The following is a 72,089-nucleotide window of genomic DNA, read 5'->3' as shown; positions in this document are numbered from 1 at the left end:
CATCTCATATGTTTGTCATTTGGTCTCTGATATTCATGGGGATCTGGGAGGGTATGCAGGAGGCCGAAAATGGCTGAAAAATTTGGTAAGGCTGGGCAGGTGGGTTTAGCAGGACCTTGTTATCATTGTTCCCTTTCTTGACCAGTGGCTGGCTGCCAAGAGGGAAAGCCAGTGGCAGGGGGGTTGTGGGGGGTGTTGGTCCTGAGAAATTGGGGGTTGTGGGATGTTGGGGAGAAGGTTGGAAAATGCAACAGGGGAAGAGAGAGGCCATTGGGACTGATGAGGTTGGTAAACATGAGAGAGAAGGAAGAGAAAGGACACGAGCATAAAGGGCGAGGTCAGTGGATTTTTTGCTGCTCCTAGTCTGCAAGGAGTGCTGTAAAAAGTATTAAACTTGTGGAGCTGGTAGATCCCACTTCCCTTTCACTGCCAGGTTTCCTGAACCTAAAGAAACTACAGTAGCAGTGAATTTTAAATTGGGCTCCCAATTTCACTGTAGGAGCTTGATTTAAATATATTATTGAATAGAGACCTTGATTTCCACCTTCTGGATGCTTTAAGTCTTAAACTCCATTCCTCCCCCAGACCCTCTCTCTCTCTCTCTTTCCAGTCATAGGGCTATGTGGGGAGATTAATATCAAGATCATGGGCCTGAATTTTTCCCTCATTGGGCTCGCATGGCCGGCGGGCCCGCGAGTGGTCGGGAATCAAGGCCCAGACCGCGATTGGGCTCCGACTGCAATTTCATGCTGGCTGGCCAATCAATGGGCAGCCAGCAGGTAACTCACACTGAAAAGCTCAACGCTGCTGGGGTGGTGCGGGAGCGATTTCACTGTGGGCGCTTGTAAGCACTTTGAGAGAGCTCCTTGAAGGCAGACAGCTGCCTCAGGGCGTTACAGACCTGCAAATAATGAAAGAAAGCACAAAAAAAGCTGCAAAAAATGTCCATGCAGCACAATCAAGCATCTGAAAGCGTACCTCATAAAAATGCTGTCCCCAGATATTTCTTTTTATTTTATTTCCTAATGGAGATTTCATCCCACCCTTGGATGAAGTTTCATCGGAAATGTAAATGCCGCCTGGCCCATTTGCCTGTCCGCCAACCATAAGATTGGTCTGGCTGCGAAAAACCCCAGACAATTGCGGCATTAATGGGGTTAATTGCCCGCTTAAATGTTGGCAGGCGCACTTCCGCATGTGTCCACCGGGCAAAATACCAGGCAAGAGTGTGATGATGTCAGGATGCTCATCTGACATCATCTTGCACGATTTTAAACCCATTCGGGTCAGGCACACCTGTGGAATGTAAAATTCTGCCCCTTGGTGTTTTTTCTGACATAAGGAATGCACAGGAAAGTAAATAGTTTACAGGTCAAATTGCAGTATGACTTTGAGCCATGGACCTTGCTGACAATGTAAACTTACTTGTGCACAGACCAGGGCTCACTGCAAATCAGTGGATTGGTGAAATATGCAAAGATGTACAAGAAGTGAACATCTGTGATTCCAGTGAGCAACCCTCTGCTAGGTCAGGCGTTGACTCCCCTTGGGACAGTTAAAATGGGCAATTTGGCAGTAATCCAGCTGCACATTTGATTCAGGTACCAACACTGTTTATCCAGACATACTTGTGCCTACTTCAAGCAGACAAATGTAAATTAGGAAAATCTGAGACGTAATGAACAAGCCAGTGTGGTTGACAAGGGAAGCCTACAACAGTTTGCATCTTTCGTTTGCTGTTCAGTTGAGATTCTGAAAGTTGGAAGGTTTTACTTTTTACTATTAAGGGCTTTCACACGAGGAATCATAACGCATGAAATCATCGGAGATCTGATTAGCTATGGTACAATGTGTTGACACAAGCAGATCGCTTCAGCTGAAGTGAAGTTCTTGAGCAGAGACTGAGACTTCAGCACCAGACATTTAAATCTTTGATTAAATTTGTGATAGACAGTTGGCAACTCCAAATAGGAAACATACTGAATACACAATGAAATACTGCAGCAACTTTGTGAATGAATGTGGTTCAGGAACTATGTCAATTATTTTGAAGAAGACTATAGCTGCTCTCATGAAGTTGTAATGCAGCACAGCCACCAATGGTGATTAAAAATCGGGAATGCTCAAAAGGTCAGAATTAGAGCAGTTTACATATCTTGGAAAGTTACGGGGATGGAAGAGATTACAGACATAGGGAGGAGTGAGGCCATGGAAGGATTTGACCATATAGTTTCTGTTGCTTAAATTATACAGCACACCTGCGTTACACTTCCTTTTGAATTTTGCATGTTAAATAAGTGATTCATTGAATATTTCATGAATGGAACATTTTTTCAATTATAGGAATATTATTGTAGGTGAGTCGTTCATTTCAGCAATGAATGGAACATTGTTTTAAATTGTACAAATATAAATATACTCTTCGGGTTCCTTATGCGCTCATCAAGTGATGCATTCTTTAGGAAAACCAACTGTCAATCAGTTTTTTAAGTGTTAAGAAATCCTTCAAATGACATTACATAATGGTGGTGAAAGCACCAAATGATTGAGAATCAGTGCAGCCTAATGCAGTCAAACTGTCACTACTTTTACTTTAAAAAAGACATTGAAAAACTTGAGGCAGTACTATGTACGCTGAAGCATGTAAATAAGCAGCTGAGCATTACTTGAGAGGACTAATACATTAGCATGCTCTTTTGAATTTGTTTAAGTGCTTATAAAGAATACATACTGAGGCAAGGGCAAATGCAATTTTGCATACATGTATTCATAGGACTTTGAGGAAAATGCAGAATTATTAAATAAGGGAAGAAAGCCATTTGGCTTAATTTCTCCTTGCTGGCTTTTTGAAGAAGCTGCAGCTCCCAGATTTTTCTCCACTGCCATGAAAAGTTTTCCTTTTCAAATGTATATCTAATTCTCTTTTCAAAATGACCCATCACTCATTCAGGCAGTAGATTCCAGATCTTAACTTGTTGCATTAAAAAAAATTCTTATAGTGATACAAAGAACAAAGAGTGGACGGTATATAGAGAAAACCTGAGAAGCATGGTTGCCATTTATCATGTGTATTAGTTTAGGTTAAAGACATAGGGCGGAATTTTACAGTCCTGGTGTGGCGGGGGCGGGGCTGTAAAATGCAACAAGCCATTTCAAAAGTCCATTGACTTCAGTGGGACCGTAAAATCTCGCCAACATAAAATTCCACCGATAGATAATTAGCAATAATGTAGCCTAACTTCCAATCCAATATCAGAAATTTGGTAAAAGAAGTATCTTTCGTAATTTGTAGGTGTGCGTTGATGCTTTTTTGCAGGACTTATGCACACATAAATATGCTATTGTTCTGTCACAATGTAATTATCTTAAATATACATTGGGCCCCTCTGCTGGCTATCTGCCACACAACACGAGGGATCATGGCAAGCAGATATGCGGTGAGCTGTAATAATTGATTTTGGTTGAAGATAAATTCATGGTTACACCATGTAACATTTTGGTTTGAAAAGAGCAGTTGTTACCTTAAAAGAATTCCTTGGAAGAACTGATAGGTCTCAATGTTTTGGGCAGTGCATTCTGCCCACGTCGCCTGGATGATGGATAATTACCTGAAGGGAAAAGATTTGCAAGGCTACAGGTTAAAAGCAGGGAGGGTGGGGCTAGCTGAGTTGCTCTCACAGAGGATCAGCATGGGCATGATGGGTCAAATGGACTCCTTCTGCACTGTAACCATGCTAAGATTTTCTGAAACAAAAACAGAAAACGCTGGATAAACTCAGCAGGCCTAACTGCATCTGTGGAGAGAAAGACAGAGTTAACATTTCAAGTCCGTATGATTCTTCTTCTGAGTCAGAAGGCTGTGGGTTCAGGTCTCTCTTTAGAATTTGAAAAAAAATCATCTCAGCTGGCTTTCAGTGTAATATTGAGGATCCAATGTCCTTTGCATAAGTTAAACAGTGATCTTATCTTCCTGTTCCGATTCAGGAGGATGTTAAAGATCCCATGGCACTATTCAAGGAAAAGAAGGCAGCTTTCCTGGTGGCCTGACTTACATTTTGTTCGCAGCCAATATCACCAAAAATAGATCAGTAATTTCATTGTTTTTAGTGAGTCCATTGCTGCATGTAAAATAACTTCTGTGTTTACTTATGTAATAGCTAGTCCACTTCAAAGTATTTCAGTGCATGTCAAGTGTTTTTAAATGTTTAGAGAGGCATGGTAGAGCAGTATATAAATGTAAGTCTTTTTTCCAGTTTAAAAGGCCGACATATAAAATGTCAAGAATACTTAAACATCTGGTTTTGTATTTTTCTTGCTTCAAAACACTTGTTATTTGATTTCTCCCCTTCTCCAGAAAAAATAAGCTTTAAAGACCCTTAGCCATTCAAAATAGCCAAAGGTTCCTTCAGCAGTGAAGCTATAAACAGCTACATGACCATAACCAGATATTCCTGACTTAGAAATATTTCACCATTCCGTCACTGTTGCTTGGTCAGAATCCTGGAATACTCTATCTAACAACACTGTGGATGCATCTTCACTGCAGCAGTTCAAGAAGGTGGCTCACTGTGACCTTTTCAAGGGATAGGCAGTAAATGTTGGCCTTGCCAGTGATGCCCACATCCCATGAATGAATAAAGAAATAATACAGCACCTGTGGAAAGATCAGTGGGTCTGCTGTATCAGGCAACACAACAGTGGAGAGCAAAATTCTGGTACCTGTGAGAAAGTAGAGAGTAGCGAGCAAAGAGTGAAAAAGAATAATTACTCCAAGGAGCTACTTTTTTCCTGAATCACTGCACTATAAAAAAACTCTCTTAAATATTACCTCATCTTACCACAGCATGTGAAAGGTGAGAGTTAACTCTGTTTGTTTGTTTGTTGAACTCTCCCTTTCAATTCTTCAATTTCTCTAGGGATTAAAGTGTTTGCTCCTAATATGATTTATCCAGGCTTTTTATCCAAGATTTAGTTGTAAACTAATTATTCACCCTAATGATTTAGTTGTAAATTAATTATTTATCCCAACCAATTATTGTTTATAAAAAATCCTGCTTCAACATTTTTAACTATTGAATATTTATCTTAAACATTGACATTTTAATGAAAATACATTCATGTGACAGCAACATTTTTTACCACTTTTATTAATGAATTACAGCAAAAGGCTGCAACTTTGTATACAATGTCTAAAATAGATGACAATAATGGAAAAAAGCAGGACTGATAAAGATGAGTAAAATTTCTTATTGTTATAAAATTAAAACAAAGACCTCAAATTTTGAAAAATCGGATTAAAGTTTTGTTCGGTAATCCAATGAACTGGTGAATTTATCTTGTGAAATCCTTAGGTACAGGCCATCCGTGATTTAATTAAATGGTAGAAGCCAAAGAGGTGAATCGCCTACTTCTGTCCTTGTGTTTCCATGCACATACCTAGGATGATTTGGGTTTGATCCCTCATGTTTGATATTTTTGACAACCTAAAGAAAGGCTATATCAGTGAGCCCTATAATTGCTGCAGCATCCCTGGTTGAAAGTCAGCAAATTAGCCACAGCTTCTTTTCCTGATGGATATTCAGTGGACCCTGCTGGAAATAATAGCCTAATTCCACCTTTGTGATCCTGCCTTCATCAACAGGTTGCTAGGAAACCGTATTTTCTGGCAGCCAGGGACTTATTTGGCCTGGTGACTGGCCTGCTGCCAGAGAGGACAGATGTGAAATGCGAACGGAAGTGGAATGAGTCCGGAGTGGGTAGGTTCACAAAAAATATCAGCCCAATTCTTCCAATGGAATCAGCAGCAAAGGTTGAGCTGTATCAGGAAGGCGTCACAATCTGTAGAAACTTAAATCTTCTGATCAATTTAAGCACTCTCCACACCCTCATCTCTTCACCTTCTCCCAACCCCTCATTCCTTATCCACTTTATGAACAGAACTCAGAAGCCCTATTATAACAGTTGAAAGCTATTGAATAACTCATAAAGCTCCTCAAGTAAACAAGCAGACCTCAGAACTGCTATCTCAGCAGTTAAAAGTAATGGGAAAAGGTTAAACATTTAGACATGATTATTATACTAGGCTTCCCTTTCAATGGTGAGAAATGTACTCTACCTTTTTATCTACTGAGTTAACTTTTTTAACTCTGAAGATTTTTCCACATTTACTATGTTGATTTTTTTTGACAGCTTACCAGTTGGTAGAAGTAACAATCTGGCGAATACATTGGCCCGAATCTTCCAATCTGTGGCGTGGCGAACGACTCAACTGAAGTCGCTGATGCATCTTGGGACCCTGAGGAAGTCCGGACATGTACAAATACGCAATACTTACACGGCAAGTTTATACTTCCAATTGTCAGTTTAGTTCTGCCTGGATTGCTGTACGATTCTTTACGACAGTGGGATCAGATGGCTAGAACCATGGAGATATGGGTTGTTTGTCCTATACTTATGCTGGTTTTAACCTAGATTTGCTTAGAATTTTTTCTTGGCTGGTGTTAAGCCTGCTCAGGGAGCGCAGCTCAAAATAAATGAACAGGAGTGTCAAAGCACTCCAGCACCACAGCAATCCCAAAGCGGCTCACCGGCCCTCCCCACACCCCCGACAAAGTTTACCCTCCTGACAATGTTCACCCCTCCCAACAGTGTTCACTGCCTGCCAGCGTCCTCCTCCTCTTTCCCCCTGGCTCCGGCTCTGGACAATGCTCACCCCTCTCCCAAATCCCTTCTTAAAGCTCATCTCTGCAATCCCTGGGTCAGGCCTGGCCACTGTCGGAAGATTCAGCATTGCTGGAGGGTGCATGGGGAGGGGAGTGAGCATTATTCGAGTTGAGGAAGGGATGGTGAACTAGGAAGGGTTGAGTATTGATGGGGAGTGAATAAGGGGTGAACATTGTTGGTGAGTGAGGTGGGGTTGGTGAACATTGTCAGGGGTAAGCTTGTGCGGTTTCGGCGTTTGACAGGTCTATTTAAATGCAGTGTAAATCCACTCAACTGCCTTTATTTGCCACCCTTTGGACCTATTTCAGGACGGCAAAATCCAACCCTAAGCCTCACAGATGAACATGGCCATTTGATTGAGGTGCTGAAAAAATGCTTGCTTCTCTATGACATTATCTCGTTGAGGAGTTCACTTCTATGAGAGATAAAGGAAACAAAGTAAGGTAAACTGGTGTGAAAAAATGTCAATTATAATAACCAAGAATAAGCTTAAAATGCCTTGGAACTTTTAACTAATATGAAAGATATATTTTTCCACTTGCAACCTAGAACTGACCCCAATCAGGAGATACATTCTCTCACCTCCCACCTCGTCCCCCAACGCATCCACCCCATTTCTTTACATTGGAACAAAGAAAAAGCAAAAGCATTCAAGACCATAGCACCAAAGTTTATTTTTCAAGTCTCATAGAGCCATTTGCTCTTATTGTATTGAGTTACAATCTATCAAACCATCTCTCATTGCAAGAAACAATAAATGCAAAGTCAAGATCCAAGTGTAAAGTTTTATCCAATAGCATGATTTCTATATTCAGTCTGCAGCATGTTATTTGTCCACTGCCAAAAATCCCATTGAGACTGGCATGTTTTGAACTGTTTTCTGTTTTGTTTTAAATTCCTGAATGAACAATTAGCTGGGCACTCCCAAGTGCTTAGTGATTACATATTTTTTTATCTGTTTTCTTGCAGAAGTCAGGATCCAAGTATAACATTTCTTGGGAAAGTGTAGTGTGATATTTGTGAAGAATTAATGATCACAGTTGGCAACTAAGCTGAAATGCTATTTTCTCAGTTCAGTCAGTGAACTGACACTTTATTTATACAAAGTTCAGGACATCATGCAGCCATATTGTGAGCTCAACACCTTGAATTGAGAACCAAACAATTCTCCCACTAATCACATTTTCTGTCTCAGAGAGAAATATTGGAAAAACAGGGTGATCCCTGCATTTCCAGTAACAATGTTGAGATTCCAAGGAGAGGGCATTTACTTTTATATGAACATTATTTCACCTGTGAAATAACCAACGTGAGATGAATAGATAAATCACCAATTTCTCGCATAATTATAAAGGGAACAGCAATGATTGTGAGTGCATGTGACTGATACAAGAGGCAGAAAAGAGAGAGAGAGAAAGGAGAGGAATGATACATTTTTCACTATTTACTCACCATTACTATGATCTCTGAATATACTAGCCTGGTTAACATTTATACTTTAGCTGCGGATGTAACTGTATATCTCAATTTTTTTGTCTTTAAATGCACCTTTGGCTAATCACTCCTTCCTGTTAGTTGTACTATGGCCAAACAAGCTGTAACCACTAACAAAGCTAATTTATTACCTCTATAATTTTGAACAATGTCTTAGTGTTTTATGTTTGTTTCAGACCCTCTGCTGAAGAAATTTCATTTGTAGCTGCATATTTTTATGACAAGACATGAATCAAAAAGCTACAGCCTCATAATTGGAATTATAGAGTCATGAGAAATAAACAGACCCGAACAAAGCCATTAGTTGCCCCAGGTCTTTGTTAGGGCCAACTCTTCAACTGTGACCATCTCTCTGATACTGTTTCCTTGCCATAAATTATTTATCCAACTTGGGCTCAGAATTTCAAAATGAATTTGGTGTTTCTGGGCATTCATTCAACATTCTTGCATTTTGTGCATTACATTCTGGGGTAGGAGTCATTCATTTCAGGTTTCAGTTCCCTTAACGCCAGCAATCTAATTTGTGTTTTCCTCTTTGACCTCCATGGGATCCACCTGCCAATTCTCTACTAAGGTCTGTTAAATGATGGCTTATGACACTGAAGAGCCAAAATTCCAGGAGTTACACTTGATATGCATCAGGAATAATGTAGGATGATTTTAGGGGAGGAAAACTTGTTGCTATAACAGCAAAGATCGGTGGACATGGTTTACCTCGAAGACTGAAGATATTTCAACACTGAGTTGGAAAAGAGCTTTATTCAGTGTCTTGCATTTTTTAAAAGAGTTTTACACAGTGTTATATTCACTGGATGGTTTAAGGGCTTGTGAGACAATGAAGATATTTTTGCTCTCATTCACACCACAAGATCCTAAGGACATTCATCCTTAAACCATGTTCCTGAATATTTGTAACAAGCTTTGGTGAGGCATCGTATTGAATGAGTTCTGAAAATCCGAAGATATCAGCTGATAGAATTTTCCTTGGAGATTCTTCAATCTGGAACTTTGAGCCAATAATTAACTTAGCTTTCAGGACCACAGAAGTGTTTGTTATTCCAGATCTCTTTCTAATAGAGTTTGTTAAGATGAAGGAAACCCAACCAGTTATATACAGGAAAGCTGCAGACACCAGCATGCTTGTAGTGACTGTAGTCATTGACTTTTATTCAAAATATAAGGTGCCTGGAGGAAAAAACAATTGGAATAACTTTTTCCTTTCATTGAAGTACTCATTTGAAACTGGAGGTAAGGCCATATTACCATTAATACAAAAACCTTTTTGTAGTGCAGTCACCAGAATCTCCATCTTCTCACATAATGGTGAACCACATGTGGAAAACAGAAACACCTCACAAAATTATAACAAAGCAGACTTTTTCTTTTTTAGCTGGAGTGAAAGCAGAAAATGTTGGAAATACTCAGCAGTAGCCAGCATCTATGATTTTGACAAAAGATTAGCAACCTGAAACATTAACTCTGTGTTCCTTTCTCCACAGATGCTGTATGACCTGGTGAGTATTTCCAGCGTTTTCTGTTTTTATTTCAAATTTCCAACATACACAGTATTTTGCTTTTGCATTAGTGTTTTAGCAGAAATAACACTACTTCTGGTTAGTTTTTCTTTTCGTGGGGAGAAAGGAGTGATATACTTTTAAAAATTTATTCACAGGATGTGGGCTTCGCTGGCTGGGCCAGCATTTATTACCCATCCCTAATTGCCCTTGAGAAGGTGGTGGTGAGCTGCCTTCTTGAACCACTGCAGTCCATGTGGTGTGGGTACACCCACAGTGCTGTTAGGAAGGGAGTTCCAGGATTTTGACCCAGCGACAGTGAAGGAACAGTGATATATTTTCAAATCAGGATGTTGAGTGACTTGGAGGGGAACTTCCAGGTGAATAGTTCCCATCTACCTGCTGCCCTTGTCCTTCTAGATGGTAGAGGTCATGGGTTTGGAAGGTGTTGTTGAAGGAGCTTAACCTAACCCTTTTAGCAACGCTTCCTTGGGTCCAATCTATTCATTCAGTATTAAGAAAGTGGAGATCCAAAGTTAGATTTTGTGTGTGCAAAACGCACAGCGTGCAGGAGATGTGCTGTGTAGGCTGTAGGTTCACAGCTTCCAAATTTCCTGACCCAGACCAGACGTGGCTCCAGCACCTGGCAAAGCCTTGCATTGGGAGCTGGGAACAGAAACAACTGTGCTTCTGGTCAATGTCATCAAAGCCCCTTGGCTCTTTAGCAGAATCCAGAAGGCTCCAAGGCCCATGGATCACGGGAGAAAAATCCTCCTTCCTTGTAGCTCTTTGGATCTTTGAGGTGCTCCTAGGCCCTCAGATCTGTGGAATGTTCTGATGTAAGACTCATTCCCAACGTTTTGAAGCAGCTTATTTAATTCTTATGTACAGCCTTCATTACGCTGATTTAGAAAATTACCATAATTCCTGGAGAAAAAACTAACATGCCATTTCCTCTCCACTGTGCCTCGGAAGTGAACATTCTCCATTAATAATTCAAAAGCCCTTAAAATGAATTATGTTCATTTTTCCATAATGATTTTGATCATAATGACTATTAAAAGGATAATGTAGCTATGTTCTGATATAATTTGAATAAATATAAAAATCCTGAAAGAATACATTTACATTTCAAAGTACAGTGGGTTGAGGAATATAACTTTAACTCAGCCTATTCATTCAGTTAGGATATGTCAGGGACATTAGCAGCAGTTATTCAAATACAGTGTCATTTTTACAATATCTACAGTTTGACCTAAATATACTTTGTGATTCGTTACAAACTGCTCTTTTTAAAAAAAAAATTATTTGTAGATAAATACCTGCTATTCTTCTGGTTTACACAGGCCTTGTGCCAACTGGGGTTGAGAGCATAGGCAGGCAGTCCAGTGCAAGGCTTCTATCTCAGTCACTCCTCGCTTCCAGGTAGGGGCTACTCAATAACGGCTGTTGTTCTGATTTTCTTAAATAAAAAAACAACAGACTATTCTTGCACAAAAACAAAACTACCTGGAAAAACTCAGCAGGTCTGACACAGCATCTGTGGAGAGGGACACAGTTGACGTTTCGAGTCTGGATGACCTTGCAGCTGAGATTAGGAACTCAGCGGTTTGGGGAGATTGAGCACTAAAGTATGACCCCTACAGGTCACTGGGATTCAGCCTGTAAAATAAATCACAAGTGTGTTTTTTTATGTTTGATATCAACCAACCAGTCATCTCCGCATCAATGGGGTAACTCCAAAAAGGTAAAAATGATCCTGGTAATTAACTTCAAATCCTATAATTTTCCTAACTGAAAGTATCAGGGTGAAATCATTGAAAAACTTGGCTTCAATTTAGTGACATCTTATGCTGAACGTCTCAAGTTTCCAGGTGTTCCTGGTGCAATAGCTTAAAAGTGTTCTAACAAATAAATCATCAACGCAAACCTGTTCAAGATGATTTGGCATCTTCAATAGAAGTCTGCAAAATGATCTAGAGAAGGTGATACTGCAACTTTTAAAGACTCGGGTTTCTGACCACTGAGTTCACTGTGAATTTAAAACCAAGTATTTAAATGTATTCAACTTAGAACATGTCACTCAAGCCATTTAATTTATTTCCTGCACACAACATGTGGTTTTTAAGGTGTAAAGGTACAGAAACTCTCAATTATAGGTGATGATTAATGATCCCAAATAATGATTAACTCTGTACAGTTGGAATTCCACATTGCAAAGGTATTCAGCTGGGCAAATCTGCTTTAAGATGGGCATATTTCTGAACAACTTTGTGTGCACTGCAGTTAACCTCACACATTGAGACTAAGGGTTTTAGCCTTTGTATCTGAATGTAAGGAATTTATTACATTTGTAATTGCTGCTTCAACAGAAACAGAAGGGCACAAATGATTGTGGATGGGGCCCACTGTTAGCTTTAATTCATTAATGATTCATTCATCCTGCACCAGTGTTCCATTTCTTCTTTATTCCAACCAGGCCATTAGGTCACAGGCAGGTTATAGAGTGACGAGGGCTATCCTTTTTCAGTTATGGTTCATGACCAGGCATAGTTGCAGAGCTGGCCTACAATAAGAGTCATTCCAGCACCTGACACTTCATCAAGCTGACAGTTGGCGTGCTCATGCTACTCTTCTGTTGCCTTCTGAATGGTTTGGGATGAACCCAGCCCTGGCTATTTATCCAGGTTTGTAGTCTTTTGTTGCATGTTGGATAACTTTGCCATAATGACGGATCAGTCACTTTTACCACATGGGCAGCAAGAAATGCAGGAGGAGGAATTAAGAGCAGCAAGAAGAGAACATAGTGTAGGTGCAAGTGCAGTGGTGAACTGCAGCCTGATGAATGGGACAAAGGTCACCAGTGGCTTCCTGGAAAGATCCAGAGACGTACTAAATTCAAACCTGCAGTCACTTCCACTGCTACAAAAAAGTGCTGTGCTTCTCATTTTAGTTGGCTGCAGGTCTCTAGCTAGCAGTTAGCATAATTCCTCAATAGCCACCAGTGGGAATTTTCTGAGACATTGAGAGCAGAGAAATTGGAATAAGGCCTTTCAAGCCTGCATGGGGAATGATCTGCTGGAACCAACCATTTTCTGTGCAGCCTCAATCATAATGCAGGAGGGAGAGGGATTGCCACTAAAATTCCAGTTCCCCACTTTAAATGGCAACGGAACTGTTTAATGAAGCTAAGAACCAAAGTATTGTCCTGAGAAAGTTCTGAAAAAAGCTGCAGTAATTTCAACAAAGATGAATCCACTTCTTACTGTTATGCTTTTCCCATCAATACTAATAGGGTAGTTGTTTTCCATGGTTGTATTCAGAGCACTAACTGGGGGAAATTGTCAGGCTAGTTTGGGAATGATCATCTAGCCTTATTTAATTGTGTAAAAATGGGCACAAGAGGAGCCACAATTAGCACTTACAATTTCCAAAGAGTTACATTTTGGTGACAAATTTTTGAGGCAGGATTGTAATGGTAAGCATTTCAGCCTGCCTCAAAACCAACTGAAAACTATTGATTTTCTAAGGGAAAACAGAGCCTCCATATGTTTCCTTTCTTTGAACCATTCTCACTGCCAGAATTACTATCTCATTTCTCAAACTATTTCTCAAACTGTCCTAGTCTTCTGAAAACCATGCGCAATGTATCCAAGTTTTCTGATGATATAAAGCGAGCTAGGAAAATAAGGTGCGAGGAGGATGTGGTGAGGCTGCAGATATATATATATATATATATATATATATACACACACATATATATTGATATTATATGACACAGAGAGATAAAGTGGCTGGAAGTTTCCAGACCCTCACGCAAGATTTCAATGGCTCACCGGCCCCGCCCTGGGGGTGAGGGCTGGAAGATTCTAGTCAGTGAGTGGGATGGAAGCTGGCAGATGGAGTGTAATGTGGGAAAATGTGAAATTATCCACTTGGGGAGGAAAAATAGGAAAGCAGAATATTTTTTAACAGGCGAGAGACTATTAAAGGTTGGTATGCAAAGGAATTTGGATGTCCTCATACACAAATCAAAAAAAGTTAACAAGTAAGCACAGCAAACAATTAGGAAGGCAAACGGCATGTTAGCCTTTATTGCAAGAGTATTGGAGGAAAAGAGCAGTAAAGTCATGCCTCAGTTATATGGGGCTTTGGTGAGACTATAGCCCAGGTTTGCACCCCTGAGATGGGTGCACAGAGTTAGGTCATTTCCCAGCTCACCGCACTGGCCTCGGGGGAGAAGTACCCTGATTAACAGGATTTTCATTCCGGTGGAGTGGGTGCACACTGTAGTTGGGTCTGCCAACCCCAGAAACAGAGTTGCCACTGGGGCTGCTGAGTGCTGAGGTAGGCCAGTTAAAAGGCCTGCCTCGGTGCTCTGGGACTTTGTCTCATTGTGTGTTGAAAATTAGGCCCTCTAAACCTCACACCCCTCATTCCCCTCCCATTCCCTATGCCCCATCCTTGCCAATGCTTACCAACCAAGATCCTCACCCACTCCATGCCTACCATGCCTCTCTACAGACGCCCACATTATGTGACTTATAATATTTTAAGAGTAGACATGAATATTTGCTCCTATAGCCTCTATGCTAATTTAGTGCCAACTCATGCCAATAAATGAGTCCTCAATCATTTCCCATGGCTCTTTATAGCCTCTATGCCAACTTAGTTCCAACTCATGCCAACCCACGTCCCAGCACCCTTTGGCCTTATACCCACCAGGCCAACTCACCCAGCATCAACCATGGGCAGACCTCAGGAGCCATGCTGAGATAAAAGCGCATTGAATACATTTAAATCCCCTCAAGTATGTAATCCCTTATCAAACAAACATTTGTATTCATAGCCACACATCAAAAACAGCTGATCCTTTAATAACCTCTTGGATCTGTCAATCAAACTGTGAATTTATAGGTTATCATTGTTATAAGGATAGGTTGTGGAAGCAGTCAAGCAGCAACAATATTATAATGATAACCCTCAGGCTTATGTCAACAAACAGATATTGAAACTGAAAGCACTGATTTGTTTTCAACTCAGAGATGCAGCAGGCTGTTTTTACTCCAGAACTCAAGAGCAAGGGATGTAAATGACTTGACAGCTTGATAGTTCCACAGACCTTATTTGCCTTTTACAAACATTCATGTCTACTCTTAAAAAATCATAAGTCACATAGTGCGGGAAATGAACATTGCTTCAGTGAAAATAGGGTCTGTTTGAGCTCAGCAATGCATTCAAATGGCCCTGCTAGGTTTGAGTTTCCCCTGTGTGTGAATCAAATTTCAACCCCTCAAAAGAGAATGCGGTGACTGTCACAGTAAGAGGAGGGGTGCAGATATTGGATATGATGAAAAGAGATTAAAGACTGAGTACCTAAAAGATTGACAGTAGAAGCAGAAGATAAAGTAGGGGAAAAAGTATGTAACATTTATAACCATTTATTCCTCTGGCATCGATGTTTTTGGGCACTAGGGGAATCAAGGGGTATGGGGATTAGGGAAGAAAGTGGAGTTGAGGCAGAAGATCCAACATGATTTTATTGAATGGAAGAGCAGCTTGAGGGGCATATGACCTACTGCTCCTCCTATTTCTTTGTTCTTAAAACAGCAGCTAATGCTGGACACATTTTTAAGGGTTCCAGTTGCTCTCTGGAAACACAGTCAAATTATATGAGTTCACAGAAAGGATCAGTCGGCTATTAACTTGAGCAAAGCTGGCATCACAAATTAGCTCTTTCCCAACCTTCACACAAACGTATTTTCAGTAGGTGCTATGGATAGTAATCAGAAGACAAAGTCCCGTTGTTTCACAAGCAGCTTCTCGAGTCTGTCTGTCTAACTGAAGCTCCTCATTCCTGGTATGATTCTGGTCCATTTTTGCGGCACCCCCTCCCAAGGCCTTGACATCCTTCCTAAAATGTGGTGCTAAGGACTGGACATAATGGTCTAGAGGAGCTCTAACTACTGACCTAGAAATGTTAGCATAATACCTTGCTTTTGTACTTTATGGCCAGAATTTTTCCCTCATTGGGTGGGCTCGGTGGGAGTGGGTGGGGGTGGTCGGGAAGCTGACCGCCGCCTGCGATAGGCTCTGCTCCGCGATTTCATGTGGGCAGGTCAATTAAGGCCCACCCTGCGTGGAACGTGAGCGGCAGCGCTGAGCGCTACCTCTGTGGGCGAGGGGAGAAGGGGGAGCGGGCCTGGCACACAGTTCATGCATTCGCGTCAAAGAGTGCTTCAATCTCCCTGTGGAACGGAGTTGACTCAGGGGGATTGAAGCCCTTTTTAAAAAAATTAATGAAGACAGTAAAAATTTAAAAAAAAACATGTTCCCTCATGTGACTTTGTCACTTGAGCTGGGAAATGTTTTTAGTTCATGAATAAAGTTTTCAGTTAATGTTTATTTGCTTTAGTAAAGGTTTACTAAAAAATGTAAAGGCCGCTTGGCCTTTTCGCCTGTCCGCCAACCGTGAGGTTGGACGGGCAGTGTAAGTTTGATTTTAATGAGCTTGTTAATGGCCTCAATAGACCTTTCAATTATCGACGGGCAAGCACCAATGAAATATCGCGCAAGTGCACAATGACATCGGGATGCATGCCCAACATCATCGCGCGTCGTATTACACTCGGGCATGTCGGGAGTGCTCCCACACGCCGGATGTAAAATTCTGGCCTTTGTCTCTGTTTATAAAGTCAAGGGTTTCATATGGGCCTGAATTTTACACTCCTCCACCAGTCTGTGGGTGGAGAGTGTGTGTGAAATAGCATGGACAGGCATCCCGCTGGGTTCCCACCCACCCTAGCCTCTCTGCAATATTACGCTGGGGTGGGCAAGGCCTCGGATGGGCCGCCCACCCTTGCCCCAATTGAAGCCCTTAAGTGGCTGCTCATTAACCACTTAAGTGCTGTTTCCCACCCAGCTTCAATTTTTAGGCAGGTGGGAGGGATTCCTGGGTATGGGAGAAACCCAAAAATAATTGGGTTTGGACCTCGGTCGGGAAGTGGGGGGCCTCCTTCAGAAGCCCCCTTTTAGCTTTGGCCACCTCCCCCCTCCCCCACACTTAAGATCCGGTAACCCCTGGACCTCCTTCCCCCACCGGCCTCTCCCCCGACATCCCAATCCCCCAATGCCCACACTACCCCCAGGTCTCCCCTACTTTCCCTGCCCTGAGACCCCCAAAACCTATCTTTTCCTGGAATCCTGGGACTTATGATCCAGGAACTGCTTGCAGTCCCAGTGCTGTCCACTGCAGTTTCTGGTGCTGCAGGGATTAGTGAGCTGCTAGCCAAGTTAATTGGCCACTCTAAGGCGGGAATTCCCCCTGAGTGAGGGGTGGAAGTCTTGCCTGCAGCTCATTAACACTGGAGCATGAAATGGCTGCAAGGCTGGCAATGTTGACGGGGATGTGTTCCCTGCCAACTCTTCGGATGGTGGGACAGGAAACACCACTATCCTAAAAATCCTGGCCATGCTTTTGTTGACAGTTTCATCAAATTGTCCTGCACCTTCAAAAGATGTGAGATTGTGAACTCTCAGGTCTCTTTGTTCCTACACCCTATGTAAAATTGTAATATTCAGTTTATATTTTCTCTCCTTATTTTTCCTCCCATCCTAGATTGCCGAGGGAGGTAGGGATGGAAATAGCAGATGGTTTGGTCACAATTCTTCAGTACTCCTCAGATATGGAAGTGGTGCCAGAGGACTGAAGGGTTATACATGTTACACACCTGATTTTCTTTCACTTTGAGCACTGTCAAGCTTTCAAGTGCCTACTTTTTAATTTCTTTTCATCATGTCCAAATTTTATACCCTTCTTCTTACCTCCCTCCACACTTTACTGAGACATTAGCAGCATTTTCTTTTCTGAAGGTATATACAAAGAACTCATTCAATTCCTCAGCAATGCCTTCTGCTTCCCTAAGATTTCCATTTAGGCTTTTAGTCAGCCCCAATATTCCTTTGAATATGTTTTTACTCTTAACATGTTCCTCAAAGACATTAGTGTTCCCTTTTATGCTACTGGCTATCTTTTCTTCTACACTTATTGCCCCTCATTTCCTTTTTGAATTTTCCTTTCTCTACATTTTCTGTACTCCGCTTGTTCTCTACTGCATTATTAACCTGACAATTATCATTATCTTCCTTTTACACTTTAATTTTAATCTCAATCTTTTACAATTCAAAGAGCTCTTGCTTTTAATTGTTTTCCTTTCCCCCTCATGGGGAATTTATTCCAGACCAACATAACCTCCTCCTTGAAGGCCTTCCCTTGCTCATTTACTGTTTTACCTGTCAATCTTTGTTTTCAATCCATCTCAGCCAACTCCCTGTTCAACTCATTGAAATCACCCCTTTTTGACTTGAGCCTTTGATCCTTTTGTTCTTTTCTATAACTAACCTGAGCCAGTTACATTGTGATCAATGTTTCCCAGGTGCTCTCCCACTGAAATTTTCTGTATTCCAAGCTGTGCTTTCTAAAAAAAATGAGGCAGTTTAAAAATTAAGTGGAAATTACAAATAGCATTTACTGTTGAAGCACGAGCCAATGTTGTCAATGGAAGAATATTATAATGCAGACAGCATGCATGCTGTGTAGGCTGTGGGTGATACTCAACATTTTCCCAATGGTTTGGCAATGGGTTTTGTTGGCGGAAATGTGGCTGTAATATATTGTTGATTTTATTGTGTAACTGCCAAGTTTGTTTTTCCCCACAGATTTTTTTTTAAGAGCAAAGTTTACTATTTTTCAGAAATTTATAGCTCACCTAAGCACGTCTGCATCCGGTCAGTATGACTTCTATTACCATGATTGAATATATTCTGTCAGCTGCTGATATGACTAGATGACTTTAAGTATATTTACAATACTGAGGCAGATGTTAAAAAGAAACAGATGTTTTGTCACCCACTATAAATATGGGTTATATCTCACTCTATACCTTCAAAATATTAAACCCAGTTAATTTCTGCACTTTAAAATTTAACCACAAGCTATTTCCTTAAATATTATAGGGTAGAATTTCTGCTTGGTTGCACTGGTAATTCACCTGAAACTGGCCAAGGCAGCGCTGAAGTTCAAGGAATTTCAAGCACAAATTATATCCAGCACAAATCGAATTTCCACGATCATTTGCACAGGTTTAAGTAACATTGTGCTGGAAGCCAGCCAAGCCCATGAAACTGATCGTGCTCTAATCAAATTAATGAACAGGGCAAGCTTCCACCAATTGTACCCATTTGGAGCCATTCGAGGAGGTTCATAAAATTAAACTTTTTTTAGGTGCAAGAGCAAAAGCAGGCACCTTTTAAAAATTTTGAAATACTAACGTATATTCAATTTACTAAGAAATTGATTAATATGACATAGAGTGTATGTAAATTAAACTTGGAAATGGTTTTTGAAGGGATTTTCAGTTATTTCAGTTCAGGATAGTCACAAGGAGACACTAAATAGTCTTATTGAAAATGCTTGCTTTCTGATAAACTTATTTTCAGGTCTATTGTAAGTAATAAGGCTTAAGTTATCAAATTGTACTGCACATAAGTTTAATGATGAAAAAACATTAATTAGCATGTATTATTGAAATGTTGTTAAGGAATCTTTAAGTTGGCTTCTTTGAAGTAAAATACTGTAATTCAGCTTTAAGAAGGAAATAAATCACTGAAATTAATTGAGGCTGTAGTTGGGACACATTGCATTTGGGCTCCAGTGAGCCTAGCATTAACAGTGAACAGAAGCCAAAACTGGAAAACAGAATGGCTAAAAGGATGGCCTGAGGGCTAGAATTGTAAGAAAAAGGTACAAGTTAAGGTTAGTTTGTTGTAGGGAAGCCATGAACTCACTCCCCATTGCTCAGGAGTTGCAAATATTTGGGAAATGTTATTAGTTGTATTTACAGAGGTGCTCAGGCTTGGGATAAATGTTGAAAAGCTGCTTGAAAAAAAGGTATAAAAATAGGGAAGCAGCACTAGGCTCTTTGCATTTGACAGGGGATAGCATTAATCTCAGGAGACTTGCTAAAAGGATTCTCTTGCCAGGAAAGAGTTAGGAGTTAGTAGCTGTGCCAGTCAACAGGTGAGGTCTGGGTTTTGCTGCAAGAAACCCAGAGATAAATATAGGTTTAAGGTTTGCTGGAAGAAACCCAGAGAGAACTATAGGCTTGGGACTGCCTTAAGAATCCAAAATTATAGGTTGGGGATTGCCTTACAAATCCAGAAGGTTAGGGATTTGCCTTGAGAAGTCCGAGGTATCAGTGTTAGATCCGTATAAGAATTCAGTATTAGGACTAGAGATAGTTGCTTTAAGAGGAAAGTGGAAGTGAAAACTGCCTTCAGTGCTCAGCAGAAATTGTAGACTGGGAGAGGGAGAAAAAGAGAGAGAGAAAGCATTAGGCAAGTGGCTGTGATATAAACAAACTTGGAAATTAGAAGTCTTAAAGCTGCAAAGGGGTTTTGTACGTATATTGGAACGAAGTTGGGTAAGGTAGAATCTTCAAAACTTTGAGAGTCAAGAGACTAGGTCCAAGGGAGCAAGAAGAGAAGACCCCAGAAGTCTGAGGAACAAAGGAGAGAAGACCTCAGAAGTCATAGGATCCACAGGAAATATAGTGATTCGTGCTATGCCTCGACGAGTGGAAAGTTAAGTGTTAATCTTTGTCGTCCGATAAACCTTGTTAGTATGCATTCTAAATTAATGATTGTCTTTTTACCAATAAGGTTATTCCCCGACAAGAATTTCCTTGCTCTGGGGTTTGGATAGAGTTCAAATCCCAACACTAGTAAATCCAATATTGATAGTTAGCAACCCAAATGGAGCTTTTGTGTTTCAATTTGAATCTTAATTAACCTTTACTTTCAGCCTTTCCTTGGAGGCGATTTTCTTTAATTTCTGAAGAAGAAATGGTTTAGTGGTTAGGAACTGTACAATGCATAAATGATTCCTGGTAGGATTGCTGACATCTACGAAATGTTAGAACGTTAGGAAATTTTCACCTATTTCTCAAAAGGACTGATCAAAATCTAAGCTGAGAGAAAGGTCAAATGACTATGTGTGGGACAAAGACCAAAATAATGCTCGAAAGCAGATATTTTTGCATGCTTTTGATTGACCTTGACTAAAGACACACTTTTAAGACAAGATTAAATTTCTCTTTTATCAAATCCTGGAAGCGTTCCTGTTTTACCCCATGCTTGATGATTCAGAAATGTTATTACAGTGGTCTATGGTTATGATGGTGAAAGCAGTAACATTGAGTAAGACCATTTTATAGCTACAGCATGGGCAGAACTCTACGTCCCGCAGGTGGGCGGCACCCAACCCGCTCAGATGTGAAATCGCCGAGATGACATCGGGCAAGTGTCCTGACATCATCCTGCACTCGCATGATATTTTGCTTGGCGGCCACGCGTGGGTGTCGGAGCTGCACCCGCCATCAATTAAAAGGCCAGTTAAGGCCCTTAAAAGGGCAATTGACCAAGATTTCATGTTGCCCCTGCGATTTCATGCTCATCGTACAGGCAAAACAGACAGGCGGGCAGCCGACATTTTGCAAAACCTCATCCAAAGGTGGGACAAAATGGGTCTGCAGCATAGCCATTGTGAGTAGTGAAGGGCTTTTGTTATGTTCTGCTATGGGGTCACTTTGCTCGTGAACCAGTTGCATGTTTATCTGTCAGCGGGTAAGCCGATTACAATTATGCTGCAGATGCATAGACCAATATGAAATTAAGCACATACTATTTATTTACACAGACAAGAGAGCACGAACATGATGTGTGCTTCTCCAACCAGACCCTATTCTGGACTAATATTAATATGGTAGCCCGTGCTACACAGCTAATGGGTCTTACAGTCACGTGGTCAGTCTCTTAAAGGTGTATTACATCTCAGTTTACCACATCCCTCCCCCTTGACTTGAAAGTACATTTTACAATATATTAGCTATTTACAGAAATAAAATATTTACAAATCCTCTCAGGAGGCTTTTTCAAACATGTCGACTGTCGTAGCTCTACAACTTCAGATGGTTTATCTCAGGCCTCCCTCTCAGGAGTTATCTGTCCACTAGGCTCCCCAGTAGGAAGCTGTAAGTTTGCCTCCTCGACTCTCAGGCTCAACAGGTCCTACAGGTACTTCCAAGGCAAGAGGAATTCCTTCTACCTGTGGTGTAGACTCCAACAGGAATGTTTGGCACACCTTTTCTTGTGGTTATGTTTCCCTTTTCCTGAAGTGATCTATATGTCTCCTGATTATCCGACCTCCAACTGATATATGGTAGGACAGGGATCCTGTCACTGCACTGACTTCACCTGATAGCCATTTGGGCCCATTTTCAAAGTTCTTTGCAAAGACTGCATCTCCTACAGTGAAGTTTCTTTCATGACTGTGGTAATCGTGTTCATTTTTCTGGGCCTCCTGACTTCTCACTACCCTCCCCCCTAAACTTGGCCATATGAGGCTTAACTGTGCCCTGGGACATCTCTTACTTCTGTGGGGGCAATGCCGGTGGTCTTTTGTGGGATAATCCTATAGCTGAGCAGGAAACATGATAACTTCATTGCTATAGAGTCCCCATCTAGATTTTTCATTCCAGCCTTGAAGGTCTGGACTGCCCTCTCAACCAACCCATTGGATGCAGGGTGGTATGGTGAGGTCTTGACATGTGTTATGCCACTGAGACTTGTAAATCTTTGGAATACCCCGCTAGTGAATGTCGGTCCATTATCAGACACTATTATCTCTAGTGAACCATGTATTGCAAAACTCTGACGCAATCTGTCTATGGTAGCGACAGATGTAGGTGATCTCACCTCATATACATCCATCCATTTGGAAGAGCGTTGATAAGTAAGAGGAACACTGTGCCCAAAAAAGACCCCACATAGTCAACGTGGAGTCCATGGCCTGCCTGGCCATTCCCAAGGATGCAGTGGAGGAGAAGGAAGCACCTGTTGGCACTGCATGCAGCTCTTGGCCATGTTTTTGATTTCAGTATCCATCCCTGGCCACCATAAGTAGTTGCGCACCAACATTTTCATTCTAGAAATGCCGGGGTGAGTGCTATGCAGTTCTATCAATAATGGTTGTCTTTCTCTGGGAGGTACAATGACTCTCGCTCCCCACAGTAAAATGTCATCTTGGCAGGTGAGCTCATATCTCCTGTTAAAATAGGGCTTCATTTCGTCTGACTTTGGCTTGTTAGACCATCCCTACAAGACTTGTTCCCTGATGTGAGACAAAACTGAATTGTGGTCTGTCCATTCTCTGATCTGTTTGGCATTCACTGGTGTTGAATCCAGAAGGTCTAATAAGACAAATTCTTGAGGGATGGGGTTACAGTGCTGTCTTTTAGAGGTAATCAGCTCAGCACATTGGCATTGGCAATCTGGCTTCCCGGCTGGTGGATTAAAGTATATTCATAAGCAGCTAGAATCAGTGCCCACCTTTGGATGTGTGCTGAGGCGATTGGGGGTATTGCCTTATCTTCCCCAATCAAGCCTAGTAGTGGCTTGTGATCGGATACGATGGTGAAGTGACGACCATGGATGTACTGGTGGAAATTTCTTAATGCTAAATACAATGGACAAGCCTTCTTTCTCTATTTGTGAGTATATTCATTCTGCCACACTGAGTGTTCTTGAAACATAGTCAATGGGCCGTTCAGAACCATCTCCCATCTGGTGGGAGAGAACATATTTCCGATACATAGATGATATGTTCATAATCTTTGAATCTACAGCCACATGTAAGGATTTCTTTACATGACTTAATACGCACCAGTATTAAGTCTATACTTCATGTCAATGGATTCCCTTCACACAAGATTAAGAGAGGAAAATAATAATATGGGAAATGAGGGTCGGAGAATGGCAGGAAGGGACAGAGAGAAAGAAACCTAAGAGTGCACAAAAATTCAAGACTAGATGTCACAAAGATAACAAAAAGACTAAACTAAAGGCTTTGTATCTGAATGCACATAGCATTCTTAAACAAATTGATAGCGCACAGTGAAGTATATGATCTGATAGCCATTATGGAGGCCTAGCTGCAAGATGACAAGGATTGGGTCCTGGATATTGAGGGGTATATGATGTTCAAGAAGAATAGAAAGCCAGGCAAAGGTAGAAGGGTAGCACTGTTAATCAAGGATGGTATTTGTGCAATAATTAGAGATGACCTTGGTTTAGGAGATAAGGATGTAGAATCAGTTTGGGTGGAGATGAGGAATAGAATAATTTGACAAGGAAATATTCAATGAATGGCATGACACTAGGAAGTTCTGAGGAACAAAGGGACCTTGGCATGTGTGTCCATAGATCTCTGAAGGCAGAGGGGTTAGTGGGGTAGTGAAAAAGGGACACTTGCCTTTATCAATCGAGGCATAGATTACAAAAGTAGGGAGATCATGTTGAAGTTGTATAGAACCTTGTTGAGCTGGAGTACTGTGTGCAGTTTTGGTCACCACATTATAGAAAGGATGTGATTGCACTGGAGGGGGAGGGGGAAGGGGTGAGGGAAGCAGCTAAGCACTTGGAAAAGCTTGTCAAACGTGAGCATTTTTCTGCAGCTGAGACCTTTTAAAAGCAGCTCCATTGACATGATTAGGAGTCGAGCCTCTGAAGCTTTTCTCCCCACTCAAGAAACACAAAAGCATGTAAGTGCCACCAAATGCTCCAGAATTTTTCAGCCCTTGGGCACAAACCGCAATTAATGTTAATGTGTGTTTTAGGGGGCATAAGAACAATTGGCCGACTGGGCAAGTAGTAGTACAATACCCCTGCTAAAGGTGGCCATGACATAGTCACAGTTGGAGGCACTCACAGCCCTTTGTAATGTCTTTATTAAGGCATGGACCAATATCCAGTATGGTTCAAGCTAACAGTGCAGCCTTTTGGTGCAGGTTAGGAGAATGCCTGCGCCTAAGCTGAGAGCATAGCATGCAATCCATTGGCCAAATCTGCCGCCAGTCAGACAAGTGGAGTGAGGTTTTGGAAAGCCAATGAGCGCACTACACACTGGCCATCCAACTGATGGCCGGCACTTTCCTGCATATGTGAAGGAGCCATCAGACTTAAACAAGAGAGGCTCTTAGTACACCAGTGCTAACCCACGTGTCTCTCTCTTTGATCCTCCAGGAGAATATCAGGATCATGGAGCCTGGTGATTTAACGGTATGCCTCATGGCTTACAGAGACCAGAAAAGAAGTGGGCGGTGGAAGCGCATGGCTCCGCAACACGAGGAGCATCTCCCTCAAGATGAAAGGGTGGCAGGGCCTGCTGCACAAGCAGCTGAAGGTCTACAGAAAGCCATCACTCATAGGCGCCTCTTAGATCCATGGTCCATAGACAGCGCCTATCATTCCTGTAGATTACTGAGAACCAGTGTTGCCAAAGGTTGGGCATGTCTAGGGAACTGGTCGGTCACATATGCCAGATGCTTCAGGATTTGGTGCCATGGAGACATGGAGGGCATCCACTGCCAGTGGCCATGAAAGTGATCATGGCACTCAATTTTTATGCCAGTTGCACATTCCAGCGCTCCACTCCTGACCTGTGTGGGGTCTCGCAAACCTCCATAAGACACAGGAGCAGAAGTAGGCCATTCGGCCCATCAAGTCTGCTCCACCATTCAATGAGATCATCGTTGATCTGATAATCCTCAACTCCAGTTTCCTGCCTTTTTCCCATAACCCTTGATTCCCTCACTGAGTAAAAATCTGTCTGTCTCAGCCTTGAATATGCTTAATGACCCAGCTTCTATAGCCCACTGCAGTAAAGAATTCCACAGATTCACTACCCTCTGAGAGAAGAAATTCCTCCTCATCTCTGTTTTAAGTGGGGACCTCCTTACTCTGAGATTATGCCCGCTGGTCCTAGATTCTCCCACAAGGGGAAACAATCTCTCAGCATCTGCCCTGTCAAGCCCCCTAAGAATCTTATGTTTCAATAAGGTCGCCTCTCATTCTTCTAAACTCCAATGAGTACAGGCCCAACTACTCAACCTCTCCTCATAAGGAAATCCCTCCATCCCTGGGATCAACCTAGTGAACCTTCTCTGGACTGCCTCCAATGCCAGTATTTCTTTCCTTAGATAAGGGGACCAAAATTGTTCACAGTATTCTAGGTGTGGTCTAACTAGTGCCTTGTATAGTTTTAGCAAGACTATTTTTATATTCCATTCCCTTTGATATAAAGGCAAACATTCCATTTGCCTTACCTATTACCTGCTCAACTTGTATGTTAGCTTTTTGGGATTAATGAACGAGGGGCCCCAAATCCCTCTGTGCTGTAGCTTTCTTCAGTCTTTCTCCATTTAAATAATATTCAGCTCCTCTATATTTCCTGTCAAAGTGCATAACCTCACGCTTTCCCACATTATATTCCATCTACCACATAGTTGCCCACACAATTAACCTGTCTGTATCCCTCTGTAGACTCTTTGTGTTATCCTCACCACTCTCCTTCCCGCCTATTTTTGTGTCATCCGCAAACTTGGCAATAGTACATTCACTTCCCTCATCCAAGTTATTAATATATATTGTAAATAATTGAGGCCCCAGCACTGATCCCTGTGGTAGTCCACTAGTTATAGGTTGCCATCCTGAAAATGCCCCCTGTATCCCAACTCTCTGTCTTCTATTAGTTAGTCAGTCCTCTATCCATGCTAATATACCACCCCTAACACCATGGGCTCTTATCTTATTAAGTAGCCTTGTGTGTGGCACCTTATCGAACGCCTTTTGGAAATCCAAATATATTACATCTATTGGTTCTCCATTACCTACCTTGCTTGTTACCTCCTCAAAGAATTCTAATAAATGTGTCAGGCGTGATTTCACCTTCATGAAGCTATGCTGACTCTGCTTGATTATATTATGCATTTCTAAATGCTTTGCTATTACATCCTTTATAATAGACTCCAACATTTTCCCAATAACAGATGTTAAGCTAACTGGCCTGTAGCTACCTGTTTTTTGTTTCCCTCCCTCTTTGAATAAGGGTGTTACTTTGGCAGTTTTCCAAGCCTCTTGGACTTTTCCAGAATCTAAGGACTCTTGGAAGATTATTACCAGTACATCCACTATCTCTGCAGCTATTTCCTTTAATATCATAGGATGCAACCCATCAGGTCCAGGTAACTTATCAGCCTTTAGCCCCATTAGTTTCCCTAGTACTTTTTCTCTAGTGTTAGTTATTGAATTTATTTCCTCCCCCCACTTTTGCCCCATGATTATTTAGTATTTTTGGTATGCTATTAGCGTCTTCTACTGTGAAGACTGATGCAAAGCATTTATTCGACTCCTCTGCCATTTCCTGGTTCCCCATTATTATTTCCCCAGTCTCATTCTCTAAGGGGCCTACATTGACTTTGGCCTCTCTCTTCCTTTTTAAGTATTTAAAGAAGCTCTTACTGTCCATTTTTATATTACTTGCTAATTTACCCTCAAAACTTATTTTCTCCCCCTTTATTATTTTTTTGATCATCTTCTGTTGGTTTTTAAAACTTTCCCAATCCTCTGTCTTACCACTAATCTTTGCCACATTGTATGTTTTTTCTTTCACTTTGATACTATCCTTAACTTCCTTGGTTAACCATGGTTGGTTTATGTCCTTCCTGCAATCCTTCTTCCTCTCTAGGATATATCTTTGTTGTGAGTCATGAACTATTTTCTTAAATGCACAAGCGTATCCAGGAGGTCATGGACGTTATCTTTGCAAAGACACAGAAATTGGGTATTTCCCCCAGGATCAGGAAAGCCAGGAAGCAAGAGTGCTGGGATTTGTGCAGATCACAGGTTTTCCACAGATGCAGGGTGCCATCGACTGCGCTCACCGGGTGCTTAGATCTCGTGGCAACAAGCAGTCAACTACATAAACCGTTAGGGATTCTACGCGCCGAATGTTCAGTTGCTGTGCTCTCACTGCAAACACAACCTACAGGTGTATGAATGTTTCCCAGGGAGCATCTATGACTCCCACGTTCTTAGCAAGTCTCAGATCCCTGACATCTGCCATGGGTCTAGAGAGGCTGCAGGGTTGGCTTCTCAAGAACATGAGCTATCCACAGAGAATGTGACTGAAAATGGCCATGCAGTGGCCTCAGACTGCATGTTATTATGTGGCAGATGATGTGTGCCAAATGGATCAAATCCATAAGGGAAAATTTATCACGCGGTCACAACTGTTTTGCCATTTGGATTTTATTTCGAGATACAAGCCCTGAATTCAGAAGTGTCAAGGGAATATATTAATGTCTAAGATGTTATTGGAAATTATTTTAAAATAGAATTTAGTGGTGTCTGTGTCTATGGCCAGGACTTGGTCCTCGTTGTCTGGGCTCAGTGGGAGCAGTCAGGAAGTTGACCGCCGCCCGCGATCAGGGCCCGATTGCAATTTCACGCAGGTGGGCCAATTAAGGCCTGCCCAGCCTGAAACGCATGCTGCAGCGCTCAGCACTGCCTATGAGTGGAGGGGGTGGGGTGGGGAGGAGGGCGAGTGGGAAACTTTGTGCATGTGCACGGGTGTTGCTTTGCAAATTATAATACAAATTATAATAACTTCTAAAACCCCTAATTAATCTAGCTCCCAATTACACCTCTGTTAAGGCAACAGTAAAAACAAATAGGTTTAACCAGACTCAGGCAAAGCAACACGATACCCTGGAGTGTAATACTCAAAGTGAGTTTTCTCAGCTTCGGTTCCTGTAGACAGGTACTTGACACACAGAGGCTGGAGGCTTTTCACACTTGTTAGCTTCTCCCGTCTGATACAAAGCCTCATCTCCTTTATACATGTTTTTCCCTTTTAAATGTAAGTTCCATTGTTCCCAAATGTTTTTTGAACTTTACTTTTCTCATAATATAAATCTTTTCATAGTACTAATTTTGGGAAAAATAAACACATTGTTTAGCTTAGCTTCTTCTGGCTAGGTGTAACATCTTACCATCTCTTTGAAATTCAAACTACTCTAATTTATCTAAATATGCAAATTTTCCTTACACCTCACATTCTAAAACTTCAGCCACGTTTACGTATTCAGCATTTTGAGCCTAGCTTCTTTTTAATAACTCAAAGACTCCAAAGCAGCTGTCTCCAATTCAATTAAGTCCCACAAGCACACACATACACACAGAGAAACTATTCAAACCCCACTATTAACCTACCTTTACAATAAATCCCAATAATATTATGAGAATTATTATATTTTCATGACACTGCAGGAGATCGACGCTACAACGAGGCTCATGCGGTGAGCTGGACTTTGGTGGAGCGAACGATAGGCATTTTGAAAATGAGGTTCCATTGCCTCAATAGGTCCGGTGGAACATTGAAATATAACCCCCAGAAGGTGTCGTGCATTATTGTCACTTGCTGTGCGCTCCACAACATGGCACTGGAAAGGAGGGAGGACCTGGCTGAGGATGAGATGGAGGAACTGCACATATCCTCCGATGAGGCGGGGATGATGGTGATGAGAACATTGAAGGCGAGGATGCCGGCGATGAGGGCATCACACTGGCCAGGTGAGGCAGGCATGATTGGGAGGCCCTCATGGCTGCTAGATTTTTGAAGGATGATTACAAGATGCAGTGAGGGCTGTCCTGACATCCTCTCCTTGTGAACATTTGACTCCTGATTGGCTGATGACAGCGCACATACCCTCAGTGCTCAGGGTCACGCCATGGAGACGCAGTGGAGGCCCTAATAGTCACTAGATTCCAGGAGGATAATGACGACTTGCAGTGAGGACACTCCATAGATCTTCACATTGCCTCTATGAATGTCTGACCCCTGTCTGGCTGAGGGCAGCTCGCTTGTGCTCTGTGATCAGGGTCATATCATGGAGATGCAGCTGATCCTTTATCAGCCTTCAGCACCTGTCTGCTTCAGGAGCACGGTGTCACTGGACACAGATGCTGATGAGATGGGGGGCCAGTCCCACCTCAACGATGCTGAGAGCACACAGAGAAAATGACGGAACTCTGTGACGCCTGCCCACGACATTCTGGCAGCAATGACAAGCACTATAATGTATCCAGTGAGTGTGAAGCCAGGCCATCACTTTGGTGTGAAGGTTACACACTGCACAGAGAAGAGGCCCTAGACTGAGACACCTGCCATAATCTTGTGCAGGAACCAAGGTTTCACATTTGAGTGACACAAACACTGCTCATCATAACAAGGAGCCATAGGCAAGGACTCATTTTTGGGAGTTTATTTAGAATAGAGAACATTGTGTACAAGTGATTAACACCTGTACTCTAGCTGTGCAACTACATCTTCTTAACCTTCCTAACTTTGCTACCACGTCTTGGTGCTCACCCAACATCCACAGTGGAGTTGAAGGCAGCCTACGACTGCTATGCCCTGTCTGTGATGACCTTAATGGCCGTCCTCTGGAGGGCTGAGACTTGAAGGACCCTGACCTGCCTTTGGGGTCCTGCTGTGTGGCAGTGGCACCTTCCTCACTCTGTGGAACTGGAGCTGCAAGGGTTACAGGAAGAGGGGATTCGGATGGGCCGAACACTCCTGGAGTCACTTGCGTGGATGGCCCCAGGGTGTGCACCTGCTGATTCTCCTCCCTATGAGCGCCCAAGGGCCTCTGTCTGATTCTTGAGGAAAAGGGGAAGCTAGAGTGAGATCAAGCTGCCTGGCACCCCTTTGAAGTTGACACTGTTGGAGGCCAACTATGGCATCAGCATTGGACTTCAGCCCACGCAGTAGTGCAGGACCGATGTCCTGGACCAAGGTCTCCATGGTGACCGCCATCCTACCAGTGTTCACCTCAGCGCATCAGCATGCCGGCGCTATCGCCTCAGACTGAAGGCAGACAGATTCCTCCATCGTGCCTTGCAATCTGAGGAGTGCAGCGGACATCCCTCCCTGATATTCCCAAGCTAGCCTTTGCAGCTCCTGCAGAGGCTGATCGTCTGATTCAGGCTCAGCAGATTTCTGCCCTCCAGCAGTGCTCAGTGTGCCGGAAACCTGGGAGGTCCCTGCCGCTACTGGCTATGGATCAGACAGTGCGTTTTGCACACCAGATTGTGACCCCGAGGCTACTATAGAACTCCGGTTGAGGTCCGACTGAGGTGTGTGTCTCTACGCTGGTGGAGGGCGTGGGTGAGCGCTGTGATGGGTCTTCAATGAGGGTGTCATCAGATTCTTCTTCCGAGGTGTCTTCGGGGCTTGAGTCAAGAACCTGGTTTGTGGACCCCCTCGGGTCCATACCCCTACCCAGGTGTGCCTGCAAAAGCAAGGAGAGATAATTAGCGCATGGCAGGGGACTGCGGAACAGTGGAACTAACTCACAGCATGGTTGTCTGATGGGTGTTGCACTGCTGGATCCTCAATTGGTTGATGTAGTAATTATAGTTTTGATAAATGTTAGACTGTAGCTTTAAGAATATTCCTGTGTTGTAATATCACATGATCTGTGTAAACCAATGAGCTAGCAGCGCGGGGAACCTCTAGGGAAGAATTCTTCTTTAGTTATAGAGTTAGATGCACACGTGCAGCTACTGCTGCTGTCTTGTAAATAAAGTTCAATGTTTTCACCACAAAAAGTTGCCTGGAAAATCAACTCTACAATAGTTGAGCACCGCAGATCTCACTGACAGTACAGGAATGGTCCAGGTCATCGCCAACCAGCTGGATGACTCTAATTTCAATGTCTGTGAGGACCTTGATGTCAGGCAACCCTCTGCTAGTCTCTGACCTTTCCCTTTGTTGTGTGCCAGCTTGTCTTGCATGAATGCAGATGGAGGCTGTGTAAGCAGGATGCCTGCCAGACCAGATTAGAAGGATGCCTGGCATGTGTGGGTTGTGAGTGGTGTCATGGACGGGATGAGGACACGATCATCAGGACAGATGAAGGTGTGTGTGAGAGAGTGAATGGTAATGTCCCTTGAACTGGCACCGAGAGAGATCCCTTTGGATGTATGATGGGTTTATGAGTGTGTGAGTTGAGAGTGATGAGAAGAATGACTTACCCTGGTGGAACAGAGATCATTCATCCTCTTTCAGCACTGGGTGGCTGTGCTCTTTTGCAAGGCGTTGGTGCTGCCACTGCCTCCCCTGCTGGATTGGTAACCTTGCTTGCTGTCTTCGCCCAGAGTGGGGGTAGAGGACTTCAAGGAGGGCATCCACAGCATCCAGTAGGCATCTGAGGGTGTCCTCACTACATTTGAGGGAAGCATGTTTCCTCCCTTTGCATGGAAAGCATGACTTTCCAGCAGCTTTCGATGCCTTAGAGAGAGCTAGCCCTGTGCGGGGATGCCCTTGAAATATGGCCCCTGAATCACTGAAGGCCTGAGGTGGTAGCAAGCCAGGTGAATCAGAGGCCACCCTGCCAGTGACCCGGTGTTTCCTGGGAAGGCATTATTAATAAGACGGTTCGATACAGTGCAAAAAGCCGCCATTGCAGCCAACAGGTTAAACATCCTTTTTTCCTACCTGCTTACTGGATTTAGTGCAAATCTGGGACGATTCTGCCCATTGTCTCTTGCATCAGGTCTCCACCCACCATTTGTAAGACCAACACCAATTCCCTGTGCATTATTTTCTATCTTTAAGTATGTTGTTCTTGAACAGGTTCATGGCTTTCTGCTAGCAGAAATATTTCCATTTAATGCAGCTAGTAGCTCCCATTAGCCATCTTGCCGTGGAATGTCACAGAGTAAAAGCAAAGAAAAGATGAAGTCCATAATTTCATAACTCTGCTGATGTGCATCATTTCATCTATTTTGTTTCTCTGCTACCTTCATGTCATTCTGTTGACATATGAAACACTGAGGCTTATCTTTGAAAGTAACACAACTGAATAGTTAAAATACAGTACTTGAGACTATTATAGACAAGTGTTTAAGGATATTTGCTTCAACAATAACCTTTTCTCTGTCTCCTTTTTCTCTGTCCCTGCAATGGCATGTGGAACTCAATGTAGTTCATTCCTCTAAGCTGTTCAATAAGGTCACTGACATTTAATTCATTATCCATCTGCAAACCATGGGCATCTTTGAACAAGACATTAGTGTGGTTTCACTCTCCAAAATTCAATCCTGTCCCATCTTAGAAACCCCATGCAAACAGAAGCAGAATTAGACAATGCATTTATCATGCAGCTTATTTTCCTCCTTGTTTAGGATATAATAGCCTGAAGGATCGGGATATATTAATATGGCAGGTGGAAGTAGCATCTACATTGAAAAACAGATTTAACTGTGTGATAGTGACATATAAGATTATTGAGAACATTAGTTAATGATGTACCTAAATCTCAATAGGGTCATAACAGAAGACATTCCTCAATTAGGGTAACTTTTAGAAGCTTTGGAATATTTCTCAGCTATTTTCAAGTCCCACTTTCCATTTATCCATCAATTTGAGATGATGAAATAAAACTTGAAACACATCGATCTGGAAGTTGTTTGACACTGCACTTCTATGCAGCCGTAAAACTGAGCCAAAGCATCCATGATGGTACAACATTCATGAAACATACCTGGAAAAGGCTTTTTGTAGAAGAGTCTTTAAGCAGGTCTGCACTCAGAAAAACATCCATGTGGCCTAACCAGTGATCCCTGATGGGGACTGCCACCAAAAGACAAGTCTGTTTTAAAAATATCTACCCAAATGTGGCGTCGATAGCAGCAGGGGGTTCTCCTCCTCGCAGTTCTACTGCAGTGCCGAAAACCATTACCAGTTCCCACCTGGCCCCCTGATTGTCCCCCTGCTTGTCTTTCCCCCCACCTCTGACTGCCCCCATGCTCTCCGGATCACATTATTACCCCCACTCCTCTCATGACCATTGCTATCTGTGTTTATAATGTATTTAGTAGATAGCTTATAGATCTGTTTCTTTTATCTGGCATTATGTGGAGCTCAAAATGAGTCAGAAATCAAATTGATCAGATCCCACATAATATTTGCATAATCTCATTTTAGAATCAAAATAGTTGGGACCAATGAGTTCCTCCCAATTCCAGTCTGGAATCCAATGCTGATATTTTGTTCAGCTGCCTGGGGACACTCAGCATGCATTCTCAGCCCACTGGCCTCACAATCTGTTCTGACAAAGGGATTGCAAACTGGTATTGAACTAATGTCCAGGCCATGTAATCCTGGGGCATTTATCATCATTGACATAGGAATGAAAGTATGTGCATTCCTATCACGCATTGGCTCATGACACTCGCCATCAGTTTGAAAGCAAGTTCAGGCCTTACCTTGATAAGTAAAGTGTTCCCTAAAAAGGCATTAGTCAGGCTTGCAAGAGCTTGATATGATTTACCATTGAAGCACTTGTTGCCAATGAGTTTTGCCAAGTTTTAGCCGTTATCTCAGATAGACTAATGGAATATTCTCTCAGCAGGTAATATCCATTACTGGAGGTACCAAAATATGACAAAGAATAAAATTAATCTGCTATAATAATAGAGCATGCAGAGTTTGCCTAATGAATTGTTTCTCAAGAACTATTTATTCACTGAACTGCTCACTGATAGACTTGTTGGGTTGTTAGGCTCAGTTAGCTGGATGGCTGGTATGTGATGCAGAGTGACACCCAGAGTGTGGATTCAATTCCTGTCTGGATGAGGTCACCCATGAAGGCCCTGTCTTCTCAATCTTGTCCCTCACCTGAGGTGTGGTGACCCTCAGGTTAAACTCACCACCAGTTGTCACTCTTTAATGACAGAGCAGCCTCTGGGTCTATGGTGATTTTCATTTCATCTCAAGTAATATTTATTCAACCAATAGACAGACTTCCAGCTGTAAAAAATCCTTAGTAGTATTTCAACTGCATTTTCTTCCTTTATTTCTGGAACAACATGAGTAAATATAAAATCACTTCTAGCAAGTGTTATGACACAGCAGTTGGTAAAGGCTGAGTTGTTTAAATCCCAGAAAGAACCTTGAACAACTGTCATAACCTATATTTTCAATTTGAAATGCAGCTCTGAATTCAGGAATAAGGCCACTGAGCCCCCAGAGGTCTTTTTATATAAAACTAAATTAAACATTTATTAATTTAACAAGTATTTAGATGAGCACTTGAAATGCCTTGGCTATGGGCCAAGTGCTGGAAAATGGAATTAGTATTGATAGGTGCTTGATGGGCAATGTGGACATGATGGGCCGAAGGGCCTGTTTCTGTGCTGTTTAGCTCTATGACTCTATGACATAAACATGTCTACAAATTACTACCATAATAACTTTTGAACAAATCCCCAAATTAATCACTCCCAAGTAAATCTTCACCAAGACAACAATAACCCATAGAAATTAAACAGACACCAGACAAAGCACATTTGACCTTATGAATTCAAAGTGAGGTTCCTTGCAATTTGATTCCATTGCAGATACAGTTGTCGGCTTACAGGCTGGATAGATCTTAAATGCTCCTGCCTTACACACACAAACTCCTTTCTGTTTATACCTAGCTTTTCCTTTGAAGGTAAAATTTCCATGGTATCACTAGGCTTTTCTTCACATCTTCTAACAAAAACATTTTCATCCCACTCATTTTATTACTAATATAAACACATTGCTTGGCGTCTCCCAGCTAGGTCCCGCCCTTGAATGCTTTATTCAGCAAATGCAAATTTACACTTTACGTTCTCTCCTCCTTACCCAATTAACATCTCAAATTGCTATACATCAAAGCACCCAGACTAGCTGGTTTTAATCCAATTAAGACACATAGTCAAACACATAGACACAGACTCCACTACAAATCCATTTTAAAAATAATTTCCAATAACGTTATAGACATTAATATCTCTTCATGACACAAGAATCCTTATTAGTTGCAATAATTTCATATGTCTGGTTAATCGGAAACATTGGAAGCTGAGAGAATGAACACGATTTTCAAAATCTGTTCCTTCCGTAATCTCATGCACTGTTTTTATGGAAAAGCAACTAGCATCATTGTTAAATTTGATAAAGACAATGATTTTTGAATCACGCCAATTATGATTTCAGAGGTCTACAGTGCTACATTGCATGATTTTATTTAATAAAGTCTTGTTGAAAGCAGTGTTTCTTTGAGGATGTAAGTCACCAGCGAGTTCTCTTAGGTTTCCCTTGCCCCATTCCAATAGACGTTTTTATTATTTTGATTGCCCTTGATACCTGCAGTAATTGGCATTGAGAGGAACTCATTTTCCCAGCTATTTTGATTAAGAATACATAAATGTAATCAATTTATTTTCTAACACCTTTTGAGGTCAAAGTTAATTAATGGTTTGAAGCAATTGTATAAGCAATTTATTGAACACAGTATAATCACAATTAGCTGAATGAGGTGATTAATGTTTTTCCTGAGCTGAGCATTTTTATACATTCTGACATCGTATCTAGAATAGAAAAAGAAGTCCAAACATCGAAACATTTTGGCTATGTATGATATCAAACTTATTGAGTACATTATTTTAATTTTGATCCTGCTTTTGGCAGCTCGGGTAAAGTTCTCCAGAGTTTATCTAAGGATGGAGTCTCTATCAATTATTGCAAATAGGGCTACTGGATGAAAAAATTCTGGCCATGAACTTGGGCTCCTTAGTGCCTGTTTTTTCAGTGCTACAAGTGCTGTTTTGACTCAAATGGCGTCAGTGTGGCACATGTATACTTTGTTGCCATGCTGTCATTTTAGAGCTGACATGCAAACTAACGCTCTGTCTTGACCTTGCACATCTGAGCATGCAGTCATCAGCAGGGAGGGGCATTCACCAGTGCGATCCATGTTCGTAGGCTGCCTGAAACAGAAGAAGCAAGCAGGGATAATCCTGTATCAGAAAACCCCCATGGCCATTTTCTGGGCACTGCCCAATTTCCACAACCAATGTTGGCGTCTGTGGTAGCACAGGCGAATATTCCATTCCTGTTTTGGTCTTAATGCTCACCAGCAAAATAATCAAAATGGATGATTTCTTCAACAGGGGTAATCATCTTCAAATATGAAGCATCACTAACTGCAGATCACACAGGGCTGGAATTTACGGAGCCCTGCCGCCTGGGTGTGTTTTCGACGGGTGACTGTAAAATACGAGGGGTGCCCAGTGCACCATCTTCCTGCCCATTCCCGATCTGTCCCTCAAAATACGTTCGGTGGGCAGGCGCTGAAATCGGCAGCCCACCTACCATGTTTAAACAAAGAATTAAAAATCAATTGATCTTGTTACCAATCCATTAACTGGGATATTATGCTGCCCACATCATAAAACGGTTGGCGTGTGCAGGCAGTGGGAGTGGACAGGCCGTTTTTTTAGGCAAAGTTGAAAATAGGTGGGAAGGAAGTGGGGCAGGGGCACAAAAATCCCAATCTCACCTAGTTTAGCTCACTGGCAGCGGATTGTAGCTTCAGGGCAGGTTTTTCCCAGGTACATTGGCCGCTGGCCCATTTTCCTTCTGGGGGAGGGGAGATGAAGAGCAGTTTGCCCCCACCCTCTGTAAAATCCAGACCACTTTGTCACAGAATGTTTTCCATCCATTATTGAAATCATTTTCATATATGACTTGCAATCTATTTATCAGAGTAGCGCTTCTCTTTAAGGAATTGGAGGCTTTGTAAAAATGGAAAGTGCAGATTTGCAAATACTGTTTCTGTGTAGCTGCAATATTCGAACCTCTGGTTTACCCTTGCCTGTGTCATCTTCCTCCCAGCTCGTCAAGGCTCCAAACAGCCCTCTGGGGGTCCCTACATATCGACAACTATAGACATCAGATTTTAGAGCCAGTTTAACTCAGTGATATTGCTCACTCCTCTGAGTAAGACGGATGTGGGTTTCAACTCTGCTCCAGGACTTGAGTACAAAACCTCGGATGGTACTGAGGGAGTGCTGCATAGTCCTCTTTTAGATAAGCTGATAAATTGGAACAAATTTCAAAATTTGTTATAATTTTGTAAGGATGATCTTTGTATCACTCCTATTATGCTTCTGAAGAAGGTTATAGCGCTACATTGCAAGACATGGTCTTGACAATTTGTTTAACCATGAAGCCAACAGTTCATTGCTAAATGGCCACTCATCAGTATTTGCATATTTATTGTTGTATATTTTATATATTTGATTTTACTCAAAACAATGCAGAGATGACCCTAGTTTCTAAGTGTGCAACAGATTTATTTACAGGAGTTTTAAAATATCTCCGCAATCACAAGATATCTGTACTCAACTCATGCTTGAAGTTTTAGCTTCTAGCAGCTACTATGGTTGTCTGTTTACCTTGCTCAGAGTCCACACCCAGACTTAACCAATCAGTCACAGTGAGCACAGTGCAGTTACCAGACTCACAATCAAACATAGATCAATTAAACAATTGAAAACTACATACAGCAGGATTTTCTGAGGCCAGTCAGAATGGGAATTAAGGTGGACGAGCGTGTAATTTTGAGCTGCTAGCTGGTGTGCTGGTTTCTTGGCACCATCCCACCCCTGAGATATTTTCAGGAAGTCTAAGTTGGGTGTGGAATCGCTACCCTACTGCAAGTGGTAGACAGCCAATTAATGCAATTTCCCTCCCTGTGCTGACTAGAATATTCTAGTCAACTGGTATTCCCTACACTGCAGCTGAAACATGGCTAGCTAAACAAGGTGGCGTCCCAGTGGGAGTGCAGGAGGGGGAGTCTGTGTTTCTTCTAGCTAGGGACCCCAACTCCCCAAGCTTCATTGCCATCGGACCACAGCTGGAGCTGCTGGCCATCCAGGTGGGGGTTGTTCCTTAACAGTCATGGCCAGGCAGCTGTGGCCTTTCCAATATCTTTTAACCTTCTCTTTAGAGGGTGCCTGGGCTCTTCACCTGCCCATCAACCTTAAGGTTGGACGGGCAATTCATTAAACACTTTAATTTGTTTTTAACAGGCCTTAATAGGCCTTTGACAGTTCGACGGGCACACAGCTGAGTCGGCTGCGCGCCCGCCGAAGTGACAATCTAAATGACGCGCGGTGAAGTCGGGACACGTCATTTTGTGCGTCGGCGACTGGGCCCCGCCCTCGCTCGCCGACCAGAGAATTCAGCCCTTGATGTCTGGTTATTAAACGGAAAATCATGCCCATGATGTTTTGTAAATAAATCTATAAAAAGAAACAATGGCCCTGAGTTTCCTTTTAATTTTCAGCACAAGAATGGCTTAAGTACCATATTACGTCTGTTCCTTTGTCGGAAAATAAGAGTCTAAATGGCTTATACCAGCTTTACGGTGCAACCTCATTATAAGATCACAAGCATTAGGAGCAGGGCTAGATCATTCCATCCATAGAGCTTGTTCAATAAGACTATGGCTGATCTGATTGTGGCCTCCACTTTACTGCCTGCCCCAAATAATCCTTGACCTGCAGCTCAAAAATGTGTCAAATTCAGTCTTGAATATATTCAATGACCCAGCCTCCACTGTTCTCTGTGGAAGAGAATTCCAAAGATTAACGATCATCTGAGAGAAGAAATTCTTCCTTATCTCTATCTTAAACAGGAGTCCCTTTATTTTTAAATTGTGTCCCCTAGTCCTAGGTGAAACATCCTCTCAGCATCTACCTTGCCAAGCTCCCTCAGAATCTTATATATTTCAATAAGATCACCTCTCATTCTTCTAAGCTCCAATGAGTATAGGCCCAACTTGTTCAACATTTCCTCATAAGACAAACCCTTCATCCCAGGAATCAGCATAATGAACATTCTCTGAACTGCTTCCAGTGGAAATATATCCCTCCTTAAGTAAAGAGGCCAAAATCAACACAGTACTCTAGGTGCGGTCTCATCAATACCCTGTTGTAACAAGACTTCCCTACTTTTGTACTCCATCACCTTTGCAATAAAGGCCAACATTCCTTTTGCCTTACTAATAACTTGCTGTAACTGCATGCTAACTTTTTGTTATTCATGTACAAGGACACTTTATACTGCAGTATTCTCCAGTCTCTCTCCATTTGAATAATATTCTTCCTGCCAAAGTGTACATCTCACATTATACTCCATCCAAACATCTGCCAAATATTTGCCCACTCAAACTATCTATATTTTGTTCTTTATTCTTTTGATGGGTTGTGAGTGTCGTTGGTAAAGCCAGCACTTATTGCCCATCGCTAATTGCCCTTGACCTGAGTGGCTTGCTAAGTGATTTTAGAGGGCAGTTAAGAGTCAGTCACATTACTGTAGATCTGAACTCGCATGTGGGCCAGACCCGATAAGGATGGCAGATTTCCTTCCCTAAAGGACATTAGTGAATCAGATGGGTTTTTACAACAATTAGTGATAGTTGTCATGGTCACCATCACTGAGACTAGCTTTCAATTCCAGATTTTTTTTTTCTTAGTAACAATTTAAAACTCCACCAGCTGTCATGGTGGGATATGAATTAATGTCATCAAAGCATAAGTCTGGGTCTCTGGGTTACTGGTCCAATGACATTACTACTACACCTCCAAATCCGCCATAAGCTATATTCCTTTGCAGACTTTTGTGTTCTCCTCACAACTTGCTTTCCTACCAATCTTTGTGTCATCAGCAAATTTGGCTGCAATATGGTCAGTCCCTTCATCCAAGTCATTTTTGTAAGTAGTTGAGACCCCAACACCAATCCCTGTGGCACTCCACTCATTATAGTTTAACATCCTGAAAATGATCAATTTATCCTGACTCTTTGTTTCCTGTTAGTTAGCGAATCCTCTACCCGTGCTAATATATCACCCTCAACACCATGAGCTTTTATCTTGTGCAGTAACCTTTTATGTGGCACCTTAGTGAATACCTTTTGGAAATCCAAATATACTACACCCACCGGTTTTTCTTTATCCACTCTGCTTGTATATTCTTAAGAACTCTAATAAATTTGTGAAACCATTGTACAAACATTATTGAAGGTTGGATAAACTTGGGTTGTTCTCTTTGGAACTGAGGAGGCTGAGGAGAGTTTTGATTGAGGTACACAAAATTGTGAGGGGCCTGGATAGAGTGGATGGGAAGGGCCTATTTATATTTGCAGAGAGGTCAATGAATAGGGGGCATAGATTTAAAGTGATTGGTAGAAAGATTACAAAGGAGATGAGGACAACATTTTCACACAGGGTTGTGGGGGTCTGTAACTCACTGCCTGAAAGGGTAGTAGAGGCAGAAACCCTCAACTCGTTTAAAAGGTATCTGGATATGCATCTCAAGTGCCATAACCTGCAGAGCTACGGACCAAAAGCTGGAGAGTGGGATTAGGATGGGTGGCTCGTTTCTTGGCTGGAGCAGACATGATGGACCAAGTGGCCTGTTTCTGTGCCATAAACTATTTCCCTTTCACAAAACCATATTGACTCTGCCTGATTGCATAATGACTTTCTAAAAGTCCTGCTACTACCTTCTATAATAATGGATTATAGCAATTTCCTGATGACAGATATTAGTCTAACTAGCATATAGTTTCCTGCTTTCTGTCTCCCTCCTTTCTTGAATTGTGGGGTTACATTTGCAATTTTCCAATCTACTGGGCCTTTCCAAAATCTAAGGAATTTGGAAGATTACAACAATGCATCCACTTTCACTGCAGCCACTTATTTTAAGACCATAGGATGTAGCCCATCAGGTCCAGGGGACTAGTCAGCCTTTAGTCCCATTAGTTTTCCTAGTACTTTTTATCTAGTCATCATGATTGTTTTAATTCCTCCCTCCCTTTCTCTGCCCCCCTGCTTTTTTACTATCCTTGGGTTGCTTTTGTATCATTTACTGTGAAAGCAGATACAAAATAGTTGTCCAAAATCTCTGCCATTTCTTTGATTCTCATTATTAATTCCCCAGTCTTACCCTCTAAAGGACCAATGCTTACTTTATCTATTCCTTTCCTTTTTATATATTTGTATGTGTTTACTCTCTGTTTTTATATTTCTCTCTCTTTGTTACATTTTTTCCTCATTCTTGGCAGATTTTAAAAATGTTCCCAATCTTCTCACCTGCCACTATCCTTGGCAGCATTGTATGTCTTTTCTTTCAATTTTATACCATCCTTGGCTTCCTTAGTTAGCCACAGATGGTGCACTTCTCTTGTAGAGCCTTTCTTTCTCAGTAGAATACATATTTGTTGAGAGTTATGAAATACTTCCTTAAACACTGTACTCCTTCTGTACTGCCTTACCTTTTAACCTATTTTCTCATTTCACTTTGGCTAACCTTGTCTTCATATCCTTGTAAGTGTCTTTATTTAAGTGTAAGACTCCAGTTTCAGATTCACATTTCTCACCCTCAATCTGAATGTGAAATTCTATCATGTGATGTTCACTCTTATCAAAAAAATACTTAATTTGAGGTCATAAATTAATCTATCTCATTACACACTACTAGGCCTAAAACAGCCTGATCCGTGGTTAGGTCCAGAATGTATTTCTCTAAGAAACTGTCCTGAATATACTCTCTGAACTCTTCCTCCAGGCTACCTTTGCCAATTTGATTTGCCCAATCTATATGAAAATTGAAATCTTCCACAATTATTGCGGTACCTTTCTTTAAAGCTCCACTATTTCTTGATTTATACTCTGTCTTGCAGTGTAGCTTATCTCCACCCAAATTGATTTTATGAGCATAATCGTCCCTGAATTGCACTATACGGTAATGGGCGTGAATATCGATGTTTTACCCTCCAGCTGCAATGGGGGGTTTTTGCACCAAATCGCCTGTTTCCCAGTGCATCCCACCTTATTAATAATGTATTCACAGGATACACACTGGATCGCTGGTGGGCGGGCTTGGATTTGCCCGCCAAGCCGTGACCTTAGTGCTTCCTTGCGCTGGACAAGATATTTGAAGCACAGCCCACTTCATGTGTACAGACCAGGTCTGCTCCAGGTGACAGATAGCCCCGAAAGCAAAGGTGATGGCAACCCCAAAGTTTAATGAGGCATCTCTGGGACACCCACTGAATGCAGTGGAAAGCTGCTGCAAACTCCTCTACCCACTGCTCTGGTCGCAGGAGGTCCACCAGCATCACCAATCCAGCCTGGGAAGCAGTGGCAGTGGCATTCAGCGCCAACATAGCACAGAGGAGGTCAGCTATCCAGTGCAGGAAGAGAATGAATGTTCTCATCTGTTCCATCAGGGTAAGTCAACCACCTCATCACTCTCAGCTCACACACTCACAAACCCATCACACATCCACAGGGATCTTACACCTCAAGGGACAACACCACTAATTCTCACACACAGCCTCACATCTCCACCAGGCTCTTACCCTCTGGAGCTCACTTCCTCACCCTGTCCATGGCTCCATTCACCCTGCAAACATTCCACACATCTTAACTATCTGTCATGCCATGGGTCCTGCTCACACTCTCACCATCTGTTTTCAAGCTGGAGAAGCTGGTTCACAACAGGAAGGAGAGGTCCCAGACCAGGGGTGTAGTGGCAGGCCCTTCATTCACTTTGAGGAGCGTGCCATCACACTGACTGGAGCGGACCTGGACTGTGCCTGCGGTGACAGTCGAATGGTGTCGAACACCCACGTGAAGATCCTGCACCAGATAATCCCTCTTTCAACACAACCGTGAGTGCTCTCTCTCCTGTTTTTGACTCTACTGCCATGCACTAATTATCCCTACTTTGTTTCACAGGGAGCTCTGCCAAGCAACTGACATCCTCAGCCAGCCAGTCCCTCAGCTCCATCCAGATCCTCACCTCCAGCCAAGAGGATACCTCCTCCATTGAAGAACTGGAAGTAAGCAGACTAGAAGACCCATCACAGTGCTTACTCACACCCTCCACCAGCACAGAGACATACACCTCGGTGGGACCTAGATCTAGAGCAGGCTCAAGTTCACAATCTGGTGGTCACTGCACGGACACGTGTCCACAGCAGGAGGAGGCAGTTTCAGCCGAGCTCCCTGGCACTTGTTGGACTTCTGGGGAAGAAACATCTGTCAGGCTTGAGTCAGATGACAAGCCTCTTCCAACTCATCGTGGAGAGTCAGCAAAAGGTGGGGGAACATCACGCAGAGGTGTTGGAAGCCCTCAACAGAGCGGCCTGCAAGTCAGAGGAGTGCACCACCTGCTTTCTGATGAAGTGGTGCCCACATGTGGTTGTATGGAGGTCTCCATGGGAGGTTGGCGGACGCGATGGAGACACTTGTCCAGAAGAATATGGAGATGCGTGCAGACCTGCATTCTATCGCGGTAGCAACGTGAGTTCCTACAGTGGCAACGTGAGAGGAAAACGACGTCCCTCTGGGTGCTCCTTCCCTTCAAAAAGTCAGGCCGGGGCCCTTGGGGACCAGGAGGGAGGAGCAGCAGCAGCTGGTCACCCCTGGGTCATCCACTCAGGAATCTCAGAGGCTGTTCTCTCCCTCTGAGTCCCCTTTGCCTGTGAGCCTATCAACCTCATCCTCTGTCAACCCAGAGGGAGCAGCTGGTCCACAGGAGGGCAGCCAAGGCAAGCCGGAGCCCTAAGGCCTCGGCTTTCCAGAAGACGCACAGCAAAATCATCAGAGACAACAGGGCCAACATTGCACAGACTGCCTCAACCCTTGCTGCGGATGTCAGGGCAGCACCTAGAAGAAGTGTTAGGCCTAGAAATGATAAGAAATTCTGATCACAGGTGGTCGCACGGGTGAACACATTTTGTCACTTTATAATCTGAAAATATTTTCACTTCCATTGAATAATGAGTAATGTTGTCTTTTCAGCTTCATTTGCAGGCTCCCCTTGCATCCCAACATCCCTGCCCCACTAGCAGTTCAGCTGCATGCAGCCAGACCAGGACTGAAGCCAGAGGGAGAAATGTGTGTGTGGCAGGGCCTTTCGGAGCCTCATGCAAGTGCTCTCCCAGACACGAGGAGCCTTCATCCATCGCACTTATCTCACTGTCCCAAGCATTTGCAATGCTGCCTGCTGGGGTTCTCTTTCAGTTGCCCATCTGAGCTGACTTGCATCTCTGACAACCCACTCCCATGCAGCATCTGTGCCTGTCTAATACAAGGTTCCACTCGCTTTCAATTTCTGCGAAATGATAGTTGTCAAGTTTGAGATAAGCTCCCTCATTCTTTCCCCTCCCTCAATCATCCATGTTCTTTCTCCCATCACAGTCCAGACCCTGGTATCACCTTCCCACTGTTCCTCTACAGCCCAAACCCTTCTCCTTCAGGAATGTCCAGGTGAATCTGCCTTCCAAACCTTCCTGAGAATCCCACCCTGATCCATATTCATCTTCCTGACCTTCTCCTTCCCACCCAGGGTCTGTGTTTGCCTCCATGTCCCCACCAACCACTCTCATTGCCCCTTCTACCAGTACCGATGCACCCTCACCCTCCCACCCTTCTGGCTCCCTCTGCCCCCTCTCACACTCACCATTTGCTCCTAATACGGCGACCCTGAGTTCACTCCCCAGGGGGCAGTCATTGACTCTGCAGGCCCCTCCCTTGCATGTTCACCTGGACATTCCATCCCCTCCCAACAACTTCCCCCATCCCCCTTACACCTTCCTCCCCCTTTACATCTTCCTCTACCCTTACTCCCTCCCCCTTTACGCCTTTCTCTCCCTATACTCCCTCCTCCCACGGACACCTTCCCCCACTGAACTCCCTCACTTATACCTTCCTTCCCCTGATAACAAACTTCCCACTTGCACAATTCTTCTCCGTTACACCTTCCCCCATCTGGATTCCCTTCTGCCTCTGTATTCCTTCCTACCCCATTCTCTCTCCTCCCCCCCAGACACCCTCCTTTCCCCTCTGAACACCACTCCCTACACCTTTGCCAACACCCCCAACCTCAACCCCCTCCCTAAAACCCTCACCCCTCCCCTTTCAACCTCACCCTGCCAACATACCCCCCCCACCACCCATCTCCCTGGTACACCTTCCACTCCCATTCACACCTAGACCTTTCTATCCTCCCCACCCCCCTTCACTGGTCATCTGTACCAGCGCATGGCAAAGTCCATGAAGTTCCGAAGTCTCAGCAAAGTCAAAGCAGCTATGTGGAGACTTCCCACCTCCTGAGAGCTGCTTTGCAGCGGAGCCATGTGCATGAGGATCCACCCAGCATGCAATGCATGCGTTCCTCCAAGGTCCGGTCACTGTAGGCCTCCAGAATCTTCTTCTCCTCAGGTCTGCGATTCTGAGCAAAGCCCTAAAGTTAAGTTCCGACTTCTGGGTCACGCTTGCTCAGACGTCCTCTGGGCCAGTGTGTTTTCCCACTGGCATAACAGTAAATCGGGCATGGGGAGCAATTCCGGTCAGGCCTTACTTTGCAGCCCAAATCGGGTTCTCGCCGGCCTCCAGCGAATTCACAATCCGCCCTAGCAGGCACCATCAGATGATCCCACTGTGATTTCACGCTGGTATGAAACTGATTTCTGTCTCCCCAGCCCCCCCGCCAAATTCTGCACCCCCCTCACCCCCCGCCCACCATGATGCCTGCCACAAATGGGAGCGGATGATTCCGCCCTACATCTTGATCCTCAGAACCAAGATCATTTTTCATTATGTACCAATTTCATCCTTTGCTAACAAAACTATTCCACCTCCTTTTCCTTTCATCCTGTTCTTTCAAAATGTCGAATACCCATGAAAATTCAGATCCCAGTCGTGGTCGCTTTGTCTCTGTAATGGCTACCATATACTCAATTATGTCTATTTGTGCTATCAATTCACACATCTTGTTCCAAATGCGACATGCGTTTAGATATAGAGCCTTTAATTCTGCCTTTTTACCATTTTCCCCTCCTCTGACTTTATTTACTGCACTCTTATGTTTGTAGTCTCTGTCCCTTCCTGTCACACTCTGCTTATCATTACTGATATTGCTACCCTGTACTAATGCATTGTCCTTCACCTTCAACTCTCCAAATCTTCCCTCATGTGACCCTCTCCCCCACTGTTTAGTTTAAAGGCTTCTCTACAGCCATAGTTATACAATTCACCAGGACACCTGTCCCAGCATGCTTCAGGTGGAGGCTGTTCCAATAGTACAGCTGCCCTCCTTCCCCAGCACTGGTGCCAGTGCCCCATGAATTGAAACCCATTTCACCCATCAACCTTTGAGCCATGCATTCAACTCTCTGCTCTTATATACCCTATGTCAGTCTGCTTGTGGTTTAGGTAGTAATCCAGAGATTATTACCTTTGTGGTTCAGTTTTTTCTATATTTAGACCCTTGCTACCATAACCCCTAAGCAGATCCTCTTTCTTAGTTGGATTGTGTCGCTTGTACCAACATGGGGCAAGATTTTTACCTCACCGGGCGTGTATGGAACCGACTGCCACCCGCGATTTAACATTGGCTGGCCAATTAACTGTCAGCCAGCATGAATCACAGGCTGAAATGCTCAGCGCTGCCTGGGTCGAATGGGGAGGAGGGCAAGTGTAAAATCAGTACATGCTTGCAGGAGCGAGCACTGAAAGCTCCCTGAATGCACAGAGCTGCCTCAGGGAGCTGAATATTTTACAAAACATAAATAAAGAAATTGAAAATGTTAACAACATGTCCCCATTCATACGACTCTTTCACATGAGCAGGGACATGTTATAAATGAGATTTCAACATTTTAATTTTATTTTTAATGCCTTTTGGAAACCTCATCCCGCCTGGACGAGCAGTGAAAAATCAGATTTAATTAATTGATTAAGAGCCTTAATAGGCCTCTTAATTGTTAGTGGTCGTGATGCCATCTCTCGCACGTGCCTGCTGAGTGAAATATCGCGAGAGTGCGCGATGATGTCAGGGCACTCGCCTGATGTCATCGCGCACTATTTTACTCTCGGTCAGGTCGGGTGTGCGTCCGAGAGAAAAATTCTGCCCATATACCACGGCAACTGGATCCTTTCCCTCCCACTTCATGTTCCTCTTCAGCTCTGCGGAGATGTCCTTAACTGGGCAGGCAACACAGCCTTTGGAACTCATGTTCTTGGCTGCAGAGAACAGTATCTAATCCACCAACTATACTGTCCCCTACTACAACTACATTCTTTTTACTCACCCCCCTGCACCATGGTTCTGTGGTCAGTTTGCTCATCCTTCTTGTATTCTCTGCTCTCATCCAGCAGAACATCAAATCTGTTGAGCAATTGCAAGGACTGAGGCACCTCCATTGCTACCTTCTGGAACCCAGACCTGCCTCTCTTATATTCACAGCCTCCTGTATCCTGATCATAGACTAAAGCTGAAGTTCCTAGCCTAAGAGTTATGACTACCTCCTGGAACAAAGTGTCTAGGTAACTTTGCCCCTCCCTGATGCACCAGTGTCTAAAGCTCATACTCCAGCTCATCAACTCTAAGCCACAGGTCCTTGAGTTGCAGACACTTACTGCAGATGCAGTTACCATGGATCACCTCCCCCACATGCTACAAATGCAACACATCATCTGCCCTGCCACCTTTGTTTTGTTTTAGTTAATGAATTAGGTTACAACTATTTTCTGTAGTTTTGCTATGGAGCTCAACTAGTTATGCTGTAAATTTAATAGAATACTTGTATCTCCCCAGTACCAGTTTAAACCACTGCCCCATTTTAGAGGGGGGAAAAAACCTTGGAACTCACCAATCACCTACCTGTTTACCTATTTAATGCCTCCGAGCTTCAGCTCTCACTGTGTTTAGTTCCCTCTCTTGGATCACTTTTTTTTAATAAAAGACCAGAACAGCACCTCCTCACTCCACCAAATTCCCTCACCTGCCAAATTCCCAGGGTTAAACGCTCAGCTTCACTATACTCTGACAAAACTGCACCTTTGCGTTACATGCTCAAGATTCAATAATCATTTCCATTAACCTGAGTTATGTCAGACGACACACCATGTAGCTTATTAACATGGTTACACCCCAATGTAAAATATCAGAGAACAAGGACCAGATTTTTCCAAGGGCTTTAGGACCCTGACATTGGGACCCAATGGGGGTCCCAAGCCCTCACTTGCCAGCAATTGGACTGGCTCAGCAGCTTTTCCAGAGGTAACTTCCTAATTGGCTGCCTTTGGGCTCACTGTCTAATTAGGGATTGGGGTGGGTGGGTGGGTGGAAGTGGGACGTAGATGAGGTCTGTCCAGTCAGAGGGATGACAGCTCTGTAGTTTTGGCAGGCCAACTTAGAAAGGACAACAACTTCTGGAATCAGCACAGCACAGTTAAATGTGAGAATTTGTCAGTGAAAATCTGCTCCTTCATGGTGTGGTCTATTGCAGCCTTTACCAATGGAATCACCACAGAAATAATTGTTCAGGTCTGAACTTAATCTAATCACCTACTATTATCACAATGAAAACTGATTTAAAAAAAAACCTTATGCCCTGTTCAGTCAAGAAGAACTGAGTTTTTAATGGCATAGCAAATCACAGTCACAGTTGAACAACCTCTCTGGCTCTGAAAAAATTAATTTCATAGGTATGGGGTCTCATTCCCTCAGAATTGTTGGAGAATTAAATGTAAAATAAAGAGTAAAATGTTTGTGTTTTCCTGTTTAAATGTTTCCCTAATGTCATGTGTAGGCACCAAACTTTATTTTACTTTCCATAGAATGATTTAAATAGAATTTATAAATCCTTTTTTACTTCCTGCTTTGCCATCTTTGACATATCTTTAAACGGAATGCTTTGATCAACTACCCACTCTTTTCACAGACACCCTGTAGAAGGCAGTAAAATTCAGATGTCAGTAAAGAAAAATTCTGCACTCTAGTACCTGCTAAAACCTGTGGACAGCTTTTTTTTTATATGAGCGGTGAGCACAGTCTATTTACTGCTGGCGATTAAAATCTGGGCCATGTCAGATGAAGGAAATTCCAGGCAAATATGGTGTTGCCTTGTTTATGGGAATGGATTCTTTAAAATTATAACTCAACAAGCAACATATGCTGAGCATTTAGCTATTAGCAGATCAGCTAAACAGAATGCCCTTTGAAATTGAAGTATATCTCTGCAGTTCAGTAACTGCTAGAAGATATTTTTTATTTGTTATGATATTCAACTTCTGGCTTCCTGTTTCAGGAAAAACGGTATTAATAAAATGCATCTAAACTCCAGCTTCAATTAATGGTACAAACCTTTGGAACCAGATAACCAGTTAGCATATAATAAAAATAGATTTTTATAAAAGACTCTAGCCTATGTTCTCACAAAACACAGTTTTGTTTTACAGCAATAAAGATTACAGCTTGAATTTTTTGGTCATCAGCCACACACAATCGGCGAGCTCAGGAGCGGACAGGAAATGGGCCACCAGCCACGATCGGCCCCTGACCGTGATTTCATGCTGGCTGGCTAATTAACGGCCAGCCAGCATGAAACGCGCAGACCCCCACAGACTAAAGGACATGACAAAATGCTGCAAAACTTGTCCATGCAGCACAATCAAGCACCTGAAAGCACACCTCATAAAAAAGACAGTCCCCAGATATCTCTTTTTATTTTATTTCCCCACGGTGATTTCATCCGCCCTGGATCGAGGTTTGAGCAAAAATGTGGATGCTGCCTGGAAGAATGGCCCGTCCGCCGACTGTAAATGTGCACAGGCCATGTAAAATCACTGTTGGTTGCATTGCTAATGGGCTTAATTGCCCACTTAGTTGTCAGCAGGTGCGCTTCTGACTGCCGCATGCGTGAGTGTGCGATGATGTCACGATACTCGGCCGACATCATCTCACGCTATTTCACGTCCGTTCGGGTCAGTTGCGTGCCTGCCACAGGATGTAAAATTCTGGCCTACATTTCTTTTTGATGCCGTAACTTGGAATCGTAGGCTATTACCCCCTGGGGAAGGAGAAGGTATTATTGATCTTTATGGGTCCACCTGAATTAAATGGCAAGGCAAACTGAATATTGTAAGTAACATTTTCTCTTTATTAATATAGTTGATAAAAACAGAATTAATTTGTAAACCTTCTGAGGATTGCAAAATGTTTCTGCGAATTTGATACTATTAGTGAAAATGTGTTCCCTGGTAATAATCACTTCTCCAGCATACTTTTCCACATTTAAGAGTTGCTGAGAATTATTCTTGTACAGCTGTTGTATAATAGAAAGTGTGTATTTTGAAAACAGCAATAAAATCCATTATTTAAAATTATAACTGCAAAATCGCTCAAGGAAAAACACATTGAACAAGTTGACTCATTTCATATGGAATGGTTTCAGTGCTGTGTTGTCAAAGCCAAGCCAGCTGGCTTGGCTCTCGTGATAAAGACCAGGATTCCAAAAGGAAACTAGATCATCCAATTCCAAGTTTAGGCTGGTATTCTTACATGCATTCATCTAATCTTGCTAGTTCTTGGCTGGGGCACCAGTTGGGTGCTCTGCTTGGCAGCAGAGAACTTAACATGAGGGTAAGATGAAATCTGCCATGACCACCAAGGAAAGGTCACTTCCACACACAAAAAGATAGAGTAGCTTAGGTGAATGGACAATACTATGTAACCTTGCTATCTAATTTTGAAACACTCATCCAACCCTGCTAGCCTCCTAGAGCTCTGTGTTCTTCCATCCTGGCTGTTAATCCCCCATTTCCCTCACCCTACTATTGACATCCAGATCTTGATCCACTTAGGTCCTCAGCTCTGGAACTTCCTCCCTAAACCTCTCCGCCTCTCCACTTTCCCCATCTCATTCAAGACAGCACTTAACCTCTTTGACCAAGCCTTTGACCACCTGTCCTGATGTCCACTTCCTCCTGATCGATATCAATTTCTATCTGATAACACTCTTGTGAAGTGCTTTGTGACGTATATTAAAGCCACTATATAAATGCAATTTGTTGTCATCATCATCCAACTTCTCGGCAGAAGAAGAAAATATTGCATGTGGGAGACAGCAATAGCTCTAAAGTTGAAAGGATATTGCGAAAAAAGGAAAGTTGGTACCTATACTAAGATTTAAGAAAGTATAACGTATAATTAAAATAGTATATTGTCAAGAAGCCAGCATTATGTGGTTAAGGTGTTGGCTGTCATCGCATCCTGGTGTTGATTGTCACTTAATTCTTCCCCCTCTTCTTTAAGAGAGCATTGTTGCTTCCTACCTTTGAAGATAATACATGTAGAAATGATGCCTTTTGTTCTACATGCAAAAGAATGATATAAAGAATCTCCAATCCGGCAGGCTTTTTGTCAAAACTTGTATCTTCTGTTATTGTTGCTAACCATCTTCCATCGTTGCATAGTTTCATTTGTCACATGGTAAGAACGATCAAGTACCTTACAACATTGAGGCAGAGAACAAAGAATAGAATAGAGCCAGCAAGCAGTAAAGAATTTTTATTTATTAAAAATGCATCCTCATTTTAGACTACTATAATTATATGACAACATTATAAATAAAAGTACTGATGTACTCATTTATTCAGTACATTGTTAAATAACAGTGCACCTGAAGAGAGGCTAATTATTGCTCTTCAGTGTGCACAAGGAATGTAAACCATTTACAGATCAGTTCAACTAAGTGACCATTTGTAAAGCACAGGCGTCTTGTGGCTGCCCAACTGTCGGTATTTTTGCTGGCGCAGTGAATCACTGCTCATTCCTGCTTTTCACTGAGGGGGAAACAGGAGATGTTGTAATGTAAAATCAAAGTGAAATATAGTGGGGCTGTCATTTTAATAGGGATTTTCATTCAGGACCAGGTTATGCAAAGATTTTCACCTCTTGATACCCTTGCTTCCTGTAACTGAAACACAAGTGGAAAATGAATGCCACATCTTAACATTGACAACTGACATTGGTAACTGCATGTACCAGAGAAGTGGATCAAAGTGCAGAGGGCTGCATGAGCAGCTTTGGAAACTGAAGAAAAACGTAGATATCAAATTGCTTCCAAACAATACTATTGGTTTAGTAATTTAGGAAGCTTGCATATCCAAGACAAGTGCATACATGCGGGTTTCACGGTATTTGACTATCAAGAAAAAATTCTGGACTTTGCTATTTCCATATCTAATAGTACACTTAAGACCCTTGAATACTTGGTACATCCCATAACAGTGGCATGTGATACTAATATAATGTATGCTGATAATCAAACTTTTTATATGTACAATCTCTTCTCAAAACATGACCTTGTGAAACACCATTCCTTTTTCTGTTTTTCACATTATCAAGTTTTCAACACATGATAAATCCTCAAACTTAAACTGATACTTGGCATTGACATTGGATTCTATTTGAGTAACTTGGAGTGCAATAGAAATAAATTACCACTTCAAATGCTCGTTTCATCTCTTCAGTCAAATCACTGGTGTCCACTTCATCAAATATTGTCCTTAACTGCTTCCTGAAGCTCTTCGGTCTACATGGTTGAATGGACTCAGATGCATAAGATGTTTGTGTAGTCCCAGGTATTACCATATCATGGATTTATATTCTATAAATGCAATTATTTCCAACATTGCATCAATTGATACCTAGACTAATCAAGCTTTTAATTTGATGATTACACTTATGCTTTAAATAATGAAGGAAGAAAACCAAAGAATTGGAAAAGTCACATCTGTCTTCTCTTGGATAATGCAAATTTTACCCACTCGCACAGGAAGGGTTCCTTGAGGAAAAGCAATATTTCCTTGCTGTTATCCATTTTTCTCTACCTCAAAAGGAACCTAATCAATCAATTAATCAGCCACAAAAGGCAGAAATTTAAACACATTTTATTTATTAATTTCTGCAAAAGAAATGCTCTGTGAAAATTGATTGAGTATTAAATATATTGGCCAGGAGTTTCTGTTCAGTTGCGTTTTTTTTCAGCACAACTCACCCAAAATCAGTCAAACTAGCACAAAAAGATTGCAGAAAATCAAGCAAAATTATGTCCAGTGCAAATTCTGCTTCTGTGATCTTTTGTACTAGTTTAAAAAAAACATTGGGTTGAAAACCAGCCCGCCCACAAAATTGTTCATGCCCCGGATTGAATTAATCATCATTTCAGATTTCTGCGATTTACATCTATTTGCAGGCCTTTGAGAAGGATTTTAAGATTACATTTTTCTTTTGGGTGCACGGGCACCACTAGGCACTTTTAAAAAGTTTCAAATTATGTTTTGTTTAATTTACTAAACAACTGACAACTATAACCTTATTATACCAAATGGCTCTGTGTAGTTTTTTAAAGTTGTTTTCAATTCTTTAAAAATCTGGCTACTCACGGGTGGTACACTAGAAATGCTTATTTTCTGTTATGAGCTCATTTACAGTTGTGTTAAACTGCACTAAATTAAGTTTTCCAAAGAATTCATTTAAAGCAAAATTTGAAAAAAAAATGGTAAAATGTTGCCTGATTGCACTGTTCATAAAATATTTTATGTTTGGTGGTGTACAAATGTGTTTGGGAAGAAACATAAGGGAATAAAACACTTCTTAAAACTATTGCAATTTGGTGCGTGTGTGGCTGCCTGATTGTAGCCCACTGTGTGTGCGTGTGTGTGTGCCTATTCACAGGCACTAGTGGATTTCATTAGCAATAACCAAAGCGGAAACTAATTGGGCAGAATTTCATGCTGCAGCAGGAATGAGACCATTAGATGCGGCGAGCCGCTCAAAAGTCCATTGACTTTGGCAGGACTGTAAAATCCCGCCGGGGTAAAATTCTACTCATTATTCCTGTTTGTCATTTTGTCCTAATAATTAAAGCCCAGGAGCTTCCATAACTGACCAAAATATTTAAAAAAAACTTAAGTTTTCAGAAGATCTTGTCTCTTTAAATTTAGTGAAATATACAATTTGCTATCTACAACTGGCACGTTTAAATTAAATGAACGTTGAATGAAAGCTTCATTTTAGGGTTAACTTGCTGGCTCACTCGGAATACTCACGCTTGAGTTTTGGGTTTGAAGCTTAGCCTTCACTGAAGATTAAATTTGGCCACTCACTCCAGTGTGGCTAAGTTGTCCAATGAAGCAACTTATAACAGAAGATCAGAGTTTGTCTCGAATATGTAAGTGTAAATCCTCCTTGGCCTCTGAATTCTGCAAGAACTGAGAAGTTGCAGTAAAGGTTAGAGGTATACTCCAATCCCCTTTGATGTGAGAAATCAACAAAGCCAAATTGTAATTGCCCACACCAGCACACTGGTTACAACTCAAGGTCTGTCGATAAGCCAGTTTTAGTGATTAGACTAGCATGCTAAGTATAAACGCTAATGGGAAATCCTGCTAATGGGAAGTCTTTTTCCAAACTGGCCCCTGTCATTCAACTCACAATTAGAAGCTGTTTATTAGAACTTCAAAGTCGTATAACTTTAGAAAGATATGTTTTGATCATTGTTTTTGTGCCAAAAAACAATGCTGATAGTGGAGTAGCACATTTCAGACAGCAATGCTTGGATTTTCACTTTTATCTGCAGAACTGTCCTTAGGTGACTTTACATTTGTACATAAATAACAGTGGGCACCGTAAACCCCACCACTATTTTGACAGCAAATTATGGCCTGTTAATATTCTTACCATAAGCAAAGTAGTTTGCATTTAAGAGCCATACAGATGCAGCATTTGGTCTTGTTTCGTGTCATACTTACTGATCATTCAACAGTATAATGCTTTGCAGCTTGTAGTTCCACCTTTCTGCTTTAGGATTCTTTACCAATAGAAGCAAAATGTGGAATAGTCCCAGATTTGCACAAAGTGCAGTAGCGGGTGGGAAAAAGTCATTTTACCTGCCAGCCACAATGGCAGATATTTGCACTATATCATCCCATTCTCACCTCTTTAATTATGCAGCCTCAGGAAACACACCATCTTGCTGGCAGGCAGCCTCCGATTTGCCTGCACGCCATTAGCTTGCTGCTCCTTCATGCAGGGCACCATATTTAAACAGCAGTCGTGTGCACGCTTTTCGATGCTTGCAGCCCAGGAGCACTCTGGTGAAAATATGGCCTCAAAAGCCAAGAAGAGTGCAGCCCCCCCAATTCAGTGACGCACACCTGGGATGCCTTCTAGACACTTTGGAGGCCTGCTGCAATGTCCTGTACTCCTGCTTTGGCTGCAGGAGCCCCATCAGTGTTACCACTCTGGCTTGGAGGGCATGGCAGAGGTGGTCAAAGCCAATGCTGCACACAAGAGGTCAACCATCCACTACAGGAAGAGGATGAATGATCTCATTCGTGCCGCCAGGGTAAGACAACCATCTCATCACCCTTAACTCGCACACTCACAAGGCCGTCACACATTCACTGGCATTTCACTCACTGACAGCTCAAGTGACATCGCTACTCATTCTCTCGCCTACACCCTCACATCCCATCTGGCCTTATCTCCTCTGGAGACTGCTTCCTTAGCACTCTTGGGGCCACTTGCACAGATCAACCCCTTGAAAAGCCATCTCCGCCTTATGGCTGGTCTGGTAGGTGGAGACCTGCCCATGAGCCCCCTAAAAGTGATGTGGTGTTGCCTGTGAAGTCTGGCACTGATGACCATGAGTGCTGCATGAAGCAAAGTAGGCAATCAAATCCCAAAGTCCCGAGTGAAGTGCAGCTCGCACATTGCTCATGTACAGTTGTGAAACACGAAGGTTTGATTGCCCAGATGATCCAGCATGGGGGGATGATTCCGACGAGCTGGGGTTATAATGAGATGCTAAAATATTGGAATTAGGGGCAGAATTTAGCCCTTGATGGGTGAGCGGGCCCCACTGGCTTTTGAGTGGGTGGGCCAATTAAGGCCCGCCCAGCGGCCTGCCCAACAGGAAGCGCTATGTGCTTCTTGTGTGGGGTTGGGGGGTGCGGGGAATCCCAACTGTCAAAGTGCGCTCTTTCACACATGCGCGTGAAAGAGCACACTGCTCCCTGAGGCAATTTATTAACATGTCCCCCTCATGTGATAATGTCACATGAGATGGGACATGTTAATAAGAAACACATAGTTTATTAAATTTTTAAAAAACGGTCATGAAACTTCATCCCACCAGTGGATGAATTTTCATGAATAATCTGGAGCCCACTGAGGCTCCCGGCCTGCCCGCCAGGACGGGCTGGGCCTTTAACAAGGTTAATTAGCCTGTCAATGGCCTTAATTGGCCATTGACAGGTCGGCGGGTGGACAGCTGATTTTGCTGTGCGCCCGCCTTCCTAAAAATTTAAAGGGACCGGGATGACATTGTTTCCTCCCGACGTCATCCCGCGTCAATTTCCCCTTGGTGAGAGGGCCCTGCCCCCAAATTGCTGAGGGGAAAATCCTTCAGTAGGTTCCTGACATGCGACAGTGGAAAACTTGGCCTGCCATTGATGGGTGGAGCAGACAATCACAAGCTGGTTTCACGGCGGTGAGAAACTGATTTTTGGCCTTCTTGCCATACTGTCCCCCCAACCCTTCCCCCTGTCTGCCATGACACCAATGTCAATGGGTCTGGAAAATTCTAACCAAATGATATTTTCAATCTCTCTGGGCAAGAAAATGTAGTACATTAAGACATTAAGTGGCATCAGAAGTTATTAATTTAGTGATGTTGCACTATGAAGCAACTCCAAATGGACAACATAGAGGTACTGTACATCTATGATCTCTTCACATGTGCAATTTTCAGTCTGATGATAGCTTTGCCTTTTAATAATAACAGCAGCAATAACTTTTGATTAATTCCTAAAACACTCCTCTGTGGACTGTATGTCACTGGCCAGGCCAACATTTTTATTGCCCTTGCCAAATTGCACCCGAGAATGACGTAGTGAGCTGCCTTCTTGAATTGCTGTAGTCGATGTAGTGCAGGTACACACACAATGCTGCTGTTTGCAGGGAGTTCCAGGACTTTGACTCATTTTGATTGATTTTAGGTGGTTGACATTTTCATAACCCTCTGCACAATACAGAAAAAGACAGCTGTGGTTTGCTTGTATTCAGTCTTATTGGGAATGGGGAATATAAAGCCAGGACTGACTATTCATAGTCGAAGAAAGTCACTGCTGATGATTGGCTGCATATTGAGTTTTAAATTTAAGTAAATTATCTTGTGTTAAAATTGTACATTGCTGCAACATTTCATGGGGCAGGATTTTACATGTTGGCGAGTGGGGGCCGGGGCCGCTCGCCGACAGGTGAAATAATACACGGTGACGTTGGGAGAACTCCTGACGTCACCACACCCCATTTAAATTTTCAGGTAGGCGAGGGCGCAGCAAAATCAGCTGCACGCTGGCTGACCTGTCAATGGCCAATTGAGGCCATTGACAGGGTCAATTAAGTAATTAAAGGGCCTGAGGGATGAGGTTTCATGTAGGTTTTAGAAAAAATTAATAAAGTTTTTGTAAAAATTATGGACATGTCCCAACTCATGTGACATTGTTACATGAGAGGACATGTTAGGGAAATTTTATTTTTCTACTTTTATCTTTTTTACATTTACAGCTGATCTCCCTGAGGTTGCACTTAGCCTCAGGGAGATGAGTGCACTCTTTCATGCGCATGCGCGAAAGAGCGCTCTCTCGATTTTGGGATTCCCCCCACCCGCACAGGGAGTGCATAGCATAAATTTTATTGGCCCGCCCACGTAAAATGACAGGGCGCCTCCGATCGGGGGTGCCGATTGGAAGCGCACCTGTACGCGCCTGCCCTTCAACTTACCCCCTGACAGGGGGAATATTCAGCCCCCAATTTTTTTTGGTATTTTAGGCCTTGCCATGTTATACAGGGCAGGTTTCTTCCTTTATATGTGGTTCTCCAAAATCTCATAGATCTATGACCATTAGTTTTAGTCTGTGACCAAATTAGGAGACTTCTAACGATATGCATTTAAAAGAGTATTAGAAAAAAACTATATGCTGTTGGTGATTTATAATATGTTGTTTTATATTTACAATATTAGGACAGATTTGGTATGCCACTTATACTAATTAGACTCCAGTAACAGTTTTCAGGTCAGCAATTCCATTGGTAAGAATGGCAACATAGACAGAAATATTTGCATGGTTCAACAGAGGTCATTCACTGAAAGATGGCTGGAGAAATCTGGCCATGCTATATCCTGGAATGCCCATGAAAACTTTGGTAGACAATTGAATCATAATCCATTTGCCCTGAGGATAATGTCAACTCCGGCACCACAGACATGGCAAGAGAAAATTAAATAGGTATTGAAAAAATTAAACTTCAGGAAAATGAAAGGGAGATGCTGCAGCTTTGTTTGAATGGGGAATAGTGATGTGTGGTGCTATACTGTAAAAGAAAATAGCTAGATATTTTATTAGATTCCAAGAAACTGAACACAACTTACAGTCCATTTCAAAACACTTTTGAAAATACTTTAACGAACACACACCACCAATTTGTTAATAATTTCTTGTTGAATTATGACTCCTCCCTAGTAAATTGGATTGCACACATACTGCTTTCTTTCCTCATGAAGACATTGATTTCTTGCTGGAATATGGTATTGCGAATGCCAGTGCTTCTCTAGCATTTATCTTGCTTGCCTCTATTCCTGAATTTCGATAATGAATCTCTGAAGGCTATTTGAGTGTTATAGGCATACCTTAACAACAATTAACAACTAACTGGTCACTAGACCTTTTGACTGTGAACACTAATTTCTATTACATTCTGTCATTCAACATTTATGATTAGGTTGTAAATTTCTATTGTTTGGCCGAGATCACTTTTAATTCAATCATTCAATGAAGTTTCAATTTTTTAAATCCTTTTCATTAATATTTGGGGTAAAAATGTTAAATTTGTTATATGCATTCATAAGAGTATAATAAGAACATAAGAAATAAGAGGGGGAGTAGGCCATTTGGCCCTTCAATCTTCTATCTCAACTCCTCCTTCCCGCACAATCCTCATACCTCTTAAATGTATCCAAAAGTCTATCAATCCCTGTCTTGAATATGCTGAACGACTGAGCGTTCACAACTCTCTGGGATACAGAATTCCAAAAATCCACAACCATTTTTCATTTTTCTTCATTTATTGCATTTAAAAATGCTTTATTTTAATTGAAACATGTTGGGACATTTCTGAGGCACATGATAAGGTGCTAAAATAGTTCTATAATATTGTGCCTTTAACAGAGAGCGAAAAGGCCTGTAACAGAGGAAGAAAAGCACAAGTGCCAAGCCTTCATACAAGAGTTTATGGGTGACCAGAACCTTGGATGAGGAATGCTTTTAAAGGCAGAGAAGCTTCTTTAAAGCTTCTTAACAAAACTCTTAAAGACTATTACAAACATTACAAATTATTACAAGCTTCTTTGTGTTATCTTAATTATTTCACACCCCCTCGCCTCCACCCCCCCCCCCCCCCCCATGCCATTTCTTTTGTTCAGCCCTGTATAAGACTCATTTAACTCTTAGACCTGAATTTTTGCGGGGATGGAAAGGGTCTCTGGCTTAGTCAAGACGGTGCCAGAGCCCCAATTCCGGAAATCTTGCTCCCGAACCCTGCACCCATCATTTTTGCCAGGAGTGAACATAGGAACAGGAGTAGACCATTCAGCCCATCAAGTCTGCTCCACCATGCAATACAATCATGGCAGATCACCCACTTCAATACCTCTTTCACACACTTTCTTCATATCCCTTTATGTCATTGGTATGTAGAAATCTGACAACCTGTGTTTTAAACGTGCTCAATGATTGAGCTCCCACAGCCCTCTGAGATAGAGAAATTCAAGTATTCACAAGCCTCTCAGTAAAATAATATCTCCTTATCTCAGTCCTAAGTGGCTTCCTCCTTATTTTGAAATTGTGTCCCTTGGTTCTAGACTCCCCAACCAGGGGAAACGTCTCATTTGCATTTATCCTGTCAATCCCTTTAAGTATTTTTGGGTTTCAATGAGATCACCTCTCATTCTTCGAAACTAAAGAGAATACGGGTCCAGTTTCCCCACTCACTCTTCATAGGACAGTCCTGCCATTCTGGGAAACGGTCTGGTGAACCTTCGCTGCACCCCTCTCTGGCAATTGTTACGACCGGTCCCGGTTGTTAACCTCCCAAATGGGAACCCAATTTTGTTGTGCACCCAAGTGAGGAGGAATGAGCTGGTTGCCCTTCTTTATTTGAACCTCTCAGTTGGTTGCATCCAGGTTAATTTAAAAATGATCCCATCCCCCTGTGGAAACCTTTTCCCTGTCCCAATGTACTTATTTGTAGAAGGAGTCAATTGAACCAGGCTTTCTTGAGTCAAAGAAAGAGGAAGCTTATTAGTTATTAAAAACCAAGAAAAAATAATAAAAATGCAACATGCATACACACAGATCAGAAATGATAAGTTGAGTCCAAATAAAAGTTAAAAAAATATATATGAATCAGTCCTTGGCTTGTCCGTGAGGCGTAGGTGGCTATGCGTTGCAGTCCTTAAGTTGGGTGATTCCAGTAGAGCTGACTTTGATAGTTTTGCAGTTAATTGGAGACACTTAATTCTGCAGGGTGGCTGGGAGGCTGTCCTATTTCCTCTAGATTGTAACATCTGTTGAGTTTTGCCTCCAGCAACACAGAGAGAAAGAGAGAGAGATTTTTTGCCTTCATGTTGCTGGGGAGGGGGTGCCGGGGGGGAGGGGCGGGGGTGTGGGGTGACTGATTTGTTCTCTGATTGCTGTAACACACAGTCACACCAGCACACCAGCTTTTTAACACCAGAATTTTCCCTGTGCACTTTGGAAGGGACGAAACTATGACTCACATCCAGAGTGCATGTTCTTTTCATCTTAGGCCATTTACACATTCTGAGATATAAATCAACAGGAGATGGATCTTGGATGTCTGCTCAGACATGCAAATCAGTCTCCTGTCTCTGCAACCACAGGAGATTAAAGTTCAGTGTTTTGCCACTTTTCTATCTCCCTTTTAAGTGTCTCTGCTTGAAGAAGGCCATGACACCTTTTCAGGTGCGACATTCCATGTTCTCTCAAGACAGGTCTGTCAGTATAATCCACGTAGGAATTTTCCAAATGTGGTCTATTTATATTATCAGCCATCTTTTGCTCAGTTTCTTTGCTTGTATTTCTTTTTAAAAAAAACACAGGTCTTCCTTAAAAATTTAAAATTGCCCATAACTAATTGGTGGCTGTAATCTGCTTTTCATGAAACAAAAATATCCTCCCTAAGGTAAGGGGACCAAAACTGCACACAGTACTCCAGGTGCGTTTTAACCAAGGTTCTATACATTTGAAACAAGACTACTCCTGTACTCAAATCCCCTTGCGATAAGGACTAACATAAGTAAGTGCTGACCTGAGGCTCTTTCCTTATACAGCTTGCAATTACCCTGACGTCGGGTGTGAATGTGGCCTAAGTGGCTATAGACCTCGGGGAGAATTTTCCCCCTGTTGGGGGGGGCGGGTGGCTGGGCGGAAGTGGGCACGCAGCCGATCACCACCCACGACCGGCTATGCGCCACCATTTAACATGGGCCGCCCAGTGTGACGTGCACCCGGAAGCACTGTGCTGGCGGGGGAAGGAGGGTGAGCCGGGGCCTGCGCTCTTTCATGCCTGCGTGTGAAAGAGCGCAGAAATCTCTCTGAGGCACAGAGCTGCCTCAGTGGAGGGGGGTGGGGGGGGGGGGGGGGGGGGGGGCGGGTAGTTTGATGTTAAAAAATTTAAATAAAGGAAGAAAAAAATTTTAAGAAATGTCTCCTCATATGACAGTGTCACATGAGCTGGGACGTGTCTGAATTTTTTTGATGAAGTTTTATGATAAATGCGAAGGCTAGCTGGGCTCTTCGCCTGCCCGCCAATCTTAAGGTTGGACAGGCAGTTCAGTTAATTATTTTACACCACCAAACAAATCTTCCCTTCACCCCCCCCACCGGTGGCATTCTGCAGGGATCGTTCCCTCCGGGACACCCTGGTCCACTCCTCCATCACCCCCTACACCTCCAGCCCCCTCCCATGGCACCTTCCCATGCAACCGTAGAAGGTGCAACACCTGACCCTTTACTTCCCCTCTCCTCACCGTACAAAGGTCCAAACACTCCTTTCAAGTGAAGCAGCATTTCATTTGCACTTCCCTCAATTTAGTCTACTGCATTTGCTGCTCCCTATGCGGTTTCCTCTACATTGGAGAGACCAAACGCAGACTGGGTGGCCGTTTGCGGAACACCTTTGGTCTGCCCGCAAGCATGACCCAGACCTCCCTGTCGCTTGCCATTTCAACACTCCACTCTGCGCTCATGCCCACATGTCCGTCCTTGGCCTGCTACATTGTTCCAGTGAAGCTCAACGCAAACTGGAGGAACAGCACCTCATCTTCCGACTAGGCACTTTACAGCCTTCTGGACTGAATATTGAGTTCAACTGTTTTAAATCATGAACTCGCTCCTCCATCCCCACCCCCTTTCCGATCCCCCTTTTTTCCAATAATTTATATAGATTTTCCTTTTCCCACCTATTTCCATTATTTTTAAATGTATTTCCATCCATTGTTTTATCTTTGCCTTTTAGCCTATTTTGAACCCTTCCCCCCACCCCACCCCCACTAGGGCTATCTGTACCTTTATTATCACATTCCTTAGATAATATCACCAGCTTCAACACCTCTTTGTCTTTTTGTCTATGACATCTTTTGGTTATCTCCACCTATCACTGGCCCTCTATCCAGCTCTACCTGTCCCATCCCCCCTTAAACCAGTTTATATTTCACCTCTTTTCTATAGTTCCTTAGTTCTGCTGAAGAGTCATACGGACTTGAAACGTTAACTGTGTTCCTCTCCACAGATGCTGTCAGACCTGCTGAGTTTTTTCAGGTATTTTTGCTTTTGTTTTGGATTTCCAGCATCCGCAGTTTTTTGCTTTTATCTTAATTATTTTATTTGTTGTTTAAATGGCCTTAACGGGTCTTTGACTGTTCGACGGGCACGCAGCCAACTCCGGTGCATGCCCGCTGAACTCAAGATCTGAATGACGTGTGGTGAAGTTGATGCATTTTATATATCATCAATGGATTAGCACAAAAAGTGATATTGTTGATTAATATTTATCATTTTCATTTTACTATATAAGGAGGATAAACTTGCTGAGATTATTTAATCTCCTGCAGGTATTAGCAGATTTCTCCTGTGTTTTTCTCAATGTTTGTTACTGTGGGAATACACCCTTTATAATTATGAACATTTCCTGAGTAAATTTCTGAAATATCAGTGTTGATGAAGTCTAGTTCCTCAACAACATTGAATTTCTCATTGTACTTCAAATTCAATGGTTCATTTCACTGTGTTCCTGGATTGTTCTGATGCTGTGGATTTTGAGAAGAAATTAAGTACTCATAATACTGTTGATTTTAATTACTATTAATTAACAAATTGCTATTTATATTAAACCGGTATTTTTATTTCAGTAATGTTGGTGTAACCCTAATATAAAGCGATAATATCAATGACAGAGGTTTGGCCTGGCTGTGAACAGGTAGCTGCCAGGAGTACAAGCAGTGGCAGTGCATTCCTCCAAAGTAAGCGTCGAGGATATTCAGGTTTAATTTTGTGCAGCGTGAGTATATTTGTAACTTTGATCTGTTTTAGATTCTGGGTAGATCTTGCCATGGTCCCAGCCAATGCTTGTTACATAACTTTATCCCAAAAGCCAATTATAATAGTTACTGATGTTCGTTATCTGACGTATGTGACCTAAGTTCCATATTCCATGAATGTGAGATGACCATTTTTCATATTGCACCATGGGCCTTCTATATTGTGTAAGGAAACATGCATCACTCATAAGCTATATCTCACATTAGTATCTTTTTAAGTCCTAGCACTGGCAGAAATGAATGGGACAGCAGCCAAAATTGAGGCCCAAAGCAATGGCAGCCTCAGGTAAAACCCCTGTAAAAACATAACAAAAGCATCTGGCTGCACTGATTTTTGTCAGCTCTTGTCAGATTTGTTAACATTGCTAAACCTCAGCACTTAACAGTCATCGAACCAGATTATTTTTCTATGCAGCTAAACAAATAGTGAGCCCTCTGGCATGGAGCACCAGGTAAACAGAATTATGTCTATGTTTATAAGTCGCATATCCTACAAGTTCCTTCACATGGCACAACATTCACACGAATTTATGTTTTCCAGTTTGGTGTAATGTCAAGAGTATAACCAATGTTAAAAAAGAATCAGATGAACAGCACAAGTTTAGCTTCTGCTTTGACTTTGGGTGCATATGTTCTGCTGTTAAATCTTTATCTGACTGTGTTGGGGTTTTATTTTCTTTTGTAGCTCATTGCCACCCTACACTAAACATGTCAAGCAATATTCTTGCAATGCATGAAATTCCTTTGTGTACTTTAAAAAAAAACCATAATTATTAACCCAAATGAAGTGAACAGGTCAAAGAAGGCACACAGTTCATATTTTTAAAAATTAAACCCGTTGGTGCTGTCAATTGGTTTATCTATCCAAAACTGAAGTTCAGAGTTTTAAAATTAAGGATGGGAGCAATAATTGAATTTTCACATATTACTAATCTAAAATTACCATCTCAGCCCCATTTGTTTGAGTTCCTTTGCCATTTTTATGCCTTTGTAAAAATTTTGCCATTTATTTATCCCATCTTCTATATCCTGTTGACAAATAAAGGGAGAGGCTGCCTCCTGTGGTGCAAGCCACAGGGGCGAAGGAGTCATATTTCTGTCAATCAACAAGGTTTATGACCAAAGCCTAATAGTCCTCCTGAGGCATAGGCATATTGCTCCCACAATAGTTGCCAATCACTTCTGTCTAATGACAAGAACAGGTGAACAGCCTAACAAGAACATATTTGATGCCTAGTAGTCTATAAGAAGTAAGGTAGGAGACTGGTGATCAATTGATTAGCTTCTTTACCATGTTCTTAAATTTAGACAGAACTGGCTTCTATCTACACCAACAAGGAACCAATTATAAACAAAGCTTATATTTGGAGAATCCACATTTCAGATTTTCCAAAGCTAAATCTGAGCTTCAGCCTTATCAGAGGCTGATTGGAGGAGGAATTGAACTATGTTGCAGCTGTTTTGTGCAAGACCCTAAAAAGGCACAGCAAGAAACAACTTTGGGGATGTATGTCCTAAGCCTCAAAAGTGCCTGAAAGATGCCTGCCTGATATTGGGTCAGGCCATTTTTCAGGTATCCCTTGCAGACATCCTTTTCTGATTGGAAGGATGTGATGAATGGAGTCCCGCAGGGGCCTATGCTGGGGCCTCAACTTTTAACAATTTATATCAATGACTTAGATGAGGCGAGTGAAGGCATGGTAGCTAAATTTGCAGATGACACAAAGATAGGTAGAAAAGTATGTTGTGAAGAGGACATAAGGAGGTTGCAGATGGATATAGATTGGTTGAGTGAGTTGGCAAAAATCTGGCAGCTAAGGTATAATGTAGGAAAATGTGAAGTCGTTCACTTTGGCAGGAAGAATATAAAAGCATTACTTAAACAGAGCATGGTTGCAGAATTCTGAGGTGCAGAAGGATTTAGGTATTCTCGTGCATGAGTCACAAAAAAGTTAGTACACAGGTACAGCATGTAACTAACAAGGCTAATTGAATGCTATCATTTATTATGAGAGGAATTGAACTTAAAAGTAAGGATGCTATGCTTCAGTTATACAGGGCATTAGTGAGAGCACACCTCAAATATTGTTGCATATTTGGTCTCCTTATTTAAGGGAAGATATAAAAGCTTGGTGGTGATTCAGAGGAGTCTTACTAGGTTAATATCTGGAATGAGCATGTTGTTTTATAAAGAAAGGTTAGACAGATTGGGCTTGTTTCCACTGGAGTTTAGAAGAGTGAGGGGTGACTTAATTGAAGTATATAAGATCCTGAATGGTCTTTACAAGGTGGACGTGGAAAGGATGTTTCCTCTTGTGGGTGAGTCCAGAGCTAGGGGACATGGTTTTAAAATTAGGGGTTGCCTGTTTGGAACAGAGGTGAGGAGAATTTTTTTCTCTCAGAGGGTTGTGTGACTCCTTGCCTCAGAAGGCGGTGGAGGCAGGGCCATTGAACATTTTTATAGCAAAGATAGATAGATTCTTGTTAGGCAAGGGAATCAAAGGTTATTGGAGGTCGATGGGAATGTGGAATTCAAAACACAAACAGATCAGTCATGAATGGCTGACTGAATGACAGAGCAGGCTCGAGGGGCCAAATGTCCTTCTTCTGCTCCTATTTCGTATGTTCGTAAAACAGCCCATGTGCCCATTTCATATGCAAGTAAGAGCCCGTTTTAAGGTCTTGCAAAAATTAGATTTTGAAGAGCAAGGGAGGCTTCTTTCACTTTTTCTCAGCGGCTGTCAACGAACGTCATTAAAAATAAGTAAATACGTAACTACAGGGTGCTTGCTGAGTCTGCATTACTTGCCCCTCTCTGTTTACACCTCCTTCCTCCCCCACCAATCCTTTCTTCACTGGGACTTATTTTAGGGTCATTCAGACAGACAAGAGGCCAGGCATTCATCTACTTAAAATTGACATGATGCCTGTACAAGCACAATAGGCACCAGCAGCTCATGCAAATAATGTAAATGAGTCTCAGCTGGACTAGAGGCTAGAGGACTGAGAAAATAGGTGAGGAGCCATATTGGGATGGCTTCCCAATGCTGTCCCACCACCAGAGAAGTTGGGGCAGCCTGGGAAATAGATTGGCTGACCCCCACAGATATTAAAGCCTCAATTATGGAGGATTTAGAGGGTGTTATGGCACGCTGGCTGCTCAAATCCCAGAGGGAAACTTGAAACAATACCACAACTGTTTTGCAATTTGTATTTTTATTTCGAGATGTGTGCCTTGAGTTCGGTAGTAATAAGTCCACCAAGTCTTTGAGGTTTTTTACAAAACTAACTTAAACAATTATCAATAGTAGAAAAGATTTTAAACATACACATAGGTTTACAAATCACTACTATAATAACTTCTAATTCCCTTAATTAATCTGACTCCCATTTACACATCTGTTAAGGCAACAGTAAAACATGATATATTTCAACAGACCCAGGCAAAGCACACAATACTCTGGACAGGGATATCCACAATGAGTTTTCTCAGCTTTGGTTCCTGTTGACAGCAGCTTGATGCATAGAAGCTTGTTTCACACTTGTTAGATCTTAGAATTCCTTCTCCTTACATTATAACCTCATCTTCTCTATATAGCTTTCTCCCTTTTTAATGTAAGTTCCATTGTCCCAATGTATCTTTGCAACTTTCCTTTTTCCATAAAATAAATCTTTCATAGTACTCATATTATCAGTAATCTTTGGGATAAACAAACACACTGTTCGGTGTAGCCTTTGTTGGCTAGGTGTAACACCTTACCATCTCTTTGAAATTCACGACTCTGGTTTATCTAAAAAGGCTAATGCTCCTCACACCTCGCATTCTAAAACTTCAGCCATGTTTACGTATTTAGCATTTCAAACCTAGCTTCTCTCTGATAACTCAAAAGCGCCAGACTAGCTGTCTGCAATTCAATTAAAACTCCCTGACACACAGAGGTTTTCCAGCCTCATCGCGGGCAGGACCCACCATGGCTGAAGTGGCACCCCAGCCAGAAGTCCATTGACTTGTGGCAAGACCAGAGGATCACAGCGGCGGTGGGCAGGTGCAGAAAATCCCTCCCAGAGAAACTAATCCAAACCCAACTATTAACCTACCTTTATAATAAATCACAATAATATTTTGAAAATTATGCTATGTTAATGACAAGGGTCCTTTGGAATTTTTCTGGTGACAGAGAAGTCCACCCCCCATCCACCCCGCACTGCCGACCACATACAGAAACATCTGATTCTTGGAGGTGATCTCCCTGTGGCTGTCCAGGGAACCAAAGGCTCCAACCCCCAAGAGGGGTCTGCAGGCAGGAAAATGAATCACAAATAACAGGAAACTGCAGTCATCCAAAATATTTCCTGTGGATAGATGGAAAACCATAGTTTTGTGCCATGCTAGTGGTCAGTAGCTTGTCCAAAACTGTTACACGATAATTGATGAGAATTTTCTTTCTATCTCTGCATTGAAAGAACTTTAACGTGACTGGCATTTGCAACCAGCTTATCATTCAGAAAAGATAATTCAAAATTGTATTTAATATCTGCTCTTGCAGGACTATTCCAGGACAATATATCTTGTGTTGCTCTGAAATGGTCTTATCTTTGTATGAATATAAGATCTGTGTGTGAATTAGCTGAGCTGACAGTGCTTCACATTTTAGTACACTGTGCAGAGTGAAATTTAAAGCCACTTTGGATCCTTTTAAACCTTATTTTAAACCTTTTTTTTAGCATTAGTGGACATCTGAAATCGGTCCCTCTGTATAATAAAGCATTGCCACCAAGAGAAGCTTTGTGAAGAGAGGCAGCCAGGAACAAAAGGCAGATCATAAAAGTACCAGGTTGCTTGATCCCACTGAAGGAGGTCACAGATGAGTTGATCGTTCCTTCACATTGGAAAATAAGTCTTTAAAAGCTGTTAGTTAAGAATGTGGTGTAGTTAACTGTTTAGACAGTAGCTGTTCTCTCAGTTTTGTACAGTTTATTAAAGGAAAAAAAATACAATGAAAACATTCCAAATCTGTCAGTTCAGGAGAAAAAAACTGGCTTGGATGTTGCAGTTGCATTGACATTACACTATGAAACTGAAAACAACTTTGGCGGCTGCACATGCGCAATTAAACATGGAAAAGTTGCTGTGAGTGATTCCCTGCTCCTCCACAGGGTGTACAGTTGAAGATTGCAATGTTTCAAAATCAGTGAGCTGATGAGAACTCCCAGTTTCATGCTGTAATATTGCTGTTAAAACCCATCAAAAGGTTACATCTTGTTAATGAGGTTGGATTTTTAACAATATGTTATGTCATGTCTACTGTGGAACAAGCTCTCTGGCTTTGGAAAACTTTTCTTTATTTCTGTAATGTTAAATATTTTCTTTATGATAAGAATTCCAGCTTTTTAATATAGTAAAAATATTTTAATTTTTAAATGATATTTCATCTTCTAATGGCTAGGTCCAAAACTTATTTTGCTTTCTAAAATTTATAAAAGAGTACATTTTGCTTCCTGTGAGAATTTTTCAATGTGATTGGCTGATTACTCTGCTCTTTAATTGTAGGAGAAGAGGACACAAAATGCCAGGGAGAGAAACTGAACCAGAGATGGCTTGCCAAACTTGGCCATATTAACTTCCATCAAGGAGAAGGTGCTGTAGCTAGCTGCCAATGACTGGTGCCAGGCTATTGGCTGCGGTGAGTCCCCGTGGTGGTGAGATTGCAAGGGAGCATTTTATAATTCCAACAAACATGTGTTAAGAAGGCTTGGGTGGCAAGGGTGCAAGGTGCTTGGCAAGCTGTCAGGAATGAATCATTGACAGTTACTGACTTTGAAGGTTTTCATGCATTAGGGAGGAATATGTGAATGCATGTTGAAAGATGCATCTCACAGTGGTTCCAGTAGTTTTACTGAGAAAGTTTACCACTGCACACTCACCTCGAAGGCTAAAGATGCCCCTAAATCTTCCTTACATTGTTTCTGACACAGATGCAACATCGGCAGCCACTGCTGCTATCCCCCAAGGTCTCATGGTAACCTCTGAGGAGAAAGAGGATGCCTCAGAGGGTGCAGCATCACATCCTTGCTCCGCACTCAGCACCAGTGCTGATACATGCACCTCAGTGGGTATTCACGCCTCAGCAGTAATGGAATCACAAACTGGTGAGAGCACATTAAACTCGAAAGTCCCCTTGCCGGACATTGGGATGGAGCAGGCCTCTGGCACTTGGAGGAGTACTGGAGGCATCCAAGATGCTGAGACCCCAGGCTGATAGCGAGTCACTGGAGTCATCTGTTAGGCAGCAGATATTGGACGTCTAATGTGAAGTTCGTGGGTATGTGGCAAAGATACCAGAGGGGTTGCATGCATGGGTCTGGACTTTGGAGGAGTCTATCCAGGCCATGAATGCTGCAATCACCCACTTTACAGAACGCATGGCTTCCTCCACTGGCAGACTGGTGACTGTCATGGAGGGCCATGCCCAGCAGAGTACTGAAGCAGTAGATGGCATGTGTTCTTACCTGCACTCCATTGCCTTGTCTCTGAGCTCCGGAGCCTAGAGCCAGGCCAAGAGGGGGACAAGAGCCCTGGAGTTACATCCAGCTCCTGGTGCCTTTCAAGAGAGCAGGCAGAGCCAAATGGACCTCATCCTGGCGCCATCGGGGCACACCTCTCAAGACGTTTCTGATGGGGGCAGCCTCTCCTCTGGCCCTCTGCCTTAGGCACAAACACCTTCGATCGCTGTGTCAACAGATGGGCATCCTGTTGCTGTGCAGAAAGCTCCCACCATGCCACGACCCTCATGACCTCAGGTGATCAGAGGATAGCTGCCAAAGCCATCCCGGACAAGGGCCATAAGGGTCTGCAGCCTGTCTCCAGCACAGCTGGCAGTGAGCTGGGAGCACCACATTGCAGCACCCAGATAAGTTTCACGAAAACCTACATTAGTCATGTGTGGGTGCATATAGGTGTATTTATCATTTTTAAGATTTGCATATTTTTATGCGTTTCTATGTGTACAAAGGAATGTTTTTTTTTCCCACATTTTATGTGGTTGCATTCGTTTATGAATTATATGGGAAGAATTTTCTAGTCGGCGTGCGTCATTTAGGTTTTCAGTTCAGCGGGTGTGCAGCTGACTCGGCTGCGTGCTCACTGAACTGTCAACGGCCTATTAAGGCCTGTTAAAAACTAATTAAAACAGTTAAATGAGCCGGATGAGGTTTCATGAAGTGTTTTAAAATTCAATAAAAATCATTTTAAAAATTCATTGACATGTCCTAGCTCATGTGACACTTTCACATGAAGGGCCATGTTTTAAAAGCTATTTTTTCCTTTATTTAAATTTTCAAATATCAAACCGATCTCCCTGAAGCATCGCATGGGAGATTTCTCTGCTCTTTCGCGCAGAAGGAGGGACCAATGGATGGTCTTATTTGATGATGCAATTATGTGCGTCCTGATGTTTGGCATTGTTTTGCTGTTTGACATAGCCCATATAAGAGACTGCTTTTCGTATAATAGAGGAATGCAAAGAAGTAACCCCTGGTCATGATGCAGATATAGTTGAGGAGACTTATCTATTGGAATTGTCTGGTGATAAGAGCTTCCCATGTCTTACACCTATCCAGACCCTCGCTGGGAGTGACTTGCACATCTGCCTACTGCAGCTCAGCCTCCTCTTCCTCTGACTCCTCATCAGAGGACCTGTTTGTCTCTTTTGATGCCGCCTTTGAAAGGATTTCCCCCAGATTGTGCAGCGCTTAGCAGGCTACAACCATGAGCTGGTGCATATTGGAGAGATCTTGCTGATCTGTCGAGGCATCTAAACCTCATCTTGAGCAGGACCTGGTCGCGGCATGGCTATCATTATACTGGTGCTCAGGCTCCGTGCTTGCACTTCAAACAGGAGTGATCAGCTACTTCTTCATGGAGTAACCTTTATCACTAACCAGCCATCCATTCAATGCATTCAGGCCCATG

Source organism: Carcharodon carcharias, chromosome 14, assembly GCF_017639515.1.
Source record: "Carcharodon carcharias isolate sCarCar2 chromosome 14, sCarCar2.pri, whole genome shotgun sequence".
Taxonomy (NCBI): Eukaryota; Metazoa; Chordata; class Chondrichthyes; order Lamniformes; family Lamnidae; genus Carcharodon; species Carcharodon carcharias.
The sequence above is the reverse complement of the archived record's forward strand: the minus strand, read 5'-3'. Positions refer to the sequence as shown.